Here is a 70,455-nt window from a genome sequence, read left to right as displayed (position 1 = left end):
TTAAGTTACACCTGAATTCAGTTTGGTGAATTACATTCAAAATCAATTGCTAGGTACTTCATGGATGCGTAACAGGACACAACATGTAATGATGCTATTAAAGCAAATGAAATTTTTTGCATCACTCAAATATTAAGTTCTTTGTAATAATCACCATAACCATTAAGTATCAGTCATATCATTCCCATGCTGAAGAGCTTTCCTCTTACCTTCTTCTTTGTTGTCCAAAAAGCGTTCATTTGATTATTGTTACTAGCTCTTACCTTTACCATCCTAACTCTCCATCATCAACATCTTTTTTTACCCCATTGCTTACCTTTTTCTTCACATCACTGCAATTACATTCAAGAGCAAAGTCCAAGCACAGATCTCTACAGTTCAACTGGCATCCTCCCTTCACAACAAAAGCTACTCCAACTCTTTTGTATCTCCTGACCATACGATGTCCATGTTGTCCATGTGAAATCCTCTTTCTTAGTTCATGCCTAATTAATTTCATTTCAGGCTATTTCAATGAATTCCAACAAAGATTTCTAGAAACTCAAATAACGTATGTAAACAAGATGACTTGCTGACCTGTCAAATAAACCTTGTAGTTGATAAGGCAAGACTCATAAAAGCATTTCAAAAGCATGACAGCTTTACCCATGTGGTTGCTAATTCTAATTCTGTTCTCATTAGCCAGTATTTCACGTATCACGCATTCCAACGTACTGGCGCCTTGTTTTGCTGCTGAAGACAAACTACTAAACAAACGCATGAGAAATTCAAATATTAATTAAAAATTCTTGGAATATTAATTTGTTTTAATTATTAATAGTTATATGTCATTTCTTATAAACAGGCAGAAATGCATTAATGTTTCAGGGAAAACACTAACTTTATATCCTATAATCACTATTTCAAGTACCCACAAAAGCACATGTCAATCATCTGAAGGGAAGCATCTAAAAATCACAGTTGCATATCTGAAATCTCTATGGAGCACATTACTCCTTTACTTAGGGAAATACCATGTTTATAATCAAACTCTGCTTTTCTGTCTTTTGTCAAACAGCATGAGACTGCAAGTGAGAAGTTAGCCTTTAATTTCAGTTTCAGCTCCAGGGATATCAATTTCTTTGGCCTCCTTACCATCCTTCCATTGCTGCAGACCACATGCTAGAATTCCTGCAGATAAGGAACCTCTGGTATGATGCCCTTGACATTTGGTTGCAAATCTTGACTGTTTTGAAGGGGGCTGGGGAGAGGGCTGAAAGACTTATCCTTGGCCAGAGGCATCTAGCACTGGCTTCCAGAGTTTTGCTGTGTATTTCACTGCAGTGAATTGTTTTTCAGCTTTATTTCCTACAGAAAACAGCCTGTAGAGAAGCATAATACCTTGTCTGCTTGTGCATGAACATGCAAATGCAATTTCATCATTAGGCATAGTGTTTAAAAAACCCAACACATCAGACAAAACATTCCATCAATATTGTCAGTTCATCAAGTGTGGAAACTGAAAACAGCTCCTTTCCAGAGAGGGGCACCTGGTTCAATTAATGGATTACATATTTCAGGTTCACAGCTACAGACTGCCTTCTCTAAAAAGGAGGATATGGAGCTTTAAGAAGTAGTCCTAGCAAGGGAATGGGAAAACTGATTCTAGCATATCTTCTCACTTTGTATTGGGTTATTTTAAGATAAAATTTTAACATTTCATGACAAGGGAAAATTTTGTGTTGCATATTAAGATGCTTTTAAAAAATGAAAGCAGTAGCCCAGAGATACCATCACAGGGCAGGGAGTATTTTACATAACAATACTCATCATAATAAACTGGCTTTCTACCTCTGGTTCCATTTTCAATGTTAAAGTAGTGAAAGACTAAAGTGACTGTAATACAGTGTTTGTTAACAGAAAGATTCTGAAGTTTAAATAATCCACTGGAATTTTTGTAGGATTACATAAGAATCATTATGTAGGATTACACAATATATCATAAGAAATATTACAGATTTAAGCAAGACTCCTTGGATCTGGTCAACTATCATTCATGCATACAATTTTTTACAGAAAGAGTTAAACATTCAGACAAGTTTTATTTTTCTTTTTTAAAACTTTATTAGGTAGATGTTACTAGATGACATCGTAAAACCCCTTGTGTGCAAGTGAACAAACTCTACAATATATGTCTTCCCACAATTCATTAAATCCACCCCCCCATTTCTGAATATTGATTCTAAGACAGGTGGAGTGCATTCAAATGCTGCTTTACATTCTTCCATTTCATCATGGGGAAGCACTTTTTCAGTCTGTTGGTAACAGGGGCTTGGGATATCAGTGTAGGTGAAAGGAATGCCTTTAAAGGAAACAAAGTACCGTAAGTTTTGACTTACGAACTTCACTCTCAGCATGGACACCAGATTCATCACAGTCTTTTAAATTAAACTGCCTACCATGATTGTGATTGTATTTAGCAAAGTGAAGCAGTACAGAGACATACCTACTACTGAATACTAGTGAGGTAACATTTTGAAAATAAAACTGTTAAAAAATTCACTTACTTTCAAAAGGTCCTGTCCAGCAGGACAAACATTGGCAGAACACCTTCCCTTGTATCCATGCATGTACATGTGCATATACAACCTGTGTCTGCTATAGCTTTTTGAAGAATAGGATTTTACTTATACATTCATCAGGACAAATTTAAAAGTCAGACATTACTACGGTAGATTCAACAGAAGACTTCAGTGAACCATCTCTAGACCTCCTAAATTAAAAGGCACTCTGAAGAGGGTAGCAAGAAATAATCCTTACAAAACATTGACACAAACTAAAGCAGCCACAAAGGTAACACACTCAACAGTGATTATTGGTGTACATTTAAAATACCAACTTGAAGATGGATTATTTGTAAAAATATTGCCCAAGACTACCAGGTATTTGTCAAGTTATTACAGCATGAAGACCATTGTTGCAATACTATGCAACAACAAAAAAAAATAGTTATCAGCTAAATGCAAGAGAAAGGTAATGGAAAAACCTTATCAGCATTTTGGTTGTGTGCCTGCTGGTTTAAGAGAAAAGAATTTCATTTAAGGAAATAACTTTTAAAAATAAACAGTAACTCCTAAGATTGAAGAAGTATTTTGATACATGGTGCCTGCTATTCAATGGTTACAGAATGACTTAGTTAATGCCCCAAAAAGTGGAGATAATACTGAAATAGAAATTAAGAAATCCGTAAGAGTGATAATTCACTTATAATTTTATTGCAGTATGGTTCTAAATCAAATTCCCTATCATCAAAACCTTCAACTATGCGAGTTGAATCCTGATGAAACACTTGTGTGTGATGCTTCCTGAAGAAATAACACTGCAATTGACAGCTATATTACCAATTAAGAACTTCAGGGGAAAAAAAAGCTTCTCCTACTGTTCTGAAAAACTTCAAAAGAATAAAAGGTTCCAAAAGATACTCTTCTCATCTTTATTTCTCCCTCTTTTCCTTCCTTCACAAATTCTTAGTGGAGGAAATTGAACATAGTAAAACCATTTTATGATCATGAATTTACAGTAGATAGACCTTCTAAGAATAATTTTTCTTCTTACCCCTCCATTATTAACTCAATTTCCTTCTGATAATTACCTTTTTATAACTTAAATATTTTTAAGGATAATTTCTACCAGAAGTTCATATAATTCAAGATAACTTTAGAAAAGCAGCTTATTCTTGGCACCTGACTTTCAATAGATGGTCAAAAATGGGAGCAATGTTAATAAGAAAATACAGGTCCTTTAGAAAATCTAGATCATAAAAGGTAAAATTCTACTATCTTCTGGGAAGAAGTAATCCCAGAAGGAAAAAACCCTACGGTATCCATTTTGAAACTGTCTGAAGATGGTACAATGAATACTACTTTTTCAGATCATACCTCCCACCATGAAACAAGAGCTGGGCAGAAATCCCAGAGCTGTTCCACAAAGCTTGTTTGATGGTTTAGTCCATAAAAATACCCACCCCAGAGGAATTACCAACTTATATTAACAGGATATGTTAGTTCAAGTTGGGTACCTCTGAAATGCTGTTAAACTGCTTTAAGCCCCAACCTAGCTACAATGCACCTCCACGCACCATGCTCCTCACTATTTCCATCTTCATTAATTAGTGAAGATCATGTCCCGTTTGAACCCTGGAGTTTGAAGGTACACGTAACACAGGTTGTGGTCTAACCTAGCTTCAGCTGAATTCTCTTCCCCCCCCAAGTTGCATTTCTTTAAGTGAAAGAAAGGTTGAAAACTCCTAGTTTGTTATGCTGGAAGACAACAATATCAGACGCATTTCTGCAATAGTCTGAACAGAGATGGGGCGGGAGGGTGTGGGGGGTGTGTGTGTGAACAGCAAGTTAAAAAACTCAGAAATGAGATAATCAGAATTAAAATAGGCATGCCAGATTACTTTTATACTTTGTAAAAAGATAAATTCATCACTAACATAACATTTTTCAACTTTCTGAGCAAACCACTATCGGTTACTTTGGCTTAACATGTCTGTAGGAGTCCATGGAACAGAAATTCCCATATTGCTCTATGGAGGGGAACATACACCTTTCATTTGTTTCAAGCAGTAAGGCACTTACACATTTAAAATTCCTCATTATATTGTACAAAATACACTGAACACTGTAATTCAAGCGTTGATTATATGGGTACCAACCTCCAGTTTTTATAACTTCTTAGTCATCAAATAAATATACTACAGAAAGTTCTAATCACGGATGCATCATTTGTATATAGCCCAAACGTGGAATTAGAAATTGCTGTCTTAATGAATCTATGGTGTTTTGGCCAGCACTCTAGTTGTGCCAGAAGCCTGTACACTAAAAGGGATGTGATCTATCGTCTCGCTACCCCTACCTCCTGCCAGTCAAATGAACCCTATTTTAAATGGAATTCTTCACCTTAAAGTATATAAAAGACACAGGGCAGAGGAAGGTTTCTCATTGAATCATCATGGTTCAGCTTGGATAGCCTCTTCAGAGATCACGTTTTCTTTTTCTCAGCACCTATTATTCTCATCTCTACCACAGTCACAAGAATTAACAAATACCTTAAAAAGTTATTTGGACTCAGATGGTTAGTTATGTAACAAAGACAACTGTGCTTTTTAATTACATTAAAAAAAAAAAAAAGGCAAAATGAAAAGCCCTGAAGAAAAACAGATTTCAGCATTCTGCATTTCAGTAATTTAAATACAACAAAATTAACCTTTTGCTGGTATAGCTCAACAAAGCATTACCGGAACAACTTCTTATGAGATCACATTTTCCAGGTCCAATTTAATCTTCAACCATTTTCACAAGTCAGTTTTAAATTGTGAAATTTGGAAGGAAAAGGAGAATATTAGAAATAAGAGTGTATAACAAATGGAAATATGGTAAACATTTTATTGTGAGATGGTAAACACAGTGAAATGTAAGTCTATCCCTGTCCTTGCAATTTCTGGACATGAAGCAGCAGAATGTAAATTGATAGGAAGAACTCTTAAGAGTGCATTTTTTATGCAAAAAGATAGTCCATGACTGAAGACTGAATCCATCTGCTTACTCAGAGCTTGCATAAGGCATGAAAATGTTTCTTGACTACATCAGCACTTTTACAGGACAGGTTTAAAATATCTGAACAGCTTGTTTGGATTCTGTAAGTAGATTTTCCTTCTAAAAATGAGGTAAATGTGGCACTGTATTAGTAACATCATGCTCAGTGACAGCAGGTTAAAATTTCAACAATACTGTTTTCAGTCTGACAAATTTTCAACAAGATGAACACTGAATGGGGTTAGCATGCAACTGTGTTTAAGCAGGTATGTGCAAAACCCATGTTTATGCTAAAAAAAAATAATCTATTGTTTTAAAATAATATATTTCTCTTCTGATTTTGAACCATCCAAAACACTTCAGATTAATTTTTCAAGTTTTGACAAGTCAAATAAGCTCCAAAAAGGTATTCTTCTGTACAATAGGCACTGTTTAATAAACTACTTGCTTTTATAGCTACTCTTTTTTTAAAAAAAACAACAAAACCAACAGATAGATTTAGAGATAAACAGCTGAAATTATGCTTAGAAATTTATGTATTTATTTTTTACTAGGGACTAAGTAATTAAAGCTTATTACACATTTTTGCCTTTGAAATCAGAGCATGCACTCTAAGACCAGTTTCCATTTCCCTACCTTATGGTACTTCACTGTCAGGTTAAGAGAAGCATCAGTGATTAGTTACCTAACACAAGCACTCCATTCCTTACTGGAGAGAGAATGTAGAAATTATAGATCCTGAGTTCTTATGCACAGAAAGATAAGGAAGAATTGGATAGGAAGCTACAGTCCTGTGTAAATGCAACAAGCAGCATTCATTAGTTTTACTAAGAAAAATGTTTGGGGGTGTTGTGTTAATAGCTTGAGCAGTACTTAAGTGAACACACACCGCTAGTCCTGCAGTTGAATCAAGGCTCAGCTGGTTTTTCATGTAGCAGTAGCAAGACAAAATACACCAGCAACATAACTTTTAAATGTTGTATGCCCTCTTTTTCAAGTTTATGTGTTAAAGTCTGAAAAATACTGAGCAGCTGTAACTGCAATTCTTATGCTGTGCTAATATCTGTTAGACCGAAGTAGAATTTTAAAATATGTTATTTAACACTGTCTATGGATGTTACTTCTAACTTTATTAGTGACTCAAATCATTACGAAGGTCCCTTACACTAAAAGCTAGTATTCCTTCCCCTGACAATTTGCTTTAGTAAGAACATCATTTGGGAATTCTTCTCTACTCCATGCCCTCAGTAAACAGCACCAGCATCACTCTGAAAGCGAAAGGACTGGCTACGTAGTAGTTTGCGCTTCTTCAGAAGTGAAACAGATTTTCATATTGCTGCACAATGGCTATCAACGTGATTCCAGATATTTTTATCAAAGTATTTGCAACCAAATTCCATACTGGCCTGAAAACAGTTGTGACTCCTCTGATTTCATGGGACTATGACTGATGTCAGGAATGGAGCTGACTCACTGCAACTATAAGGCTGCAAAATTAAAGAAAATTAAGAAATAATCTCTCCAATAGTTTCCTCAGATAGGATTCTTTCCATCAGCAAAATCAGAGATCTAATAGAGATTATAAAAGTGAGAGTAATTCATGGTTCTTACCCACAGTGTGGACTTACATAATTATTATACCAAGAAGTATGAATGATGCCGTTTGCTCAAGAAACAAAAGACCACAACTAAGTTTTAAAAAAGCAAAGAGCCTGCATGGGAAACTATTTGGCCATTGAATATTAAACAGTTTTTCAGATCTAACCGGCAAGAGAAAGCATTCAATCGCTGGAGAATTTGTATCCTCTCACTGAACTACTGCACTACCTACAAACCATTTAACATGACACAAACTATGGCAATCTTTGAAAGAACAGAAAGCCCCTTGGCTAAAAATAATACCTGATGGTGATCCAAAACACCTTCTAGCTAAATTGGCAATAGTCCCTGCAAATTAATATTTTTAATAAAGTAAACCTTCACGTTGATCACACTTTCAGAATCAGTAAATAGATGTAAATTAAAAAGCCCCGAACATACCAGGAAAAGTTATGAAGTCAGCATTAGTAACATCAAAACCAAACACAAAATCCTCCCTAACTTTCACATTTGCACTGCCCCAAAGGAAGCTAATAGATCACTCAAGGTGCACTGTATTTTAATGACAGCTGAAAGATATAAATATACTGTTTATTGTAGAGATAAAGATTGATAACCAGCAGACTTCCGTATCAAACTAAAACCGATGGGTTAGCTACAGAACAAGGCTACTCAGAACTGCAATTCTGCCTCTTGTTTGTATTCCTGCTCAGCTTCTTATTCTCACTGGCTAATAAGTTGACACAAGGAAAAGCAGTTATTTTCCAGTCACAAGCTCCTGAATAAACTCTGCAAAAATACTTAATTATGCTCTGAGATGCCACAGCAGTCAGAACCATCCTGCCACTCACACGGCTGAGCAGGCCTGAAACTTGACCCAATTAATAAAATACAACTAATTACTTTTAACAAACAAAGAGGAGAAAGAGAGAGCAGCTCCCTCCAGCCTGGCGTGCCCAGCCAGCCCTCCCTGGCAGGAGAAGGATGGAGGGCACACAGCACGGTGCTGCTGGGAGGGCACCAGCTCCGACTGCCTGTCTGCAAGGAGGCCCAAGCACGTGGGCAAATCCATTTCAGGCAAGCTTGAAAGAGAAGGCTAGTGTAGAATGGATTTAAGCATTTCCTGGTCTGAATACAGTTATCAATGAGCAACAACTTTGCACAAGGATAATCTTAAATATTAAATGTGGTAAAAGCAAACCAGCAATGACCAGCATACAGTAGCATGAAATCTGCCTTAGCAGGTTAATTCAGCTGCCTCATGAAGTTTTCTGCTAATAAAGATGGAGTAGAACATTCTCACGGTTTCTTCAGAGTAGTTACAAAAAACAAAACAGATTTACAAAATGAAAGAAAACCATCATTGAATTTCCTTACAAAGTCCATTCCATTTCTTTCAAAATGATATATTAATGCTTGTAAAACAGATGACATGACTTTGATGTACATAAGATTCCCTGTGATACAAGATGAACTATTAAAAAGCTAACATTATATTGAATAAAGTTTTGTACTAAACTACTTCTCGTATTTCAGCTGGCTACGTTACACTGTTTAACAACTTTTGTCAGTGACATGGACAGTGGATTGAGTGCACCCTCAGCAAGCTTCCCCGATGACACCAAGCTGTGTGGTGCGGTCAACACGCTGGAGAGAAGGGAGATGCCATCCAGAGGGACCTGGACAGGCTGGAGAGGTGGGCCTGTGCAAACCTCATGAAGGTCAACAGGGCCAAGTGCAAGGTCCTGCACATGAGTTGGGGCAATGACAAGCACAAATACAGGCTGGGCAGTGAGTGGACTGAGAGCAGCCCTGGGGAGAGGACTTAGGGGTGTTAGTGGATGGAAAACTGACTGTGAGCCAGCAATGTGCACTCGCAGCCCAGAAAGCCAACTGTGTCCTGGGCTGCATCAAGAGTGGCCAGCAGGTTGAGAGTGATTCTCCCCCTCTACTCTGCTCCTGTGAGACCCCACCTGGAGTCCTGTGTCCAACTCTGGGGCTCCCAACATAAGGAGGACATGGACCTGCTTGAGTGGGTCCAGAGGAGGCCACAAAGGGGGCTGGAGCACCTCCCTTATGAGGACAGGCTGAGAGAGTTGGGGTTGTTCAGCCTGGAGAAGACTCCAGGGAGATCTTATAGTGGCCTTCCAGTACCTAAAGGGGGCTACAGGAAAGGTGGGGCAGGACTCTTTATCAGGGAGTGTAGGGATAGAATCAGGGGTAACAGTTTTAAACTGAAAGATGGTAGATTTTGATCAGATACAAGGAAGAAATTATTTACTGTGAGGGTGGTGAGACACTGGAACAGGTTGCCTGGAGAAACTGCCCCCTCTCCAGAAGTGTTCAAGGCCAGGTTGGACGAGGCTTTGAGCATCTGAGCAACCTTATCTAGTGTCCATGGCAGGGGGTTGGATAGAACTAGATGATCTTTCAAAGTCCCTTCCAATACAAACCATTCTATGATTTCATATTTAATATTGATGAAAAATTGTACTATTCAAGTGGGAATATTTTTATATGGATGAAAAATAGTATTCCATATCCCTACTGTGCCTGGTTCTTTAATTTTTTTTTTCTGTTCTACAGAAAAGTAAAAGCAAATATTTTTTATTTTTTTTTAAACAGAAAAAGCAAGACTATACTCTCTCATCTTTACAAGGTCAAAGATGCCTCGTTTTGGTATATGTAGAAAAATGAAGAACCATTTCCATTTGATTTAATCTGTTCTGATAAAAGCAAAATGGCCTAGATGAAATTACAATGTAGTAGTTGAGCCACCCACAATGATATGCTTTCTGAATATAAGTAATGCAGATCTATTATCTTCCCTTTTATGTTCTTTATTCTAGCACCTTAATTTCAGATCTTACAAACTCCCATCAGAAACTGAAAGTGGCAAACATGGCAGAGTGAAAACAGCTACAAAGACTATAAGAATCTCTCATGCATTTACAAAGAACCAGGAAAAGAAAGAAAATTAATCTACTGTATAGTTCATTACAGATAATCTCAAGTACTAAAATATTCTCAAGTGGAATAGTTTGACACTGTATTACAGACTGCACTGCAAACCCAAATCTATCTATATGTATCTCACACTCTGAGGTCTCAAGGTTTTTCTAAATAATACAAAAATATCTTCATTATTTGACATTTAAAGAAAGGAATAAAAATCCCTGAGTAAGCCAAAGACAACTAATATGTATAACCTCAGAAAACACACTCAAAACCAAGACTGATTTTAAGGCAGCTTTCAACCTCAGACAGAACAGAAATGGAAAACTGATGTGTCACAAAAGAAGAAATCTAATTAACAGGTGAGTTTGCATTGACAATAGACTTTGAACTTTACTTCTAAATGTCACTGCTTCCCTGCTTAATTTGCAGATCTTAGAAAGGTATTATTTCTACCATTAGGACAACAGGGTCAATATGCCCTTAAATTCAAATGGAAATATTAAGTACTTGTTGACCACTATGGTGTGCTTGTATACACTCTTGCAACAACAACAAAAAAAACCCAAAATAAGAAAACAAAACCAGAAGCTGGCAGAAATCAAGCATACTAGTCAACTATGGTAAGCTGATACTTGTGTTTCCAGGTAAACAAAAATCATCAGTTTCTTCCACTGAGGCTTTGAAGTCAAAGTGAGTATGTTAAAACAGTATTGTTTGTGGGGTAGAATAATACTTACTAAAATTACAACTAGATTCAGATTTAATATCGATTTCAAAGTGGTGCAAAGTACACCTCTCAAATGATATGCTATTTGCAGGCCTAAATTTTGAAGTCTGTGGACTTTTTAGGACATTGCCCACCTCCCTGCTTCCCACTCTCCCCATATATATGCAAATATATATATATATATATATATATATATATATATATATGTATGCATCGTCAAACACACGCTGAAAAAAAAGTACCTTCACAGTACAAATCCAATCTTCTTTTTTTTAAAGATCAGCTTGAATTTTTAAAGTATAGACATTTCTCTTATTCAGTTCCTTTGTATCACTGTTCTCATTACAGAAATTTATTTTATACTGATTTTTTTAAAGTTATATTTGTATGATAAATTTGGATTATAACTGAAAGTGAAAAAATTCTCAGTAGCTGCTTCCTACCAACGAATTACATTGCTCTTGTGGTGATGTGCTCAGAAAGAGGTCTGGTAACAAACAGTAGTACTCTGAAGTTAGGAAAAAAGAGCAACGATAGCTATTCTCTTCAGATCTGTAACACCGAGAAAGAGAAACACTGGAAGCAGAGAATAAGAATGAAATGGTCTCCTAAGAATTCATGACCCCTCCCCTTACCCAAATTCACAGATTTTCCTTATGAGACATCAGTGGATGCTCTTAAGAGTTATGTAGCCTACTTCAAACAAAAAAAGTTAAAGTTTAAAGTTTCATCAAGTCAATCTTCACACAACTAGTGTTTAGCACGTGTATTTATGCCAAGTCAGAACAGAAGTGCAGGTTTCCAGCTTCCCTGCAAACACACTTCAGGGATATCTTGGGACAGGAAGATCCTTATTATCTAAATGCTTCAAATTTTTTTCTATAATGGGAGAGTTTCAAAATGCTCTACACCCCACAATCAATATTAATAGACTGTCATAAATTAAATACTGAAGTGAAACCAATCAGCATATTTGTAAGTATCACAGAGCTTCAATACTGAGGATATTTCCTTCTGAGGCACTGCAGTTTGGCAGTGGTAATCTACACTCTTGCCCACTAGCAGGACTCAGAAGATAACCAGCTGTCATGCTCTGGCATGTAACAGGGTTTCGGTATGCTGAACAGAATGCTGTGTTATGGAATTTATTTACAGAAGTAGTTTTTAATACCAAAAGTAGTATGCTCAGTATACAGTAAGAGTCCAAACACTTCTAAGCATTTCCCCCTTAAAGGCTGACACTGAAGTTAAATGGAGCACATGTTAGCAGTTAAATGCTTTCTTCACAGGCCAAATCGGTAGTAGAGTTGTGGCTACAATACAGACTTTGATTGTCTAGTTCAGAAGACTCAAAAAACCCCTCCAAAGTAATAATTAAAAAAACCAAAACAAAACAAACATTTAAAAAGCAGCAGTCAGGGGGCCCATCTTGTTCAGAGTGCACCAGAGCAAAGAGGCTTTCTGGTCTGCAGTAGTGTTTTCAGCTGAGGGAAGATGGCAGGAGATCGATCCCCCATTCTTCTTCCAGGGCGGTGGCTTTGATGCTGTTACCAGCACTGTATTGCTCTGTTGCACAAAGCGCATATAGCCCTTGCAGGACCAGCTCAGTTCAGGTGAGTAAGGTCCATCCTTACCAGGGCATACCTGTCCGTGACCTTTTCCTCTGCTTTTTACAAAGGCAATAGATAGGAAACACAAATAAACCTGTCAAAAGAAGAAAATAAGAAGAAAACCATAATTAAATGCAATCCATAGTGTGTACATTGTGTTCTCTCAATGTATGTAGAGTATTCAGATGCAGATTTCCATGTCTCAAGAGACTTTAGATAAGGCATTTGGACAAGCAGAAAAACTATTAGCTTGCAACAGTCTCTTCAGAAATGAGTTAAGCTACACTTTGTTTACTTTACAACAAATTCCTGGTAACCCTGCTTCCAACTCTGACAAATTAATTCCCAAACCACACTGTTTTGTAGAAGATACAAACTTAAAACTTTTAAAAGCATTTTGGTAATTCTTAGGTTTAAATCTAAGGCTGATGTAAGTAAACTAGTTTTCAATGCATTTTGCATGTAACAGAGGCAACATGTTATGGCTTTACTTTTTTTAAAAAAATTATTTTGTTTTACCAACATCCTCATCTATTGTGAAGTAATACCAAATGTTTATCCTTGCCTGGGCAGAGAACTACTTATTCTTAATAGCTTTTGAGAGAAAGGAAGCTGTAAGAGGAAAAATTAATTAATTAATTAAATTCCATTTATTCAAGTGAAAAATTGTTTTTCATAAGAGGTACTCTTTCAAACGCAAGTGAGGATAAGCCCCTTTCTCTTGCCACCAGCTGACTGAAATGGTGAAAGATCTCCTTTTCAGACACCACTACAGTAACAACATGTAACAAAAGACTACTATGGTCACCAGGGTCCTTGCTTTGCTCAATAGCCTTGTAAATGGTGTAGAATGGTTTTCAGCTATGATAGTGAGACTACTTTAACAGCTGTGTGGCAGAAGATATTGCTATACTTACCTCAAAACCAAAACTTTCCTATGAATAATCAAGTGTTTTTGGAACTGCTCATACTGCTGCCTTTGATCACATATTATCTGGCTGTACCTAGGATGGGACTTCAATGACATACTGGGTATTACTGTAGTTATCACTATTATACTACTGCAAAACCCTCTTAATTTTCAATATAAGCAAAAGAGTGGTGCTCTTCCCAGCATAATTACAGAATCACAGCATAATTTTGGCTGGAATGGGCCTTAAAGATCATCTAGTTCCAACCCCCCTGCCAGGGGCAGGGACACTTTTCACTATACCAGGCTGCTCCAAGCCCCGTCCAACCTGGCCTGGAACACTGCCAGGGAGGGGGCAGCCACAACTTCATGGTCCATCTGTCAAATCCATGTCTCTCCAATTTAGAGACAAGGATGTCATGCAAGACAGTGTCAACTACTTTACACGAGTCCAGGTAGATGACATCACTTGCTCTTCCCTTATCCCCCAGTGCTTTAACCCTGTCATAGGTGGCCAACAAATCTGTCATGCATGATTTGCCCTTAGTGAAGCCATGCTGGCTATCACAAATCACTTCCTTATTTCCCATGTGCCCTAGCATAGTTTCCAGGTGGATCCTTTCCATGACCTTGCCAGGCACAGAGGTGAGACTGACTGGCCTGTAGTTCCCCAGGTCTTCTTTTTCTTTTTTAAATATGGGGGTTACGTTTCCCTTTTTCCAGTCAGCAGGAACTTCTCCGGACTGCCACAACTCCTCAGATATGATGGATAGTGGCAGAGTCCCTTCATCCAACAGTTCCCTCAGGACCCATGGAGGCATTTCACCTGGTCCCATGGACTTGTGCACCTTCACGTTCCTTAGATGGTCTTGAACCTGATCTTCTCCTACAGTGGGCAGTTCTTCATTCTCCCAGTCCCCACCTTTGCCTTCCATGTCTTGGGCAGCATGCCCGGAGCACTTGCTGGTGAAGACTGAGACAAAAAAGTCATTGAGTACCTCAGCCTTCTCCATATCCCAGGTAACCAGATATCCTGTCTCCTTTCAGAGAGGCCCACACTTTCCCTAGTCTTCCTTTTATCACTGATGTACCTACAGAAGCTTCTCATTGGCCATGATGTCACTGGTCAGATTTAATTCTATCAAGGCTTTGGCCTTCCTAACCTAATCCCTGGCTGCTTGGACAATTTCTTTGTATTCCTGCCAGACTAACTATCCTCGCCTCCACCCTCTGTAGGCTTTTTTTTTTTGTGTTTGAACTTGTCCAGGAGCTCCTTGTTCACCCGTGCAGGCCTCCTGGCAGTCTTACTTGACTTCCTCTTTGTCAGGATGCATTGCTCCTGAGCTTGGAGGAGGAGATCTTTGAGTATTAACCAGCTTTCTTGGGCCCCTCATCTCTCCAGAGCTCCAAGTATACCAGATTACTAAGCAAGATAAGCTTTACTGGTATTAAGAAATCTTTATTGCCTATATTTTTGGCACAAAAATGCCACTAAAAAGAATAAATATTTAAGATCTCTCTTTTCGGTGAATACAACTCAGAATATCAATACAGGAAAAAGATATGTATTCTTAGCCTAAATAATGAAATTAATAACAATATTCCTTATTTGGCCAGATGTAATCTAAGAAATCTGTAATGGTATTTTGGTTATATGCCTATTGGTTATGTACAATCTTATTAATATAACTATCCTGGTATATTTTGGCTTTATTATATTAAAATAAAGGTGCCACATCTCAACAAGCCTCAGGGCTGGGCATACACTGCAAATTTTAAATGGAATAAGTAGTCTGGTAAAGAGCTGTAAAGCAGCATAATCCCCAATTGACATATTAATGCCAACATAAATAGTGGATATGCACTTACATGAGTAAAATTACACATTTATCATTATGACTTTATTTCTGCAGGAGAATTCAGTTAAGTCAGGCAAAGAGCAGATTTGCTAGAATAACTACATCCCCATTAATACAACCATGTTAAGAGAACTTTGGTACTCTAGCAAATGAGTTTACAGTACTGTTTTTGTGATGGAATACAATCTGGCAGTCTTGCACTGGATCAGATTTTGAGACTGACTCATCGAAGTTTGCTGCTTTGTTGTTGTTGCTGCATCTTCAAGCTGGAGGGCTCTTGGGACTATGCCTAGTGCCCCCAATATCTTACCACGCACAAGACCAAGATCTTAGAATTGTTGTCCACCGGGGTGATTAGAGGGATGGTTCAAGTCAGTCAGCCCCCAGGACTATGTTTAAATTACTCAGGCCTTTTTAACTATACTAGTAAAAGATTTTGAATCAGAAAGTCAAGTAAGTGGGGAAAAAAGTAAACCTAATAGGCATAAAATACAAGTAAGAAAAAAAAATATTCTAAACATTTTTTTTTAGATAAAAGTAATGTGCTTTATACTAAAATGGTATCTATGAAATTTGTACCTTGTGTCCATCTCTGAAATGAAAATACAGAGATGTCATACAGAAAGTCACTGCAAAATCAGAATCAGACTCATTCATTTATATAACTCTTACCTATTACAACAGCTATGGCTCCCAGTGCCAGTCCCAGAACCAGTATTAGGGGTGTAATGAGTAGTTTTCCAGCTGAAATGCAAAATTCATTAAACAATTCAAAGTAGGCATTTTGTTTTTCCCTTTCCAACCATCCATAAATATTTTCATATTGGACTCCCAAACACTGGTTCATTTTTTTAATACTTTACCAGGATTCCTATTGGTAAATTCATCCTACAAATCTAACTGGGAGCTATCACCACTCAGCCTGATCCCTCTCTTTGCCCTTTTCACCCACCACAACTCTGAGTACAGCTCATTTTGTACATTAACAGTTAGCTTGCATTTACTTCTGTTTCCATTCTGAAATCCTTCAGGCATTGACAGAAACGTGATAGCTATAAAGCTACTATCATACAGCTTCTCCAGAATACTACTGTACAACCACCACCCTGGAAAGATGCCAAGCAAACCAGCATTTTTGAGTTGATGTTAGCTCAATGCAATGAGACCATCACCTGTAAATATGCTTCTGCTTGCTTTAAAAGGCTATGGTGAAGTCCTTCTGTTCAGTGATGATTTAGGTCTAAATCAAACCACAGCCAAGTCTATTTTGGATCATTATTTAGAAGGACATGTTTCTGCTCTTACAGGAGTAAGGCAGCGAGGTTGTGCAGCACACTAGCTAGAGCACAAGACTCTAAGAACAAATAAAACATGCTCATATTCATTATTTTTGTTGAGTTCATGATCTGTAAAAATGCATGGAGGGAATGGCAGGGTTCCTTCTGAGGCACTTAAGCTAAAACTGAACTTTGAATACAAGTTATCTTTCTTATGTTGCATGCTTTCAACTGAACAGCAGAATCTCCCTAGCCATACAGGCTGAGAGGTTGAATCACAAATGTCATTTGTCTCAGCTGTCGGAAAACACAGCAGGGCAGGGCTTTTTACCAATACACCAGCAGTCTGATCAGGTTCTTGAAATTAAGTGATTTACAAAGTTAAGCATGTCTTTTAAAGTTCACCTCCAGAAATGGAGGAGAAGCAAGTTTGTTACCTCTCTCTAGTTACTTTTATCAGATTTCAGTAAAAGGATTGCTTCATTCAATAATGATGTAAACCTCTCCATAACCTGAGCCACTAATTTGGGCAGTCTAAAGGAAAAATGAGATATTTTGAAAATGTTTACAACAGTTAAACGAATTGGTCCTTTTCATGCTCTATTTTGATATCATAGCTTTTAAATTTCATAGGAGTGTGTTGGGTGTGAAACATTAATTCCTAGAAGAAAAAAAAAAAAAAAGGCAAATATTGTTTGTATCACTCTAGTTGCTAGGCATCTTAATGGTAAACCTTCTTGGGACTCCACTGTGCTGCATTCTATACACATAGAAGCTGTCAAGTAAATTATTCAAGTGTAGACAGGAGAAGGAATGTAGAACGATGGAAAACCTCAAGAAAAGTCAAAAAATGAGCAATTAAAAACATTTAAAAACATTACCAGAGTTCTTAATTTCAAAGTAAAGCTTATAATAGATTGTTTTAAGCTCTGAACTCTCTTTACTAATAACCATGTAATTAGAATGTTACAAAATCATGACGTTTGGTACTAGAATTATTAAAAACTTAAACCACTGAACTGGTGACCAAGTACACAGAAATAAAGTCTGCAGAAATAACTAAGTTAGCTTTTGACTGGAATAATTTCTTTGCAGACACAAAGAACAGTTCCTAAACAAATTCAGTTTAAGAACTTGTTTACTTACACATTTGACAAAGTAACTCAGAGCTGAAATAAAGACTGAGTGCCTTTTTCCTTCTGCCTGTGAATGTAAAGTTATGAGTATAGTGTAGTTCCAAGATCTTATAGGATAAATCCATCATCATGAGACAGTATCTTCTTTTAGTTATCAATGAGTTCTTTCTAAAGGTTACACTTTAAAAACAAAACAAAGTAACTTTTCTCCTTATATATCTACTGCATTTAAATCCTTTACCTTTGTAAACTAAAATTAAGGAACAAGTTAACATGAGGTGAACATGATTTGCACAAGCTACCATCAGTAAAAGTACCAACAGCAGCAATCACTGCAGAGCAGGAGATACATACTTTTTACTCCAATCATTATCATCAGTATTGTATGAAACATTTATAAAATGCTCCATCTCACATGTCTAAACTGAACATTACTTTATATCCAATTCCAGTTCAACACAAATAATTTGTTATAGTGTGAGGGATTATGAAGCTTTCAATCCGAAGGAACCGTGACACACAAGAAACGCTATCAGACTAAGGATGTCTATTGCAGGCACTAAACTTCCCAATGATCCACTGTCTTACATCTGTTAGCTCTGAGACTAGCAGAGGGATCAAATATAAAACTTGCCTCAGAGCTGAATAAAATCTTAGGTCATTAGTCTATGTAGGTTATGATAGCCATTTCGGTAGTGTTCAAAAGCTAGTATTTAAAGGTAACTTAAAAAGAAACGGTTGTAAATGGAACAAGGCTCAAAAGAGAACCTTTTTCCACTTTTACACAAATTAATGGTAAACTTTTATCTACTGGGTTACTCAGCATAAAGATTTAGACATCTCTGGTAATGCAATAACTGTATTTTTGGTGTCTCAGAGGGGTTGCATCACTTGTGATAGAGAAATGTTTTTCTGCAAAATGACAAAATGTTTAGGGAAACATGACAGAATTTTTCCTTTGCCTAACTTTGAATTTGGTTGTCAGTTTTAGGATAATGTATACAAAACACCGTAACTCCTTAGAGAATTCTTTGCCATGTAGAAAATTAATATAGTAGTTTTAGAAAACAAATTTAGTCACTAGCATGAGAAAAAGTTTTGTCTTACATAAACATGATATTTAGACTTGGAACAGGGTCACTAAAAGTATCCACTTACAAATCAAAACAATCACATCTATGTAGATTTAAGTTCCAATACAAGTTTGAGTCTGTTTTTAGAGTTCTATCAAGTGTATATAGGCAACTTCTTACAAATTAGGCTGACTTAAATGAAGGTTGGATCCTAGAAATGCATGCTTCCTTCTGCAGAGTTCGAGGCCTTGCATACACAAAGCGCATCTTGCACTCTGTCTTGGGACAGGACCACATTGGACCTGAAAACATGCTGCTTTCAGAATCCTATCTGAAATGCTGTTTTCCATGCAAAAAATTTCATTTGCTTTAATAGCATCATTACATGTTGTGTCCTGTTACGCATCCATGAAGTACCTAGCAATTGATTTTGAATGTAATTCACCAAACTGAATTCAGGTGTAACTTAAATGACATCTTAAGTACATTTAAGACAGCTGAACATGTTTTCTCTTTCTGTGCAATTCATCACTAGATATTATAACTAAACATTCTGCCTCCAACAACTTAGCCGAATAATTACTATGAGAATGAAATCTCTAAGTCCACTGGGACTGAAGGATAAAAGCAATTTCAGCTTACTGCACTGGTCACAGGACAAAGTTTATCTAAAAAATATGCTGGCTAAAGAAGGGAGAGAAATGTCATCAAATTTAGAGACCACTTCTGCTCCCAGGTTATTTTCTTTTCCCTGTGATTTCTATTACATTTACAAAACCACTGGTTTATGAAGAAAAAGTTTATGATGTCATAAATGATTTTCCCTTTATTTTTATTATAGAGCAGTTTGCGATTGTAGGCATGAACACTTGCTTCTCAACAGAAACCATGATAGCATGCCAGCCTTCCATGAAGTGTTCTTTCCCTTCTACACACCCCACCCACTCAGATTTAGTAGAAACAGGCCAAAAAACCTTCACTGCACAAGGCTACAAAATCATCATGTTTACTCAAATAAGTACTACTTCTCCATAGCAAGTATAAAAAGTCACAGAAGAAAATGTATCTAACAACACCTCCCCAATCTCTCCCTGACAATCAAAATAATGTTCTCTTAATTTCCACTACTTAGGTAACTAGCAGAAGCATTTTACTACAGGCAATCCAATCTTTATTTCTTGCATGTTACTAAAGCATGACTATGCTTTCAATGGTCTATCTGCTACCATCTCCTTTTTCCAACATCTTCTGCTGACTGTCAGAACAGAACCAAAACCCAGGCTTGTACACTAACACCTACGGATGATAATGTTCCCCTCTTACCTGATAAAGCCTTAAAATATTTACATTTACAGTTCTAAATACCAGGACACCTCTGAGCCCAGGCATGATCCTTAATTGGAACTAAACATTTCTGGGTTTTCAACTTGATTTTAAGACTAGGAAGCTTAAGTTCAAAACAAAACAGAAAAAAATAAAAGATCATAACAAAGAAGAATCTGATGGAGGGTCTATAAAAGACATGAGAAAGCCACTAAGCTATTATTATTATTTACTCAATTTTATAACAGAAGTAACCAATGAAATTATTGGGAATCAATAAAAGCCAGGAGAAATGGAAGTACTTTCTCCATGCAACACATAGTGAAATCCTATGGCCCCTACCAGAGATATTGTGGAAGCCAAAACTTAAGAACTGCATAAAGTGTTGAATTAACTATCTATTGATAGTTATTAAGCAAAGGTTTAGATACAAACCTTAACTAAGGAAGCATCCACAACGATTACTGGAGATAGATAGGGAATGAGATCTTATTTCTAACTGGCCACTGCTGGGGACTAACTCACTAGGCAGACCTTTACACTCACCCAATTAACAGGCACAGATCAATTCTGTTGAGGTTTCACAAAGATAGCTAAATCTCACCAAATTCCCACCATTCAAGGCAACAGAATCCACAAACCAAACTGACACTATCATAGTTACGGATTATATTGTCTTGAAAGAAAACTGTCAGGAGATACAATCTTAAAACAGTATAAAGCCTTCTTAAAAAAAACACATGCACACCCACATGTGCACTTGTGTGGAAAAAAGTACAAAAATCTAGACTGACTCACATATGCCAACCAAAGCCATAACCTAATCAAATGGAGGAAGATCAATGAGCTGAATTCCTGAATTCTAATCTGATATAAACTGTTGAAGCTTTTATTTTTTGATTTTCACATGTGAGTTCTGTTAGGGCTCTAGAGTGCTTTCGTAGTTATTCATAAAGTGCATCAGGATCAATATTTTAATTTAGAGCTCTGGAGGTAACAGGGTCATATGAGTGTCAATGCAGAATTCTTTGAATCATTGTCAACTTGGGTGTGAACAAGCCATTGTAAAAATGAGGGCAATTACTAAATGTGCTGGCAGGTTCAGCTTGCTCTGTCTCCATTCAAATGATGACCATTCCTGTGAAAAATAACATTGTATGACAGAGGTAGTCCTGGAGAGAAGTTTTTAACAGAAAACCCTATGAGAAATTTAAGATGAGGCTGCAGGCTTTGCTAATCTTTCTTGGTTTATTAATTAAGGCAAACCACAAGTACACTTGCAAACAGGAAATGAAAGTAAAATTATACCTTCTCCATGCATGTTTTTATATGAACACATACAACTCACGACTGAAGTTTAACTCAGATAAGCACTTCTGCATTTCTTTACTGCTTCCAAGTCACTGCAAATAAACTAAAACTAAATAAAGCTGTTTCTTCTTAAAAGGATAAAGTTGTGTATTTTTGCTTCTTGAAATAGGAAACAGGGAAAATAGAAAATAATTTTAATAGTAGTTAGGCCCATGCAGTATGTGCATCTGTATTCTGGACTTTGGCATTAAAACATGCCAACTGCATATTTAGATGCCTTATATGTAAATCATTGCTCAAATTAAGACAATTTATTTTTTGCAGATCTATGTTGTGATAAAACCCTTTTATTTTATATTTGTATATCCATTGTACATAGCAGGTTTAATCTTGGAATAGTTACCCATGATCCTTCATGTGATCAGCACAGACTTGGTACTGTCTCTGAGCACAGTCCCTTGCTATCACATATAATAATTCCATCAAATGTACGAAGACCCATTTTAAAACAGCTTATACTGTTTGCCACTGTGTCTTTTACTAAAGCTCTTCTGAACCATTACTAAGTGCTTTGAAACAGTTCTTGAATTTTAAGCCTGAATTTATTCATGAACAGTTTATACCCACGTGCTCCTGTAACAGCATTGTCTTTAATATAGACTAGATCATCTCATGCGTTTGAATTTATCTCTACAAAACATATCAGGACAGGCACATTCAATCATTTTGATTTTTCATCTACCTTCCTATTTATTTCTGTATCTTTAATTCACCTCTCTCAAGTTTGTTCTAAAGCCTTGCAAGTTCCTGAGGTCAAATTAAAGGGCCTGGATATCTTATTGCCATTTGTCAGACAAGCATTCCAGGTTTGCAAGCCTCCCACAACTTTGCAGATCAGCAAGATCGGCATTCTTATTACCAGATCTATGAGTTAATGTGCCAACTCTTTTATTGCTCTAAAATAGAAATCACCTAGTTTTCTTACTGGAATGTGTTTGTTGTCACTGGAAGTCTGCTGACTTCTATTTCCACATATTCAGTCTCTTACCTTTACCTCTACATTCAACATCATCAGCTGATAAACTCAAAGCATTTCCTCATCCTAGGTGAATTCTAACTCATTTCCAATTTCTATGCCTTAATTCAAGTACAAAAAGTCTTATTTTCCTTAATAGGTCCCCACTTTTCAATAGTTAATTAGGAATTCTTTTTTTATTTTTTAAATAAAAAAAAGTCAAGCTTTTGGCATCATATTCCTGTGAAATATATTAACGTACATTGTTGTATTTTGTTTTAAGCTGGATCTTGTCTTAACCAAAACTAACAGATAAAAGGTAAGTATGCTCCTATTTAAATGGGCAAACTTGAGTGATTAGGTTTTTCAAACCCAGACCAGGTTTAAATCTAAACAGCACTTTATTAAAATAGATCCCTGACTCAAAGGTTCATTTAAGAAAGCTCCTGCTCTGATCCACTTCTCCTATATGCTTTTAGAATAACAATCACACCCAGCAACATGCATATTTGACAGTATTTTTCCAGTTTGTTTACTTATTATTAAAAAAGGTTAGAAAACAGAAGCTATCAGAAGATGACACAATACTTACTCATACACAGTCCACTAAAAAAGGTGGTGCAAATGGTATATATTTAGATATATTTAATAAACTACCTTTTACATAACTAAACAACAGACTGCCCATCCAACAAATAAAACCTAGTGGTTTAAAGTAAGTATTACTGACACCTCCCCAATCACCTCATTGCACAACTCTCCATAAGGAACATTTATCCACTCACCACAGACAGAGCCTCTCACTAATCTCCTTAAATGTGGTCTCTCGGGGAGGTAACGGTATTTGCATCCAAAGATACTGAGGTTTGACGTGTGATCTCCGAAGAACCGGAGCTGACGGTATCTCTCCCCACAACGGTAACAGAAATTAGTGTTACACTGTGAACAGGTCATGTGGTCACACCCTTCTGTTCTCTGGATATGGATCTGTATGAGTGGAAGAAAAAAAGAGAAGTATTTTTTCCCCCTCACTAAGCACAGGAAAGTAGGCACTTCCTGGTGCAGTCCGTAAATCACATGAAAAGACACCACAAACAACCCACTGCTTAATTCAGTATTTGCATTAATTAATACTGCACATATCCTAAGACAATAGTGGTTTTCTAAAGGCATGTTTCAGAGCATCAAATCTGAGTTATAGTTGTTTCCAGATTTCCATACATATTTTTCTATATAATCCTCCTTCTCTGTTTAAACACTCTTTGTATCAGAGGAGAATGAGTGATCCTTGCCCTTACTGATAATTACTGAAGTAGACACATTAGTATCAAACTTTATTAAAAATAAAAGCAGCACTGTAAATATAGTTATGAACTCTGTCTGACCCATCAACAGATGGGTTTCCGTCCTATGCTACCTATGGCTCCCCTCTCTTTCCTATTACCATCACAAATTGATTTGGCATTTTCTAACACCAGAAAGGCTCTACTGTTAAGAGTGAATGATTTGAAAAGTATGGGATTAGAAAGATTCTACAAATCATATAAAAGGATATGCCAAGCTTCATAATGGCTGCAGTACAGCACGAAGCTGGGCTGCTTAGGTTCTACATCCATCTTTGCTGATTGCCTGCATAAGTAGCTTCATTCCTGTATCTTCATCTGCTCTTCTGCAAAACGGGTACATTACCTACTTTGCACAGATTTGATAAGGCTTCAGCTTTAGTTAATAGTTCTGAGAGTCTTAGGAGAAAGGGCAGTCCTGGGGCTGAGTATTTCACTACATCAATACAATTAGACAGCCACTTTAATTGCTAAACCCCTGTCTATCCCAAGACCATGCTCCACAGTGCAATGGCAGATAAAAATACTTAATTGAGGGTAGAAATGACCTTCAGAGGTCATCTATTGTAACTCCTAGCTCCAAGCTGGGCTAACTTCAAAGTCAGATCAGACTGCTCCAGGACTCATCCCACTAGATTTTAAAAATCTCCAAGTATGGGTATGTCTCAGTTTCTTTGAGCAACCTGTCCCACACTTCATCACCCTCCCTGAGAATATTTTTTTTCCCTTACATCCAACTGGAATTTTATTTGTTGAAACTTGTGACAAATGAATGAACACCTCCTGAAATTCTTATCCATATCTACATTTTGCAGGGAGGTACAGGTGAAGACAAGGCATCATGACTCAGTGGCCTGCAAGCACCAGAGATGCTGAAATCTCAGGTACAACTGAAGCCTCTCGCCTTGAGATGCTTGTGACTCCTGGGGTATCTGACCAACAGTAGTGATCTCAGAATCTGTATTTCTACAATTGCAAATGCTTCTTCTACACATAAGAGAGTGGACTGAGCTATAAAACATTACTTTCTAGTGAGCAAGTATTCCAGTGGACTCGTATTCATCCCAAGAAGGGATGTAAAATACTCACTGAGCAGTTACCCTCCCTCTATCCTGAGGAAGCCTGCTATATCACTGGTGCCCTGTCTTCCAGAAGCACCTGACAAAATACCATTGCTGACAAGCTTTATAAGCCACTTTACTTTGAGACATTCACATTTAAGCACTGACTGCAAGTAAAGTGGAAAGAAATGTCGATCCAATATTTTAGCAACTTAAGCATAACTTTTTAAGTTATACACTATTTTCTTCTAAAAGGGATATTGTCAGCATGACTTTTGCTTTTATTTTTCAAGTTTTATACAAAAAAAATTTCGACCACTCATGGAGCCATAGTTTATTTAATTTATTTCCTAAGAGATTAATTTGAATTGAAATTAAGGAATTTTAATAGTGAGTTAATATATTTTAAACACATTAAGTTTAAAATTTAATTCCAATTAGTTTTGCAGGGGACTGAAATTCAGACAGCAAGTATACAGAATTTTGCAATTTTAGAGGTACCTTTCCTTATCTGGTGACTCAGTGACATATCTCCATCTTAAGATCTAATTCCCTCACATTTTTATGACACTAATGAGAATTAACTGGCTGTTTCAAAAAGAAGACAAGACTGTTGAATTCTCCTTTCTATTCTCCAATTTACCAACCCAATCTATTAAGTTACCATCCATCCTAATTGAAAATCTGTACAAGCCTGGAGCCTATCAAAACCCTAGATGCAAACATAAACTACTTCACATTTCAGAAACAAATTAATATTCTTTGGTACAAAGAACTTCAAGGAACTGCTGGCAGTAGCTTTATACATTCTACCATCAATACCTTTTGGAAATACCCATGTCTTTGACACTGCTATTCTTCCACCCACATTTTCCTAGAAGTATCCCAGCTCCAGCTAGCCAGACATCTACTTGTTTCTGCTCTAAATCCTCCAGATATACTGTGCTCTTAAAACAAAGGTGATATAGGACTTATTTCCTCACAGACATGTATTGCAATTACACATACTTTATCTTTGCTTCTTCAAAAAGTATTAAAAAAATTTTAGTGAATACTTATCTGCACATATATAACTGTCTTCAAAGTTGCAAATTTGGAACAACTGGTTGCACTTGCTTGTATTTTTTGTTGTAAAAAAACCTTCCTTTTTTAGTGAGGAGAGACTTCATTAAAAAAAAAAAACAAAAGAACCCAACAACCTTAGATGCAGGGCCTGTGCTCCCTGTCATATGCACGTAGACTGACAATACCAGATGAACTCTGTATGAATCAGTCAGGTTGCTTTCAAGCCTAAGACATGACATCTCACTGGGTCAACTTCAGCTTACGTTCACATGGGCATGCCTTCCTCCCCTCGGAATAAGCCACTGACAGAGATGGATTACAAATCTATAGGTTGAGAAAGTGATCACCAACGGGTCAGATATCACACGAGTGTTCCTGCTCTGCTGGCAATGCCGTGGCATGCAGCAGGCAGCCGGGGGAATGCACGGGGCTGGGAATGCGCCTTGCTATAGTTAGCTGTAGTGTGATGAGCCCCCCCATGTGGGGCTGGGTGACTTGTAACTGCAGGCTCCCCCACAGCACAGTGTGGGTGGAGAAGGCAAGGTGAAAGCACAATGACTACAAGTCCCACTTCTGCCTCCAAGCATTCAGTTAGTGTTACTGGTTTCATCCTGCATCCAGAGCCTGCTCAAACTCAAAGACAAACCTTTCCCTGTAAGGTGAGGGTATAGTCATTCAGAAACCCAAGAATGGTTCCCACAACAAAGAGGGGTGAAAATTACACACCAACGGCAAATCTCAGAGTCTTAAGGAACAACTGAAGTAGCACAGTGTCTATTTCAGCCCCTCACTTTACCTCCTCTGCACATTACATACCCTCTCACAGAATTCTTCTAGGGAAATTGCTTCTAAGAGATCTGAGAATGAGTGGCCATTTCTCCTCCACTCCTTCTGAAGAAAAGCTGGTGCACAGCTTTATCCCTTCCTATACAAGACAGGACTCTCCTCCATTCAGAGTGTGAGAAATAATTTGCACAACACCTTCAAAAACTATGCCCTGAGTTGATAACACTTGTATGAATCATAACAGTGAATCCACAGATAAGAAGTACATAAAACTAGATTTGCATTGACATCCTTGTTTACTTAAATTTCTTCTACTGTTCGAAGCTTTCTAGGCTAGAGCCACTGTTTGGTGTTTTTCAGACAGTGGTGCTTTTGAAATCTGTGGTAAGATAACACCAACTTGAAGTACTTCCTTGGTTTGCTGTACTGTAAAAAACACTTGTGGAAAAAAGGCATTTCGCTGCAAACACGTCACAAGAAACTGTAAAATAAAACCCTAAACAGCAGTGGGGAAAGACAAGTAAGGTTATTGATTTTATGAAAAGACATGTAGTACGTAGCAGATCTGAACTCATTTGCTAGTCCCTCTAGAACGAGACCAGTGCTTTTTGAACAAGCCTTGTTGAGAAGAATGGTCTACACTGAGTTTCTCACAATAGCATGTAATAAATTCGAAATAGGCTCTATTAGAAACAATAAAGATGTAACAATTAAGATAGTTTTTAAAAAGTAGCATTTAGTAGTATATATTTCCATACTGACAGTCACAACATGAATCTACAACTATGTATTTTGACAGCATGTAACATTTTTATTTGCTTATGTAAGCATATCTTGAGAAATCAAGTAAATATATGTTATTCCCATTAGCTGCACTAAAGCTGTGTCCACCTACAAGAAAAAGTAATCAACTTTAAGCTTATTTAACAGTACCTGCTAGTATTCACATTAAGGGATTATGTTCTTTCAAAGCATTTACCAAAACTACTGAAAAAACTTGTAAATACTTGCCTAAGGATTTGCCTATATCTACACACACCATAAGAGTGTTCCCATTTTCTCACCTTCACGCCCAGACAAGATAATAATTGCGGATTCTACTTCTCCATGTTACAGCTACTTAAAGAAAGAGTCTGTGGGTATATGTGTCAGTGTGTATATATAATTAACTCCAGAAGATATCTGGAAAATATGGCCACAGTTTACACTGGGAATCAGTATCACACTTTGCAAGTTACCAGTAATTTTAGAAGTTATTTCAGTAAAGAAATTCTACCTCTACTGAAGTTTCTAATTTCCATTAACTTCAGTTTTAGCATAAAGACTGAATATTAATAATCTTGACACTTACAATTTAATCTTGCCTTTTCCTCAAGCTGCTTGGCAATTCTGGCTGCTGAAAATCTTTAACCAAACATGAAAGAGGTTCTTTAAGCAGAATATATGCATGTATCAAAATATGTTGTCACCTGAAACACTGACTATGTGGATCAAGAACAAGGATAAATCAAATTATGTACCAAATCTGTTACCTCTGTCACTCTTTTCTCTATTTTACTTGGATATATGGTAGACACCTGATTCAATGTCATTTTATATAGAGGTTTTGGGGGGATGGCTGGAGAGAGAGGCAGATTAAGTATTAGTTCCAATCCCCCAATCCAAATTGTTAACTGATGTAATGTTTATCTGTGTGTGCCCAGACATATATTAATGCTTTGATGAAGAATTCTCCACAAAATGTATTTTTTACAACTACTCAAAAAGTGATTAAGAAAAAAAAAAAACAGTATCAGTAACTGCTAAGTGGTTCTTTTGATTATTTGATAATTATAGATTCGGTTTTAAAACAAACAGTGTGTTGAGATAACCATTTTGAAGGCTGTAGGCAGGAAGAATTTTTTTCACCATTGAAGAAATCAAAATAATATCAGGAGAGGGACTAGCAATACAGTTTATGAAAAGGTTGAACTCCCTCTTCAATATTCACCTGTACCACATCACCAGAAAGGACTTGTTAACAAAGGTTCTTTTCTGTGCTAGTTTTATAACCTTCCATACTGCCTCCCACCATGCAGAAGGTTTTATTTTCTTTTGATTAAGAAAAGAAGCCTCAAGTATTTATGAAATTAATAGCCAAATTCATGCAACTTCAGGCTTTAACATTAGTGACTTAACCTGAATAAGTTTCAAGTGTCCAACCTTTTATTTTGAGTATGGTGAAAACAGTTGTACATTTTAAATTTTAAATTTTAAAAAAACGAAGAATAAGCATGTTAAGGTTAGCAGTTTTAGTTCCTTTCTCTTTGCAACTAACAGCTCTCTTCTCCCTGCTTTTCTACATTTGTACTTTTTTTCTTGAAGCATTTTCTTCTTTTTTGGACAACTTATTTCAAGAGTTACATCATTCACATTGTCATAAAATCTGAACCTGGACACAAGTCAAAGAATTAAAACCAAAACGCATACTTCCCACTCCAAAAGGAATGAAGTTTGTAAAAGGATTTTACTGTAAAGACTTCCCAGAAAGCGAACATTTTTAGAACTGGCTCAAACCTATCAATTCTTACCATACAGCAAGCTGTTAAAACTCTGTTAAAATGTCATGCGCATGCAGGAGGAAGGGTAAACAACAAACTGCTGACTTTAGAGCTTTCTGAATTTTTCTTAGTGTTTTCTTAGTGAAATCTTTCAATTTCAAGCTATGGCATCACAGGCATTTCTTTCCAAGACCAAAATAAGATACTAGTAAAATGATAAACATTCTGTTATTCGCACAGTGTAAGGCTCAAAGTGTGACAAAAATATACTTTGGAAATTCAGAAGGAAACATTCCCATTCAATATTTATTTCCTATCAAATGTTCCAGTTTCCCTACTTTGTTCTCTCCATGAAGTAGATGTAGAGCAATAGATAGGTTCATATTAGGCACTCCCTTTCAAAAAAAAAAAAAGGAGAGTCTCCCACCACCATGGTGCTCTCAAGATTTTGAATTATTACTCTGTCAGTAGCTGGAGATAAGTGCTGCAAACAAAATAGTGAACAAAAATGATGGCCACCTTCATTAAGGTCAGCCAGGGCAGGGATGTGCAGGGCTGCTGCATCTCATTTGAGTAGTGGGAAATATTTCCTATCCTGAAAGAGATTAATAACATTTTTAGAATACGTGGCTGCACTTCAGTAATTAATGCATGAAAAAGACTTGCAAAGAACTAACAAATTCTAAAAATACTCCCAGTTTTGCCAAATCTTCAAGTGTCCCTTAGTTAACTTGTTGACAGAGTACTTTCTGTCTTACTCACTGCATTCACTCAAGCTCTTTGGAAAACCTGACAAAGGGCATCATATTTCTCTAAAAGCTTTAAATTTCTTTAAACATTTATTTTAGGAATAATTTATTCTGTAACAAATTCATTATAAGCATAGCCTGCTCTTATGATTTCCATATTTTTTTTACATGCAAGGAATCTGCAGAATCGATGAGGGAACCAGTAAGTAGAACATCTGATTGTTTTTTCTCAATGGGTCATTGACAAGAATCTGCACAAGTGTGAATCCCTTTTTCAATGCTGAACAGAAGCTGCAAATACTTGCTTTAATACATATTTAAATGGTTTGAAGCCACTACCTGGAAGCCAAGGGAGAGCAGCTCACCTTGCATTTTGGACACTTCTGGGCATTCCTCTGCCCGTGTTCGATTTCGTTGGCCCAGTGACGCAACAGCTTGTCTCCCTTCTTGTATTCTTTGCAGTTAACGCCTTCATGCCAGGGAGAGTGGCACTTGAAACACCAGACAAATTGGCAAGATGGACACTGGATCTGTACAAATGAGAAAACATGACGTTTGCAAGCTGGGCACTGACCCAACTGGAAAGCCCGTTTTAAAATGACAGCTCTTAAATTAAGAGAGTTGCTGCCCAACAAAGGTCTAACATCCTTTGAAGTGTCCATTTTAAAAACACAAGTTGTAGAAACTAATTTTTTCTTTTTCAAAGAGAGAAAATACAGAACTAATTGCTAAAGCCAGGAAAGGCCCCAAGCAAACAAAGCACATGTAGCTTGGTTTAAGCATAGAAACTTCTTCCCAAATTCACCATGTGGCTCAAATGCCAAAAGGCAAAATCCAGGAAGCTTATCCAGTTGGCTCCAATACATGTGTGAGGTCACCTAAAATTTAGCAGCCAGTTTTCAGTGTTGTGGATCTCAGTCTTCTAGTTATAAACTTCCCTGCCAAGGCTATTACCAGGGACTCCCTGGTCTTCTGAAGAGTCTCTACAGAGTCCAGAATGGGTTATGAAGCTTATATTAGAAATGGTCCTGGGAAAAAGGGCCAAGAGCAAGAGTCTCAACCAATGCCCACAACTATCACCTGGAAGTCAGGCACCTCCTTTTGCTCTTGATTGTGTAAGGGCAAGATGAAGCTGTACCAAACAGCCCACTTGCTACAGACCACAGCTAATGGCAAAAACCACAAGCCAAGCTCCTTAAGTTGAGAAAGGATCTATTCTTCCCACTCCCTGGGTATTAAATCATTGTGTCAAACAGGTATTATCGTCATCATGTCTTCCTTCAGAGCACAGCCATTTTGATAAAAGCTATAGCAGCTGGTGTGTTTGTACAAGTAATAAATAGAGGCAAGTTGCTGGTGCTTATCTGATGAAAGACAGGCCTCCTACCTGGATTGTGACTACGGAAAGCAACAACTAGAAGCCACATTAGACACAGGCATGTATCCACTTCTGCTGTGTTTGGCAGCAAAACATCTCAGCCTGAAAGATGGGAAGACACATCTCTCATGTGACTGCTGAGTCCTGTCCACCAGCTCCAGTTGCAGCCCATGCCTGGCACTGCCCTTGCTTGGTACTAGCTGATGGACAGGATTGAGGAATTCAGCCAGACAAAAAAAAAAAAAAGATTTTGAGTTGTATCCGTGCCTAGAGTTGGTTCAACACAGAACCATGCACGTGTCTGTGCTGGCCATGCATAGTGTGAGGGTGCTGCTCAGGAAACTACATCCTAGTGTGTAGTCACACATGAAGCCCCCAAGCCGTATTTCCAAAGTTCTCACTCCCATCAGCTGCTGTGCCTTCTGCTCAGACATGCTGACTGGTGGTGTGCTGCCTTGGCTCCAATTAAGAGTCCAAAGGAATCACTCTGATCAATCTTAAGTATTTTGCTGGGGGGCAGCCGAAATTAGTACTTTTAAGTGCAATTTCTATATCCATCACTGCCAGCACACTAATACAAAGCTGATCTGATCCCTGATGCATGACTGAGAAATGAAGCCATCTACTACCCCTAATGCTATTCCCCAAGTTCTATACACACAGATAGCATTTAGCTTTCTGCCTTTAATGTTTCACATTAAAAACTTAATTGACACAATGGCTCAAGATGAGCATTTTTATGACTGTAGCTGACCCATTTTTCAGTGGTTGTCTTTAACTTCATCTGTAGAGAGAAAGCTTTTTTTTTTTTTTTTTTTTAAAAAAAAAAAAAAAAAAAAAAAAATCATAGCTTCATTTGTATAAAGTGATGTACCTCTGTGCGGCACTTTAACCACGTATTTTACTTTTAATAGTAAGGACCGTATGATGTGCTGCTCAATGCATCACTTCAGCTTACCTCTTTATGCCAATATACATCTACAGATCAGCAAGTGTAAAAATGGGAGTTAATGGTCAAGAGAATTAATAATTTTCTCACTACCCATAAGACAGCATTTTCCCCTCCAGGATCCTTTCCTTGGGCATAAGGCTAAAGTGCAAGGAAGAGAAGCAGCATCAAGAAATTGACAGATTTTCTTACTACAACACATTGAATTAACAGATCTTCTTATTACAACACATTAACATTTTAGGCAGTTACCATCTACTAGTCATTATCCTTATAAAAAAAAAGTGTTAGAATACATACATTTCCTTCAGATCAAGAAGATTCCAAAGGAATGTAATATTAAAATAGATGAAATTCTGATATCCTGTAGCTGGTGCAAGTATAGCTTACTGTTTTCTATATCTCCAAAGTGACATTTTCTGCTAAGGCACACAATAAGATACCTCACACAGAAGAAAACTGCGCTTATCACATGCCTCCTGTCAGTGAAGTGAGTTACTGCAGACACAGGTAGGCAACACAAAACCAGGAAAGAACAACAAATTAAACTTGTTTGTAGGGGAACACCACATGCAACATGTGGATTAAAAGCATTCTTACTTTTTTACATGAAAGCAAAGTAATATCTAAGGCCAAGATAAAGTATAAACAAAACCAATACAAAATAAAACCAGTGCCCCTTCTGATTTGTCTGATAGCCCAGATGCTAAACCAAAGGGAATACACTATCCTGCATCTCTGCTTCCCAAATGAAATCTCCTAATAAAACAGTTTAACAGGAAAGAGGAAAATTCCCACTTTGAAGAACCTAAAGAACAGTGTATTCATTGCTACTAACCAAACTAACACAGAGCACTGATCCATGTTTCCACAATACTTTATAAACCAATATACAAGATAGATTACTAACAACTATCCTGCCCCATATCTTTTTTTTCCCCCACCCCAAGCTTTGAATTTACATTTTTCATTAACATGTCACAGTGACTTACTGCAAAGCATCACACTGTACTACTCAGTATTTGTTATGCCTCAGACAAAGATGGAGCTTGTAGCCACAATTTAGTGTTCTGCCACCTGAAAGCTTTTATAAGTTGCAGCAGTCAGACATCTGAGCTAGAACATGAATGTTAAAAAAAATACAAACCCAAACCAACGATCTGGGAAGCCACAAGTTAACACTTCTTTCCTAAACAGAATGACAACATAATTTAAAAAATAGGGTTAGTGTGTTTGGTTTTGGGTTTATTTTTCTGGTGAAAATCTGACATTTATTGCAAGCTCTATCTTTCCATTATAGCATGCATATAATTGGAAGAAATATAGCAGCCACCAGGAGATATATTTAATTTTATACATGCACACTGACATCAGATGTTTCCAAATAAATTACTCAGAAAGTACTGAAATACAGGATGAGGCTCTAACCGCATGAACTCAGAATAACATTTGTTACCCTGAATAGGCCTGACTAACTGAAGTAAACTAGAGGGAACTGTCTACTTCATTACCAGGTTTGGAGTTCCTAGTTTCCTCTTCCACCTGCCACCCCTCACAGCACTTTCCTCAAAACTGAACTGGTAAATAGTTTTTACATTTTGAATGGGCCACTTGACTTCTCTGTTGTTCAATACTGTATGAATATACATTAAGCAAAGAAAAGCATGCTCTTTTAAGTACTTGTGAACCTTATTTTTCTTTGTTTTCCAGTAGCTGCAAAAGAAAACTCTAAACCTATTCAAACTTGGATTTAGCGTGACACCGGTGTGCTTAAGAAATAGAAACACAACTGGCCAATTATAGCAGTCTTTCAGATTCTTATTCCATTCTTTCTCTGCTTTTCTGAAAGAAAAAAGTCAAATATGATTTGCTTTGTGCTTCAGTATTAGTGCATGAAATCATCACAAGGACACAGAAATGCTATCTACATATAATTTAAACCAGTAAAATACACCGTAGTCCAGCAAAGCAGAGAAACTATACCCGAACCCCCCCCCAAACATCAATGCAGTGTTTTTAAAAATATGTTTTTCGTCACACAGAAGTTTTTCCACTTATTTTACGACTTCCATTTCAGTCAATCAGAATTGAGAGGATGGATATATACACAAACTTCTGTTCCATCTGGAGGTCAGTCTCCCTTGAAATAGAAAAGATTACACAACTTCTCATACTAGCCCTTTTGGTTCTCAGCTTTCTGAAACACTGACCTTTGAAGCTAACATTTTCCATTTTCTTAGCTAGCCTCTTTACTGTGGACTAGTCTATGATTTTTCTCACCTCCAAGGAAAAGACCTTTCAAAACTGGTAGGTAACTTCAACACAAAACACTGCTTGATGTGACAATTATAGCAAAACTTACTGCACATTAAAAATATCCTGAGCGCCTGAAGCTGCAAAAATCTTAATGGGATTTTCTGCTGCTTACTGGAATGCTAGCTATATAATAGGATGGCCAAATTAATCATGCAATTAATTGATTACATGAACTACAATCTTTAGTTACAGTTACACAGTTACTTTATTCCAAAATAAATATGGGCTCCTGCCAAAACAGCTGCCACCTCCTTGTCACCAACCAGTCCCCTCTCTTGTACCAGCTGAAAACAAGCAACAACAAAACAAACAAATCTTGTATCCCACTGGAGCTGATCTTTGATCCAGTTCCCAGTGTGACACCAAAACATCAACATGAGCAAGAGCAAGTTAGCAGGAATGAACAGCTGAGAGCAAAGAGGGAGAGCACAGCAAAATAACCACGTCCACAGCAGTTCAGGCTCAAGGCAGATTGAAGTAATGTACAGCCATGAAGATAGATACTAAAGGTTAAAATCTGATCCAAAAAGGGGAAAACTGATTGATATGAAATACACAGACCCGTTTTATCACAGCATCTTTGCAGGTACAAATTCCTACTAGTTCTAAAGCAACGTTTCAGAAACTCTTGAGTAGTTCCAACAAGACAGTTTATGTAACAACCGCACTGAAAAAACATCTACATTTCCAAAGCCAAGCATTCAAAGCCCTTCTTTTATGTGATGTGTATCTCTTGACAGAAGCAAACAAGAAAACTTCATTATGAACCTCACAGGCTGACAAGGCAGAAATAGAGTCCAAGAACCAAGAATTGCTTCTTCATGGCAGGTGGCAGGTCAAAGAACTAACATTAAGTAACAGGTGAAATCCAGGGCTTAGGAGGAAAAAAAAAAAAATATCCCCAGATCACCCCCAAAACTCCTCACAAAACTAGCTAGCCTAATCACTTTTGTGAAACCTGTATCTGTTCCATGCATAGGAACTAAACTACTAATTTTTAAGTTTATGCCCATTTCCTTTGCACTTTGGAATACTAGCTTTCACCAAAGCTTTATTAGGATCTTGTCTACAACCAAGTCCTGCACTCCCAACTGAGGTCATAAGACAGGTGGCAGAGGTATTTCCTTAGTTAAAAGTTGGATCCATTTGTGATACAAATATTTGATATGAAAAACTAAATAGTCACAATGCTGTACTGTGCTGTCCTAAGTGGCACTAATGGGAGAAGAAAGGTTTAGGCAGCAAGTTTCCCTTTCCTTCCTCTCCTCTCTCAACATACATGCACCAGCTAACTTTCTAGGCTTAGCCCACCAAGACTGACCTCAAAAACGAAAACCAGCAGCAGCAAACTGAACTGCTGGGCTTTGATCAGTTTAGCTGACACAAAACAGCTCTAGCAAAGAAAATTAATAATTTTCCTACCTCTTTAAATTTAGATGTTATTTATACTTTTAAATAGTGTATCAAATTTTAGGAATGTCATTAATAACATTTTTACATATAACATATGTAAAAACCCATAAAACATAAAGAAACCCATCTGTTCAAATGTGCTCTTGTATTTGTTTTCCTGTTGCAATGTATAGGACAGTGAGGGTACTTGCACTGAGCCCTTGCGTGCAGCGATCCTACTAGTAGGCTTGGGTATAGACGTTCTGCACACATGACTCAGTTCTGAAGGCAGCACTTCCAGTGCTGGTGCAGAATTCATCTGGTGCAATTGCTGTTTATATCGGTTGCATGTGAATATGTGAGTCTGCCAGTCTCCAGTCATGTCTCCTATGCTATATGCAGAACAAAACGAGTCTTTACCTCCAAAGAGCCTGTAACTGAAGGCACGGACAAGATACATACAATCACATGAGAATCTAAGAAAACAGTGATAATAAGGGCCCACAGCTATGTGTGTATGTAACTACTCACATATACACAATCTCATATGTAGTACTCTTTTTAAACCTTATTCCCGCAACAAAACTATTCCTTGTGCTAAGCTTAAAGTAAGTTAAAGCTGTACCTATGTCAGAAAACAACACAGGTTTAGGGAGTAGGCTGAAGGCCTGGACTATGATCACACACAGTTTGCTAGCACTTTCCCTAATTATGTTTCTGAGCAGCATCAACTAGACATTATACCAGGCAACAGCTGGGCACAGCTCAAGAATACATTTTGCCAGTCTGTTCCCAGGAGGAGACTTAAGCTGTGCAGATCAGAGCTACAATATAGTGCAAGCCAGAAGCAGTTCCCTGGTCCTGCAGTGATGTATTATTTCATGCATCACACAGTCTCCCATCCCTTCTGATAATGATTTGTAGGGAAATGGTGGGAACATTTTAACTCATAAAAGAGCACTGCTGGGCAGAATGACCCATTCTGCATCTTGAGGAACATACTCAGAATTGGCATTTTATGAGACAATAGCTGCACCACCTGTGACCCACACCAGTGGGATACTAACAGCTTCTGGTACCTTGAGAGGCTACTGCAGAAGCATTAAAACCTCTCATTTACCCTGGACTCTACATCCTGTCTACATCTGAGGGAATGCTAAGCAGATGGGTAAAGGAGAAAGGTTGTGGGCAGAAGGACTTTTACCTGCAGTTTTGAATTTCTCCACCTCTGTGTAAGATGTCAAAAATCTGAAAAAATTAAGTCCAACAGATAGTGTGGCATATGTGTATCTGTGCAGTGCATTAATTATAAGTAGCTCATAACTCAGAGTTAGCTTCACCAAGGTTTCAACTCCACTGGATATACAACCTTTTTATCTTTTAATCTCTGTACTGGGCTGAATCTTATGCTGTGTAATTAGCGCTATCTAAACAGTCATCTAAACTTGTACTGAGAAGAACTCGTTTGTCCAGGAAAGGCCAGCTCAATCATGAAATTAACCACAACATATCTAATAACCGGATGGAAAACTAACACAGAGCATGATGCCGAAGACAGAACCATGGTCTTCTGGAACCGAGATAGACCTTCAGCAGCCCAAAGCTTCTTCTAACTGTAATCTCTTGCTTTTTACATTCAACTGAAATTACAGTATAACACTTTTTAAATTAAAATGTGTGTTAGGACAAAATTATACCACTTACCAAAGAAGTAAGGGCTAAAGTTCAACTGTTTGAACTGTTAGAAAACAATTAAGTAGTTAAATCAGTGCTGTACTACAGATTCATATTCCTAATCACAGCTTGTACACAGCCGCAGTGATGCAAGAAAGCTCACTTAATGCCCACCAAAAGCTGTCCTACTTTTGCAGTGCCATCTAACCCACACTCCTGGCAAGCATGCTCACTTTATATTTGTTCTCCAATTTGGCAGGGGTAGGAATGTGGCCTCTTCTCCGGAAGGTTGTAAAGTGCTTGCACTGAGGGCATGGCTTGGTGCTGGAGTCAATGCGGCTGAGTTCCAGGAAATATTTATACTTGATGATGTCATCATGGGGCAGGTTATAGAGGACAGTTGTTTCATCCAGGTGTTCGTTGCACTCTGTGATTGGGCATTTTATATCCGCTTGTCCCAGCTGCACCTGCATATGAAAAAACCCAGAAGATCGGTATGACCTTTTGCTTGGAAAAGTTAGGCAAGTATTTGTGATTTTTTTGGAGGAAATTTACTTTCAAGTACTGTAACAGTCCACAACTATCAAGCACATCATCTTAAAATTATTTTGACTTAGTCCAAGCGATTTTTCCAGAGTATTTTTAAATCCAAACAGAAACGCTAATTACCCTTATGACAACTGGGTTATTAAACATACACTCTCAGAGTATGTCCCATGGCTATGTATTCCACAAAAGCAGAACACAAGTCCTAACTAGCAGCATCCATCCAGTACTCCATGCTTTGGTTGTAATGGTCAGCCTCCACTATCACCGCTCACACAGGCTGTGAGAAAGCAGGCAATGGAAACATCTGTATACTGTTTCACTGAAAAACGTGCTCGGAACCACAATACAGGGAAATTAAAGTAAATTTAGGAGCATCAGAGTCTAGCAGTTCTGACTCAGTGCTAGCCTTGAGCTGGTTCCTGCTTAGCAAGCTCAGTGTCTCTGCAGTCTGCTTCCCAGTAGCTCCTTACATGCCACACTGCATGTGCAGAAAGTGTGAGCTGAGCCTGGGGCTGACCAAGCTAATAAATTTTCCCAGCACTCAGAGTTTAAAAACAATCCCTTAAAAAAAAAAACCCAAACAAAACCCCAAATCCTTAAATAATAATATTTTTTTTAAAAAGAGACCAAAATCAAAAGAGTTAAAGAAGCAAGCTCAAGGTTAACAGGGCTGAAACTGTTGTTAATCTAATGAGCCCTGATGGTCCCAAGCTGATCCATATGGTCAGATATCCACAACGTGTTTCCAGAGCTCCTGGATCCGAGAACAGCGCTGGACCCAGTTCTGCACCCTTCACGCTCGGCAGGCTTTAACAGCTCGGCCTCCATGCCAAAACAGCAGATCCTACTTGGTCTGGGAGCAGCAGAGTTGCATTTGCTTGGCACTGAGCCCAAGTTAATAAACCCTGCTGGATCTTGAGAGTCTGCAAGGACCCGGCTTGAGCATGTTTGTGTCTGCCTCAAATAACCTTGCATGAATGAGTGTTGACTGTACAAGTGAGCTTACCACCAGCCCAATTCCTTCCTTCCTGAGTATCTCTGTGCAAAGAAAAAGGGGATCAATGGTGCAACCAATACCTCTTTCTAGGAATTACCCGTTTCAAGGTTGGCAAACTTGATTTCCCTAGACTGCATATTCTTTAGCATGCTCCATTATGGGAATCTGCCAAACAGAACAATATACTAAATACAATAGAAACACCTGAGATTTGGATGATGATCTTGCTTCTGCATAGTGGTACCAGAAGACATGTCAGACTTCACTAATGCAGTATTTAAGCTAAGAAAGGAGGAAAAAAAACCCTAAAACCAACACAACACTACCCTGTCATTTCTGCCTCAGAGCTCATATGTTTCCATTGCTAACTGAATGATAATCAATTTAGTCAGGAGCCAGAGATTATAAGAGTCATAACAAAATGGTATAAAACCTAAGGTTCATACTGACTTCAGAAAAATCCCTGTTGCACTACCTTTGTTCTCTTAGCAATGTAGCTAGACCTAAGCAGAGCAAAGGGGTTAGATATATGTTAGAGAGAGAAAAGCAGGGGGAGGATGGTGGCAGCCTGTCCCAGACCAGAGCACAGAAGCAAACACTTCAGTGAGCAGTTGCTGCCGTGGTGCTCTAAACAGCCTCAGCTCAAGGTGCAGGCAGGTCAGGATGGAAAAGAATCTGACTGCAGTACAGAGGAGAAGCAGCTCCTCCAGCAATACACCCACTCTTAGGAGGGAGCTTCCCAGAATTTCATTTCCAGCTCTAAAAGATCAGCAGAGCTCTACCACATGCAAACAAGGCTAGGCTCAAAGTTTTGCTTTCACATGGACCTGTGTAAGCACAGGAGGATTATGTACTCAAAGGTATTAAAAAATCCAAACCCCCACAAATTCTATGCTGGGAAATGTCCACATTTTATACCTGTAGGATACTAAGTCACTGGTAGCAGCATGTGAAAATTGAATTTGAGCATAAGGACATCACCAGAGTGACTCTTCTCAAAGAATCACCTGGTATATCATGGAGCTGTGTTTAAAAAGCAAATGATTAATCCAGCACTAGAGCACTCAAACATGCTAAACTAGGAAAACAATTTGCTACAGAAATATAAAACAGTATCGCACTACTGCAAGTATTAGTACAAGCTTCTGTTTAAAGAAGTGTAAATACAACAACGTAAAACCAAATAATCAAATTAATCAGGAATGTTGGGGGTTTTAAGCATTAGGGAAACATTGAGAGGCAAGCCCTTTTGCTAAAAGTAAACTAAGCTACAATGGGGTAACACTTCACAGTGAGAAGGCACACTATCTGGCATCTATGCTAGTGCTTAAGAAGCACTGCTTATATTAAATGTTAGTTAGAACAAACCTGCATTTATAAAATGAAGGAATATAAAGCTGAACACTTTCTATATTTCATGCCAACAGAGTATGATTAATATATGTGGTAAGAGTCAAGTGTGGTTTCAGAGCTTATTTTGAAAATATGGTTTACACCCACTTGAAATAAATCATTTTTATCCTCTGTAATAGTTTCAGCCTTTCAAGTTTGGCAAAGATTGATCCCTTTCCTGTGTTTTGAATGGGACTGAAGTGAACAGAGCTGGTTTGCTTATTAGCAGGAACTTCAATGGAGCCTTGTCTTACCAAAACAGTCCATCTTTGTTTGTGTACTAGCATCAGCAATTAAATACAGCTTTAGAGGTAGCCTGTTAGGCTACCTGCTGCTGCAGACCCAGAAGGTGCTACAGAATGGTACAGAAAAAAGAAAAAGCGAAAAAATTCCTTATAACACAGGTAGAAATACCTAGCTTTATTCTTTTCCTTGACTTTTTTAATTTTGAGGAGCCCATCCTTCAATATCAATTTAGCACAATGTCAAACTTCTGAGTTTTAAGAAGCCTTTTAATTTCAAAACACCATAGTGTGTTAAGAACTTCGGAACTTCTCGTATACACAACAACGTGGTGTATTTTCACAGCATGATGAACGACTCGGATATGTCTAAAAGCAGCTGAGCTGTAGTACAGTGTTAAATGTCAGGCAGCATGCAGTTCTTATGTCCAGCTGTGCTTCACTTCTCTAAAGCATCTCAGGAGGGGCTAACTCTGCTTCCAATTCATAAGGAGAAAGCAGGCTCTCACGACCTTCACCCTACAGAAAGGTAACATTTAAACTATCAGAAGAGGTACCTCCCCACCCCCCCTCCAGATTCTTGACATTTTCTTTGAAAACACTGGGAGGGCAGCAAGCAGGGCAGAATCAGACTCTACAGCGGTCCACTTAATGCCCCAAAATGCAGTGATACCAGCAACAGAAAACAGAAACAGATGGCATAGTACTTTAAATAAGAAAATTATTTCTGCACCCTGAACTTTCTTTTAAAAGGAAATCTTTGCTAGCCACACCATAAAGCAAAGTTCAAACTACATCAGAGAAGCACTGATTTATACCTGTCATTTTAGCCTGGCCCAAGCTGAATGTAATGTAACCCTGTACAGGCTGTACTTGGGCAGCTGTATTACAGCTCTATTCCTTAAAGGAAGGGCCATTTTACTTTAAAATAGACACATACAAATGAGAATTTTCTAACTAAAACTTTACTCGTAGTTCAGAGATTCATATGCTAAATAAAGCAGTAAACTGTTCTTACTTCTCACCTGAAGACTGACACTCTCACAAAGAAAAGTGAATAGTGCCATGTCTAATCTGCACCTCTGTAAAGAAATTCAATTTCTACTACTGTGACAAATTCTCCCCTGTAAACTACCAAAGATGTTATGCATAAAAAATAAAATTCTGGAAAGCACAGATGCAAGTGAAGGGATGCTCTGGTATACTGGACCTTCATACTCTACAGGGGAGAAAACAAATGGCAAGTTCCCTTTATTTATAAGCAAAATCCCATTGCTCACTGTTCACTGGGAACACTGCTCTTTCATTTTTGCTGATAAGTTGCAAATCCATGAAGAATTACTTTTCTTGTAGGTTTGGCAAGTGAAGAGTGTAATTTTGAATTTGTTTTCTTTAAAAAAAAAAAAAAAGTAGTTGTGGAAAATACTTGAAGGATTAATCATGGTTAGGACTCTACAGTGATAGGTACTTATCAAGTGAAATCCAAGTAGACATGACTCAACAAGTGAAAACCAAAGACAGTGCAAACCTTTACTAAGCATTCTGCACCTGCCTTTAAGGTTGTGGTTCCATGACCATTTCTGTGGTCTGAGTACTAACTTCAGCAGTCTGAATCCCCCCCCTCTGATTTGTGTCAGTGATATTGCTGGCATTCTCCATTAAACTCCTTTTACAAACAAACAAACAAAATAATCATATGAAACAGATTCTCTTTTTCAGTCCATCTGTCCTCCCTCCTCACTGCCAAATGGTAAAAATCAGTGCTGCAAGACAAAGCAAGAATGAACAGCTAGAACTACAAGTAATTAGATTAGGGGCTACCTAAGTTATATTACCACCAAAACAGATTGGGTTTCTTCTGTGCCACCTCCTCCACTGGACATAATCACACAAGTTCTGGTCTGCCATTTATTACTTCACAAACCATACTCCATGGGGTACGTTTCATTTTTATTTCCCCTTTTACTCATTTCTCAATACAGAAGACTTGCAATAAATCACTTTTTGAATCCCTTTCTCATTAAGTCCCCCGCTGTCTTCTCTGCACCAACTAGAGTGACCAGTCTTTCTTCATAGTCAGTGGAGAATGAGGAAGCCAACCAAGGCAATTCAAAGGTGGCAAATGTCAACAGCACCTTTAAGATGTCTAGGAGGTAAAAAAAAAATTTAAAAATCCCACTTTTCCCCAGCTCATGGGCTAAAAGTAGCCCAAAAAAACCCTAACTTCTCCCAGCAATGTCTGACAGATATTCAAAGACAAAAAAACTCAAATAATTTCTGTATACATTTGTGATAGATATCCATTTTAAATTGTATTTTAAATGGCTATTTATTCTTAAGAAAAGTACAACTAGAGACTTCCACTAAAGAGATAATCAGATTTCTATTGTGTCACAAGTTCACATAGATCAATCCTGAAAGGGTCCATCAGGATGTCCTCCTTCACATGTCCTCTGAGGACAAATGCTTTATTCTCTTTTCACATTGATACCACACATAACACCATGACAATGAATGACATGGTGGTTCCTGCTCCATGTGACATTCAGAAAGTCACTTCGGCCGAAACCTTGTAGGCATGAGCAGACACCACCTCTTCTAGTCACAGAGTTAGAGATTTGCATTAACTATCACACTGTCAACACTAAAAAAAAGACACAAAAAGAAACAAAGTCTCAGGACCTTTGAAGAACATGTTAGTACCTCATCCTTCAGGAGAAAGGCACTCAAAAGCAAGAAGCTGGGAAGGTGTACATAACTTCAATCCAATCACCACTAGTACATCAATGTTTTGACCTTTTTGTTCCAAAAGCATCTCTTCTGAATGCTTTACAATGCATATTTAAATGCGGCATCAATTTAAATTGATTGCTGCAGGATGCCAGCACCACCACTTGCGCAGAACAGCAACCAGAGCACCTTTAGCCCCAGAAACCAACCAAAACCTTAACTGGCAAAACTGGACTCTGCAGCCTGAAGCAAAACCCCAAACCACAGTGCCTGCTTCACGTTCAAATTCCACTTCTTCCCTCCATAGCCAAATATAGAATTCTCCTAAAAAAACCCCATGAGGATAAGCTAGCAAGACATTCTTCAGAATACACCTAAAATCAACCAAAACCTTTTTCTTGAAGGCCTCCTAATTTGCTTTTTCATTTGATGACAGGTCGAAGTGAAATTCTAATTCCTTCTCCCTTTCTTCCACAGGACCAGGTGTTACCTGCTCACATGGATTCAGTATCATGGGAACATTCTTTTAATTGTCCTGTTCCCATGGGGATAGGATTTATAGAAAATTACTTGTAGAAAAGCAGATTAATACTGAAATTCTCCTTCACAAGATGTAAACAAGTAATTATCAACTTGCATGAGCTCCCCCTCTCTGCGCTTTCATCTCCTGTTACTTTCCCCAGCACTAAAGGAATTAAATGAAACAATTTTACCTCAGTAATGCATTTAGAAAAACTTGAAAGTCATGCCTCTGCCTGCTACTACTCAAACCTAGTACATGTCATCAGCATGTATGGAGGTTATGTACTTTCTGCTCTGGGTTTTTTTTTGGCATCCATGGTGAGCTGAAATCCACAGCAGAGGCAATGGTTAGTCCTGTGGCTGGACAAAATCAGGGCTGGTACACCCAGACAGCTGCCCGCTGAGCTGGGACACTCTGACAAAATAGGCACACCAGAGTTAGTGAGGGATCAGCTCACAGAAAGTTTTCACAACCTCTGGGAGCCCTGGAGTATACAAGATAAAGCAATCTTTCATCTCTCCTCCTGGGGCAGGTGTGGAAGCAGAGGGAGGGGGAAATCCCCGCTGAAGAAGGTAATTCAGGAGGAAGTGTGGCAGAAACTGCAAACTTTGGAGGAATCTGACCCAAACCCACAGGTGTCTCAGCATTCATTAAAGGGAACAAGGAAATGCACAAGAGCTTTCTTATTTTGTCCAGGTGTGCATATTACCAGTGCTAGCTAAGTATGGGTATGGTAATTTTTCTATTCCTTAGGAGGCACATTCACTTTTAGTAAAAGACCCAAAGATGCTCCTGAAAGAACTTCTTTGAAGTCAGCAGACCGATTCAGACACCTGCCTTTCCTGAGGTGGAAAACTGAGGCAGTTGCTTCTGCCTAGGAGTGGGACAAAAAGATCACACTAAACCAAGAAGGTATGGAAGGGATTACAGAAAGGAAGCAAGGGCCAGGAGACCAACTGCATACCATAATACGCTCCAATAACCTGGCCATCTCAGGAGTGCGCCCTGCTTGCAGGGGCTGAGTAGCATTAGGAAATACAAGTAGCCAAGAAACAAGACCTTTTTAACGTAATGGTTTGCTGGGCTTCCAACAGTGGAATAAAAACATCACTGCCAAATAACACAAAACAAAAACAAGCCAACTGCAACAGCTGATTCTTGTAAAATAAAAATCTATCAGTTAACTCTTTAATCAACAGCCTTAAATTCAGAAGAGCACAGCCTGTTCTCCTACAGCCAACCCTAAACCAGGTCTATTCTGCCCACCCAGGTGCTCCGGTAAGGTATAGACCACGAAAGTCCAGGCTGACATCCTGGGAAGGCAAGGAGTGAACAGGTTGAATGGGACAGGACACAAGCCCTCTTCCTGCCATGTGGCAGCACCCCTCCCTTTCAGCATGTCTAACCTCTCAAAAGAAGGAAATTCATCACGTGTTTGTTATAATTCATTTAAATACCTCAGAAAACAATAAATTAGAAATAAAAACCCCAAGAAAATTCCAAATCCTATTCTCCTTTTCCAGTTAAGAAGATTAAACCAAAGTGTGCTCAGCTATTTGAGCAGATAATTTTTATGGATATGCTGCTGTATTACGGGAGCAATGCTTAAAAAGGTACACAGCTGTTTCCTTGTCTTGCTTACAGCAGAAGTCCTGTTCAGCCAAACTCCAACCTTCACTGCATTCAAACTGAATTAAGCCAGATTCAGATCTATTCCAATGGAATAATATTGTTAACTATAAACAATAATTAGAATCACAACCAAATCCTCTCTCATGCTCTTCTTAAAAGAAGCTGTTATAGAAGAATGAAAATATGCGATCTCAGTCTTTATTAGAAACATCACTTCAGTCTTCAGGTGAAGCCAAACAAAATTCATCAACAACAGTGACAATTTATCCTACAACTATTTATGCTGAAAAAGAGATCAACAGCTCATTCTTCTACTGTTTAGTAAGCACTGTCCTAATGGAGACAAAAACTAGAAAAACATCCCGAGTTTGTATTTGCCAATCAGCGTTCCCCTTTCAAATAAAATAGGGCCCAAATCACCATATATTTTCACAACCTATTCAGTAATCTGTATCACTGAGCCTCTAATACAGATAAGACCAGTTATTATTATCAGCAATAATTAACTGAATCTTTGGTTTCACCAGCAATGGCTGTTGTTATGTTTTACTGTTGTACCCACAGAAACATTTATGGTGCTTATTATTTTCCCAGCTGAAAGTGGTGTTTAGCATATAATAAAGAAAATCTCCCAGTCAAGGGAAGGATGTAAGAGAGGAGAAGTATACTCCCACCTGCCTCACTACTCCATCCCAGAAGATGGCTACAACACCTAACAGAGAGTTGCCATAGATGTGGGTGATGACTTAAAAATAGCAAGAACCTTTAACATTAATATCTTGACCGCCCTGATCACCTACATTCCCCGGCCTGTAGAAGAAAGGATGGGCATTTTATATACTTTCTTAATCTGTCTTGCTTTCCTTAAGAAAGCTACCTACAATTACTTACTTTCCATGTCTTTGTCTGAGGTTGTATGCGAGTTTTATTGTGCATGTATTAATAACCAACATTTTCATTCTTAAATATTAGACATGAAACCAAATTGTGTCCTCTTTACTTGATAAATTAAATATAGAAACAGCAGAGCTGTATAGGTGCAAGGAAAAGCAGAAAAAAGCCTGAAAAGTACTTTTAAACTGGCTGACAATTGTCAGGAATGATAGTAACACACCTCATTTCGAACATTCAAGGTGTAATATATAAGGTTATAATACCATAACTTTGTTTCCTTTACAAAGAAGTTAATTTAAATTTGTTTATACAATCAAGTTGTTACAAAATAGCTAAGATTTGAATTACAGTTATTCTGCCCTGCCTTCCTGAAACCAGACCTATCTCAATCTTACCAGTACCTATCCACAATAAAGCAAGCTGCTTTTGGTGAAAAGCTATGCTATTAAAGTTACCACGAAGTGAAACAAATTGGTAACTTTTACATAGCTTAAACTGTAAGAGCATAAGTGTGCATGCTGACCCATTTTCAGGAATAAATACTTCCTGGGAAAGGCTAACGCAGAAGGACTTCCCGGCATCTCCCCACATACCATCATTTGGACAAACCCCATACATACTGTGCTAAAGCTCCCATTTCACGTGACTTTATGAAGTTATGTCTCATAATGCACTGTAAGTTTAAACCACACTTTAATACACATTTAATGCAGTGATGGGTACAGCCACAACAGAAAGCAAACAAACAAGATCAAGAAGTGCAAACAGCACAGCCTTCTCCAGGGAGCAGTCTGAGGCAAAAGCTTAAGCAGTGGTTCTGATCCATGCTTGGAGAAGCAGAAGTGAAAGCAAAGCAAAAGTGTGACCCCAGTTAGGAGAAAATTACACATCAAACATTTACACTGTTACCCAAGATACCTCAGCAGAAAACTATGACACAGAAGAAAAATCCTTTTAGGAAAGTTGAAAGAACATTTTTTTCCCACAACTGATCTAATCCAGTAGAGAGCTGCACTCATCTAGCACGTAGTGATTTCTAAACAGCATACTTAACAGCCAAACTATCATAGTTAATTTTTTCTCCTGATCAAACTCTGGCTGTAATTTGGGGGGTTGTTAACATAACAAGTCAGTCTTCCCAAGAGTCTACCACAATTGGGTCCCCACTGAAGTTGGAAGACAGCCTTCAATTCGATTAATGGAAAGTATTTGTGCATTGATTGCTGCAGACTGTCACAAGCAGCTACAATCTCTACATCACCACAAAACCATTAGAAACAGCAAAACAAGGGGGGAAGCAGACAACACAAATGTTTTATGCCAGGAAAAATAAACAATAACTGTGTTCAGAACAATATACTGCACTCACCACTTTTTATATTGCACTTACTATTTCTTCATAAAGCAAAGAAATCATGAAGCAAGCTCATTTAAATTATTGAAGGCAGTTCTATCAGCTGATTAGGCTGTTAAAATACTCATTTTCACATCAGCTTTGCCACCAGAGAAGAAATTATGACTTCCTATTTGTTCTAAATTATATTTAAAAAAAACCCAAAACACTACTATTCATATGCTGATTATATATGTAAATCTATGTCTAAAAAAAAAAAGTGTAGCAACATAATATGACTTTTACTACAAACCCTGTACTAGTTCAAAACATCCATACAGATTTGTTGCATGTAGTGTTGTGCTCCGAGAGTCTGCTTTTGCTGTGAGGCACAAGTGAAGAATAGAGGTAGAATAAGTCAAAATGCCCCAGGTTAGACTCTTGACAAATTTCAGAGTTAACAGTGAGGGATAGATTTGATTCTTGCAAAAATAATTTTGTCATCAGATAAGGCCATGGAAATACTTGCATGTAGGACAAAAAAAACCCCACAAACCCACAAGGTAATATAAGGTTTCCCTTCCCTACCTTATCATGTTTTTAATCACTTTTGTTCCTTTTGAGGATAACAACAGTCCCAGACAGTGCGTGAGTACTACAAGAAAGGTGGCACTAACGGTTGTAATCTCCAAATGCAGTTCCCTGCAATCATGCTTTTCGTCTAGTTAGAGAGACTGGCCTGGAACAGAAAAACAAAATACACCTTCTACCTACACAGGCATACCCTGTATGACTGGGAGTTTAGCCCAAGATCTCCAGTTATGTGATCAAACACCTACACGGGCCTGAAATGTTGGGGATGCAGGTCCAGCTAGAGCTCTCATACATCAGCTGGTCCAGTTATCCCTCCCCAGGTCTCAGACTCCTTCAGCCATTCCATCAGGTCACAGTTAGCCAAGAGTGCCATTATCTCAGACTTCACCCTGCCTAATGGCTAAAACATTATGGAAGAAGTCAATATATAGCTTTTTCTTCTCCCTCTCTGCTTTAGAAAGCAATCATGAGGCTGCAAGGAGAGAAGCTTCAGGTGGGTAACACCAGAGTCTGCAGTAGTTTTAAATTAGTTTTCCAATTGATCAGGCAGCTGAATTAATTCTGTGACATATGATCACTGGTTTGCAACCCAACAGAAAAGTGGGAAACACATGGCCAAGGAGAGAGACTCTTGCAAAGGTAGCTGACCACCAGTCACCTTACCTGTCATGTCACTCTACACCTTCAGATCATGTACCAGGTTCTTTCTCGTGTTAACTTTGTTTATCTTTAGGAAGCTACAAGCCTGAAATACACTCAGCAGCTCCCCTCAGTAAAAACAGTTAATGGCAACTACAGTACCAGGGTTGGAGGGCTGCACCCAGTCCCTTCTCCATGCAAGTCTATGCATCAGTGTTTTCTTCACACATTCAAAAATTATTGTTCTTCAGAAAACAGCTTGTATTTTCGCACAGCTATGTGATTATTAGGTTTATGAATACTAATGTGTATTTTCCCATTCTGTACAAGTACTTAAAATGCTCAGTGCCACTCAAGAAAATCCTTCACTGAGCTTCAGGTCTGAACCCAGCATCTGCCCTTATACCCACTCTGCAGCCCTTCAGATGGTCTTCACAGTTTCCACTCCTCTGTTACCATTATTTCTATTCTTTCTTGAAGGATACAATAGTCTTATCTGTGAAACTAAAGCAAAGGGAATAGTTACAAATTAAAAAAAAAAATCTTAGAAGAGGAAGAAATGCATTACTTGTAATGAAACAAGTTAATAGGTATCCTCAGCAATGCTGGACCAAGCAGCAGGGAGGAACTCTTATCAAGAACTGTCATGCATGCTACAAAACACTGAAGCAGCTGACTAAGAATAAAACAAGGTTTATAAAAGATATACTATGAACAAGACACCTCATTAACTCAAAATACACTGCAAGGAATTTTTACTAAATACATTTCATTGTTCTGTTCTAAGAGTAAAGATATCACCTCCAGAGACTCCAACTTAAAAATGGTTATGGTAGGAAAAAATTGCTTACAATTGGAGGAAAGCCACTATTTATCATTTCTGTAGATACTGCCTATCTATTAACAAACAAAATTACTTTGAGCTTGTCTAACACCACCCTCACCACCACCCCAAAAAACCCCAAACGATCAAGGATTATTGACTGTGAGGGTTTGTAAAGTGATGAATAGGTGTTTAGATACCTTGAAACATCATTTCTGCTAGCATAAAGCTTTTGCAAGGCTTCAGAAACTGGGTTGCCATACTGAATATTTAAAGTAGCAGCCCTGTTCCTACCAGTAGGTATTAGAGTTTTCAAACCACCACCAGTAAAGACTGCAGCTTGGGGACCAGGGAGTGGGCAGGTGAAGTGAGGTGAAGGAGGTATCAAGTCAACTATATCCATCTCCACTTCTGAAACCACAGACTCCAGTAGTAATTGAATTCAATACTAGTTGAGGAAATTCTAGTTTCATTAATTATTTCCAAAGAATATATATAGTCCTCAGTGGGAGAGAGGTTAACAGGTAGGAACTAAAGCAGCACAGGAGAAGAAAGGAATTGTTACAAAGCATGGTACCAGAGAACACATGAGGATCATACACAAGGACAAACATTTCCCCAACTCCAGATTTTGCAAGACCAAAACTAAAGGATCAACAGGTTTCATGATAAAGAAACAAGAATATAAGTAGAATGCTTGTTAGCAAGGAGATGAAAACTTTTCAAAAGTATCTGATTTATAATTTCATTGACATCTTTGTTAAAATGGAAGCACATCACCTGACATTAAACACTACTTACCTGTCTATCCAAATATGACCACTCTCAAAATATTAGTTTTGTTTCAGATTTTTAATGGGATAATATTTTTTTTTTTAAATAACCCAATAGTTCTTCCAGAGCAAATACTTCTACCTAGTAGTTGCAAACTGCAATTACCCTCTATGATTAAGCAATCACTGATGACCATTTGTCACCAGCACAAGCTTCTGTAGAGGGCTGGAGAGCTGCAGTGGTTTACCCTGCAAAGGGGAAAGCATTCACAGTTGCTCTAGCTTGTTTGGGGAGAGGAAGACAAAAAGAAAGGGAAATTCAGGAAAAAGATGAGTGAGGTACTCACTTCAGCCTTTCCTTGGAAGTCCCTGCTCTTCCCACAAGTTGCATCTTTTCTCTCCTGCAGTTTTTCCCTGGAACATAATGTCCTCTTGCCTGAATACAAGGGGGGAAGAAAGCCTGCTCTTCAGAATTTTCTGAATCCAGCTAATTTCCCTCACTTTAATAACACACAGACACAGGTTGACTACACTCTGAACTACCCTGTATCTTCATCTAGGGAAGGTTCCACACTTGTAAAATCTCCTTTTAACCTGAACTTGTACCAAACAGCTGGAGGTGCCACTGGGAACTGCTCTTGCTGCCACCCAGAAAACTGCTGCCCAAAGCACATTGATTTTCTGTGCAGAAGACACATTTGTAATGTTTGTATTTGTGACTGTTGTTTTGGGAGCACACCCAAACACCAAAATAAGTGATGTGTTTGTTATGCATTTTTCACCAAAATGCTGCCTACAGCGAGGGAAACAGTTGGCATCCTACTGAAGAACTGAGGTCTGAATTGTACTGACATTTCTCTAAAAGAATCAAAACATACTGCATAAGAACAAACATAGCTGTGTTGATTTCCTAGTTAATTCAGCAATTTTGGAATTTCCACCCATGTATGCCTACTTTTGATTCCCCAGCACCACCCCAATATGCTATAGGTTTTTGAAGCAGAAGTCACATAAAAGCTGAGAATTTCTGGCAGCACCAGTAGGACATAAAACCAGCTTGATAGTCCCCAGTAAAGCACTTACCACAGCGCTTAAGATTCCTAGTACTTGTTAAAACAAGCCTCGACACTTTCCTTGGTGGCAAGAGATCAGGCTCAGTGACGTTCCCACCCCCTTATTCCCGACTGGACAGAGGGGGATGGCAGAAGTACCCCTCCAAAGCTAGTCCCTGGTGCTCCTCCCTGCTCAGTATGATCAGCTGATGTCCTGCTGCATGCCTATGCAACTCCCATCATTCCCTACAAACACAAAGGCTTACTAAACTTTTAGTACCAAGTAACTAATGATACTAAGATTAGGATGGCACCTCTAAAATTCAGTGGTTAACTGAATGAAAGCCACTCTTTGACTTTCCTCCATTCCATATTCTATGTATGCCCTACTTAAATTGAAAAGGTGACATAGCTGAAACAGCTGAAAGAGTGTATAAAAGTCTAAGTTTGTCAAACTTATTTTGGGAATAAGGTAATTTACCAAACAGCAAGGAAAAAAAGTAACTAAACAAATCTGTTAAGATTTATATTAAAATACAATCCTTTAATACTGTTTTTCTCAGGTAAAAATGGCAAATCTGAGAAAGCACACCAAAGGGTGCTTGCTTACACTTAAATCCACAAGCCACTTGCTGTCAAGCAACAGTAAGGCAGTATCAAGGGAAAGTTGAAAAATATTTTATAAAATCATTTAGATTTAATGAAACATCTCTTATTAGAGGCAAAATGAATCCTTATTGTATTCTGGTGCATAGGGTATCCTAATTATAAAGCCATTTTTAATAATAAGGTCTTTGGAGTCTACTTTCAACCTCTACTGAAACACATGTTTAGCTCAAACATTTTAATGTATGCTAAGAATTACAGAAGACTAAAGAAAAGACGCACATTTTGTGTGCTAAGTCTCCAAAGTACAAATGGCTCTGCTTAAAACTAAGTGCAAATTACAGATCCATTTGATTTCTCATTTGCAAAACTGTAATCTAAGAACAAGCAGGTTAACAAGTCTTTCAGCACACAGGAAGAATAATAGAATAAATAGAGATCATAAAAGCATTTTTTAACGTGCATCCTCAGCTACTTCTGCACACCAAATCCCTAAAGTTATTAATTTCGCATTATAGTATATGAATGTCTTGTAAAAAAACAAAAGTCTTTCCTAATGTCACCTTGATTTACCTCAAATATAGCTCCCAGTGACTGAGTGCCAAAGGTGAGTTCACAAACCGAGTCACTGCAATAAGCAGTCATCTGTGAGAAGTCTGGATTGGAGGACTTAGCTAGGATCACCCTTGTAAGGCTCTAATACTGCCAGGAAAAAAAAACAATGCAGTTCTACTTTAACTATTACATTATTCTCTCTCATCTCATGGCTCCTAGAGTCACAACAGCTGTAACAATGCCCCTCAAAGTCAGTTGTATGGGAGAGTACCAGCTATCCATTTTATCATCAAGCTAGAAGTCATTCACCAGGTATAGAGGAAAAAACCTGACATTTGAACCTAGGGAATAACCACTAGCAGTACTAGGCAGTTATTTTATGTTGAACAGCTGCTAGAGATTTGCCAGGAGAGATTTCATCCTAGGCAGAGCAAATGCAGACAGCAAGCAGATCCCTGCAGCCTCAGCAGCAGCCTGCAGACACCCCGCCTCTCTCTTTCCCTGCCCCACTGCCTGTGCTTCCAGAATCTCTTCTGGTTTCTCTGTGCCAGGCCTCCCCGCACTAATTTGTTCTTACTCTTCGCCAAGCCAGCCCTGGTTAGCCTGCATCCACCACATCAGAAGCCTTACAGGATTGTCACTGGCGTGCAGACTGCCTTCAGCTCCCAATTCATGGCACTACATCCAGAGACAAGGCTTCCTGTCCCATTCAATTTAACTCCTCTGCCACTTCCATCGTACTGTTGTTGCTGCATTTTGGTTTGCCCACTCCTCCAGGACAACAGGAGAGGAAGATGTATGCACTCCAGAAAAGTGCCACCCTGCTCCAGGATCCACTGAAGGATATTACAACAGTCTAAAACTGCCAGGATGGACAAAAAGTAAATCTCGTTTAAGTCTCACACAACTGGGACTGTGATTTAAGTCACCTAAACGAAAAATCTGCATGTTTAACCGCAATTTGTCATCATGTATCATTTGATTCCCTGTGTATAGCATTTGTAAACATGCAGACATGTTCCCCACTCAATTACTAAAACACTCAAGATTAAGTAAAATAGACTAAATGTGATTTTTAAGTTTTTAATACACTGGCAGAAACAACAAAATAACTGGGCTTCTCCAAAGTTCACCCTCTTGAGCTATCCAAACCAACTCTTTGCTAGGATTTTCCCCAAACATTCAAGTGGGATGGAACATTTTCATTTGGAAGAAACCAAGAAAATCTAAAAATCTGGGTTTGGATTTCTCAATTCTAACAGCAGACAATAAATTGCAACTGTGACACATGGTAGATACTTCTACTAGAGAAAGAAATGCACTTGCTAAATTCATGTGGAACTTCAATGATTTTCCTTCTTATCTATGACAGCAGATAAACATCTTACAATGGAAAGTGGTGGATTCATGTCCTACATGGGACTAGAGAAACATATAGTATTGGCTACTGTGCAACAGAAGTACTTTTAAGAGACACTAGGAAAGTAAAACCCATCAAGCTGCAAATTTGAGTGCAGTAGAGCAAAGAAAACCTGGCCAACCAGCACTGCTCAACAGATATAATCAGAAAAGTTGAACAAAACAAAAAAACCCTAAGCATAAGGAAAAGCTCATGAGAAGAAAGTAGGACTGTTCTATTTAACTGCCACGAAGATGGGAGCATCACAATTCTGCCTGTAGTCCAGGAGTATTAGAATTTCCCGAGGTGTGCAAATTCAAAGGGAACTAATAGCAAGAGACAAAACATAAACATCCAAAAGGAAACATGAAAGCAAGCTATGCAAAATGTATGTATTTCCTCCTTCATGGAATGATCTGTAATTTAACTATAGTAGGAAGGTTTAATTACCATCACAGATATTTGTATTGTTACAGTAGTCAGTGTCATTCGATAAAGTATTTACAAGTTCAAGGAAATTTCAACAGTTAGGTACCACTTCCCTGAATTTACAATTTTCAAGCAAAAAAGCATTTTTAGAATTTTACAAGTTTGCAATTAGTTTCAGATGAAACCATACCAAAACCCACCATATCTTCCTCCAAAAGCTGAGAAAAAACTGATTTTTAAGGTAAACTGGAGTTACAAGTAGGCATGATTCCAAGGTTTTTCCAACTGAGGTCACTATAGGATGGCTAAGACTGATCAGTTATCCTAATTTGTATTTTTCCAGTTTTTTTTTTTTTAAAAAAAAAAGCACTATGAGCAACTTCTTATTTGCTTGGGTTTGCAACATGTAGTATTAGCACAATCTGTTGTACAAGCAAAGACATGATATAAGCAGGTAACTTCTCTAAATCATACCCCCCCTCCCCAAAATTTTAATTTCTAAAAATGTAAGTGATCAAAGTGGTAGTATACAAAATCAACACTAAATTTCCTACTGCCATGTGATATGTTCTCTAATTGCATAGCGACAGTTGCTCTTTTTTAAATAAAGTCCATTTTTTTCTGGTCTCAGTTCAGCCCTGCCTGCCCAGCTGTATTTGTCACTTCTTGCAAGAGCACTCAAACACCAAAGCAGAATCAAAGCACCCCTTATTACATCCAAGAGAGTATACAGGTTTAACTGAAACACTGAAGCAAATCTGTCCCCTGTGTCACCACACATAAGGGTGTCACCTGCAAAACACTCTGGAAGGAAACACTACTGTTTCAGAGTAACTCCTGTTCCCAATGCCCTCCCACCCCCAAGTTACATTCAAAGAGAAAGACAGGAATTTAAAAAAAAAAAAGGCAGAAAAACGAAGTCTTAATCTCATGATTACTCCACTCTCTTATCACTTCTAGAGTTTGAGACACAAGTAAGAAAAGGGTAACAATCAGTAACTTCTGATATGGGGGTGGAGGGGTGGTGGTCTTCAAAAAACTTTCTGTAATGATCAATGCAACAGTAAGATACTCTTCTGTTACAGGCCTTTATGATTTTACACTTTAAATTTCACAACTGCTCTACTTTACCACCAAAAATATCTGTATAATAGAAGCTCAAGTCTATGGAGTTCCATCTTCAAAAATCAGCATGCTGAAATCACAGTTGAGTAACAGCACAGACTAGTCCATAACTTCTCCAAGTCACAAGTAACAATGCTTCCCATACCCTGCAGTAAGTGGGGAAGAAAAATAAATAAATAATGCTGTAATTTCACTGCTGTGAACACTATTCAGCTCCCCCTCCAGAGGTGTACAGGGATAGCAAGGATCGGTGAAGGGCTTCTTGAGCCAGCTATAACTGATGGGTCATGCAGGTTCAGCCTTGGCTCAAGCGTCTTTCTTAGTTTAATTCTACGGAGTGACAGCACCAGTGCAAAGCATGGCCAGCTCTGAGAAATCTGCTACGCGGATCAGCCTTGCTCAAAAAGCAGCTGGACAGACAAAAGGACATGACATCTGATTACAAAGATCCTCCTGCAAAGAAGTCTTTCTCTCCTGCTCAATTATACGCTGTCAGGAAGCAAAACAAGACAAACACTCCAACATGTGACAGAGATAAGAAGAGTCCATGGCTGAGTGACAATTCCTTCCCCAAAAGTCACACAGTATAAAACAGATGTTAGATTTCTTCCAGTACAAAACTTCCACCTTAATGGCATTGATAAATAATAAATAATGTGACCAAGCTAGTCTTAAGCTGTATAAACCTCTACCTTTTCAGAGCGCAACTTGCAAATACCATAAGCAAAAGGATTGCCATGCAAAGGAAATATCATTTTAAAAAGCTCCTGACAGTGGGAAGGAAGCTCATCCAGGAAAGGGAAGAAGAAAGAGAGCAAAAGTTGGAAGCTGGTGAGAACAAAGGTCACTCTCCAGGATCTTTAGAGCACTCATTAGATAAGCATACACCTTTTGAAGCAGCTCAACTTCCTGCCATAAATAAAGGTTTTATAACCCACTCAAAATATGTATCAGCCAGCCATTTACTTGATTTCATTTACCTTTTATTATTCCTTAGGCAGTACTTCTGAGTTTTTCAAGTGTCTCAGTAGACCATTACACAATATATACTCTTATTTGATATATTCCAGATATAGCTCTCATCAGTTTTTCCACCATGACTTACATATATGAAGTAATTTATTAAAAATCATACAACTTTCAGAAATATTTTTTTTATGTTTCAATGCTTGCTGGTGTCAGTATATATCATTCTTCATGTTTGCATAAGGTTTGTTTGAATCCAGAAGTACGTTTGTCATGATCAGATTAGTGCCTGGTACTGATTTCAGAGCCAAAAGTTAAATCAATTACTGCTTCCATGAAATTTATCTTTCCAGACAGACTTCACTGGTGAACTCGGAGACAAAACTTGAAGCTAAAACCCTGAAGGAGACCAGTTTAGTCTGGTATAAACCTAACAACAAGAACTGAATAAAAATAGTCTTTAATGCTACAGACTTCACAAGTGCAAACACGTATAGGACATTAAATACATAAGACATGCTTGGCTACACAGCTTCTACCTTTGTGCAAGATTTCTTCATTTTCCCTGTGGATCTAGCTTCTGCACGTAACAGCTGTAAAAAACACAACAGCTTCAACAAGTTAATTCAGCCAGCTTGCAGGTATATTTTGTGATGAATACAGAAACTCAACATTTATTGCATCTCAGCAGCAAAGCCCTCCCTGTGTACATCAGGTCAGGCACAGAGCCAGAATGGATTTCACCAGAATCCCCAATAAATCACCTTGCAAACCACCTCGAGCTACCAGAAAACGGAGCCTACACAAATACTTTAAGGATGCTAAAATCCTTCCACAAAATTTGCCAGCTATTGTTATCAAAAACTGGAAGGAAAAAAAACCACCTCAGAATGAGACATCAGGACATAAATTCAGAATGATGATGCTGCAGCCTGTCAAGTGAAGCATACAGCTAAATTAAAGACTAATAGGAAGACAAGGAAGTTCAACAACAACCAGCTACCACCTTCCAGTAATTTACAGCATGTTCACCCAGCTGGTAACTGTAGTTTCACCAGAAAACAAAACAAAAAAAAAATCAAAACCAACCCCACAACCAAACCACCCAATTTCAGAGACTCTTTTCCAGTGTTACATAGCTTTTCCTTGGTACCTTAACCATCTATTCAGTTCATTGTTTTCATGTAAAAGCAATCTGTGGAAACAAAAACAATCACTGGTCTTTGCTAATTGTTCTTTCTCTCTTAAGTTTCTTTATACAACAGCCTGCATGAATTCCCTTGGAGAGTTATTTCAAAGGCATCCTCTATAGCCTAGGTCAACTCAGGTAATGGCAATGCCAGCAGAGGGAGGGAACCACTTAGATTAATCTGGCTGAATCAGAGCAATTTCCAACCAAAACAGTCTGAAAAACGCAGTTTTGAAATTTATTTAAAAGCTATTTCTCCTAAAACCAGTGTGAAACATCTGACTTCAGATTCCTTACAGACCAAAAAATGCCAGACCAAAGCATGGTTTGAAGTGCACTGCTTGCAGGTGGGCATTAGAAAATCCTTTGGTATTTTCAGTGGTTAAAAATATAAAGACAATAGAACTCTTTTACTGTTTCCTCATTGGACTCAAGCTTCTCAACAGAGCACACTGAAAAGCGCAGGGTCCTTTCCATCCAACTGGGCCAAATTCAGAACATAATGATGCCACATAGTGAGTCTCTCTTTTTTTGGCAGCAGCAAAGGTGCTGGCTTTGAGGACCGCTCAGATACAGTGTCCTTCTCAAATTCTGGGACTGGAATGGCTATCCCAGGTCCTTCTCTTCTATCTCAAACATACAGGCTCATGCTGATTTCTAGCCTAACTTAATTTATTGCCATTTTTATAATTCGTGTTGTGCCCAAACTTCTTTAGAGGTGCCTACCCAAGTTACCCCCTCTTGCACTTGGAGAGCACAGTCATTTCTCCTCCCAGTTCTCCTTATGTTCAAATAAGGTTCCACATCTACGCGACATCATTTTCTCCTTGTAGTCCTATCTGGTTCCTGACATTCTTAAACCCTGGTGCCTGAGATTCCAAATAAAGCCTCACCATATACGACAACCTCATTGCTCTCCTCTCTACTACATCCTCAAATTGCATTCACCTTTTTAGTGGTTTCATCATTATTAGCCACTCACATAATCTGTTGTCATTAACCCAGATTTGTTACCTCCTACTAACATTACAACAGATAGATGAGCTCCTACTTGAAAAATGAAAATCATGAAAAAAAATGGTAAGAGTTGCATTATTGAAGCAAGGAGGGTGGACTCTGCTTCTGAGCTTGTGAAAGATGTAGTTACAGCCCATTCACACCAATGCACATGCTATAAGTGTGGATTACATACATCTTAAAAGATTTCTATACTCGTTGCAAAGTTAGGCTTAAGATTTTAATGGGTCAAAAGCAGTACACCTACAAAAGCCACAGAAAGTCAATTAGAGTGGAAAAGAATATACTGGAATAGCAATGAATTGATTTTGGTTTTGTCTTCAAAACAAGTTACTTGTACAAAGAGATTGTATGACCAATTTCAAAAGAACCTTCACCAGCAAAGATCTCAAGAAGATGCATACCAGTTCTTCCATGACAATCCTGTACCTTGTTCTGTTGTGCATTTTTAAATATCATATCTAGTAAGTCTTCAGGCATTTTGTGTCTTTGAAGAAAAACAAAGCCTGGCCCCCTCAACCCACACAATAAGCACCCAAAATCCTTGTAGCATTTTGAGCTCTGCATCTTTTCTCTCGTTATTCAAACACATAAGGAACAATAAGGAAATTCTTTTGAGAGCTCTCTGGTGCAGGAAAAATCTCAAAAAAAAATATTATCCTACTTGTACTGCTTGGCTGCAGCAAACTAAATCTGTTGAAACAAGCAAGATCAAAAAAAGAGGTTCCTCATCTGCAAGAATATTCACATGAAAAACTTCACTTGTAAAACAGCCTTTGGAATAATTTGTTGTGTGTTATAAAACACTTAAGGATGCTTTAAAATTCCAGCTAGCTGAGAGCTTCTTATTTAATGACGACACAGGCAGCAGAGACAGGACTAGTGGGTACCAGCCTGGGCCGTGAGCAGCTCAGAGAAATACTCTGAACCATGCCACCAGGCCTGTCCAAGAGCTGTGGGTGCAGACGCACCTTCAGGCACTGGACAAGCTGTGACTTCCTCTTTCACAATCCAGACGGAAATGATGCAGCCACAGGACTAAATTGCTGGTTTGATTTCATTGAGCTCCAATGAAAACCTCCATGTGCTGTCATCTTGAACATGCCCCCTTGCCTCACGCTGCCTTTTCAATCATTTTGTGCCAACAGGCTGTCGCAGTTGCCAAAATAAACAGACCTGATTAGTCACGGAGACTTTATTCAGTACCACCTTGTGGTGGGATAAACATTTGCACGCTGTGTGCATGAAACAATTAGCAACTTGATAAGACCAAAAAAAAAAGCTTAAAAAATGACTGTAAAAGGTTACTTTTAAAACAGATAATTTTTTTCTGATAGTGAATCAGATGATGCAGAAACAGTAGGGAACAAGTTGCAGGTTGGGATGAGCTAGCTAAAATGACTGCAGACCTTCAGCTTTAGACAAGGTCTGCTTTTCTTGATATAGAAAGAAAAAGAATGAGATCCAGAACTCCTTTCAGATCCTTAACTTACCATAAGCGATGGCCTGGTCTTGTCTGACTACCTGTCTTGACTTGGGTGAGGTCCTCATGAAGCACTACACTCTGTGATACTTCAGGCAGGATTTGCTGTGGTACTCTCACAAAAGGAATGACAAATCAAGGCTTCACATGAAACACCTACTTCACTGAGGCAAAAGCATTCAGAAAGGTCCATCAGTAATAGTCACAACTCACTGCAAGCAAGGTTTAAATCTTAGATACTGGGAAGATGCTAGTAATTAAAATAAAGTTATAACTCCAGATAATGCCTTGAAAGAATGGGCATCTTCAGAAGTTTGAAAATTACTCTTTAAGCATTACTTAGAAATACACCAGAAGCAAGACTGAATCTGCTTTCCCTTATACAAATAGGTGAAAATTTTGAGGCTGCTTAATTTCCACTGCCCCGTATAAGGAAAATAGGAACCACAGTTATGTGCATACTCTGAAATATCCAGATTTTAATAACGCATTTCACATAACGCAATGGCTACTATGATGCTTAGATGGCCACATATGTGTCAATACCCATAAGTGTCTAACAGCAACAACATTTAGACAGAAGTACAGCGTTTTACAACTGATCTTCTGCCTTAATCTGAGTAGGATTAGTTCACCACAATAAAATATACTATTACCATCATAATTCTGCCTGGACTCCTAACATCTACATTTTGTGGTTGGTATTCAACACTTGGCAGCTAAATACCATGGGGCATGTTTGCTCTTCTGTGGATCCGTTGATTCCAAAAAACTTTTAAGTTGTACATTCTTTCCCCTTTTTAAACCATACGCTAATACCTTAAAGTTAACTAAGCAGAGTTTCCAAGTTATTGCACAACTGAGCTGCACATGCACTTGAAAAAGCACTGAGCAGTCTACATACTTGCTTCCATAAGGCCTCTAAAGGAGTACTTCTAAGCAGACAAATTATACCTGGCACTGCAACGGAATGGCATAAGGTGTCCTCTCCCCAAAGCATTCACAGAGCAAGCAACATTAAAATGGCTGAAAGCATTAAGCAGCCCTCCCTCACCATTTCTCTGCCCACACACAGCAGCAATAGTCCTGATAATAGTGAAGCACTTCTTTTGGTTTGCTCAGGAAAGTGGCACCTCTCACAGCACCTCAGTAATCGTGTCAGATGGCACACTGCACCCAACTGCTCCACTCCTCTCTGCTGCCTATAGGGTATGAAAGTCTTCCAGCAGTCCAATAAAACACTAACCCATTCCCTTCCTGGGGGTTCTATACTTTAAACTGTGTTTTAAATAAATAAATATATATATATATATATATGGTTTTTGTTTGGTTTTTTTTTGGTTTTTTTGTGTTTTTTTTTTTTACCCTTTTTAAGGTTAGTTTTATTTCCTGACTGCTCCCATCCAGTAAGAAACCAGAAACAGATCTAGTCCAGTTTCAACTTCTGGTCCATGTTTACCAGAATAACCAGCCAGTATTCGACTGTAAGTTTAAACAGAGGCCAAAGATCCACCTTATACATGGGAAGGCCACCAGTCTTCATGACTCCCTTTTGTTTTATGAAAGCTTACCCTCAGCAAGCCCACTTTCTGGGCCAAACTGATTCTTACAACATCATGAAGCCCTTCCCATCCTGGTAATCTTCTTCTTGCTCTTCTTCCTTCCTTGCATTGTGTGAGCAACCCCACAGAGCCGCAACACAGCTGTAACAGTTTGGATAGGACTTCCCTTTCCCACAAGCTAAAGGAACAGTCACTCAGATCCCCATCCTACACCTCCAAACTGATACACCACCATTCCTACAAGATCAGGGAGTCAAACCAATTAAACTAGAGAGGTACTTGCCTTTGCTGCTATTTGCATCCTGTCAGTTGTAGAAAACAACATACACAACAGTATCAGCATGACTATGCTTGACAAAGTTGAACTTTACCCCTTCTATTTTCCACTACAATATCCAATATAGTTTGTTCTGTACTTAATAAAAACACCATTGAGGAAAAAAGCTCACAGAAGGGAAGATGTACTTTTATTATTATTTCAATCTGATATTCCTTATAAGAGACATTTACCATTTTTTAAGTGCACAACTGTCTACCCACAAGCTCATAAGGAAAAGGAAGTTGGATAGCTTTAGAAATTTCTTTGTCTTCTAATGACATTGTAATCTAGGAAGTGCACAGCCTTTCTCACAATTAGGTAAATAAACAGGAGCAGCCATACATACCAATAAGCTTGTCAATGAAAATATACACCAATCTTAAACTGAAGCAGCAAGGTAGCTACTAAGGTAAATTGTGTACTCTAAAACATTTTAGGTTCAGTTCCAAATCTAGCTTAAACTACTGTTAAACTTTTGACTTTTTGCACTGAAATCCATGAAGTTCTCTTCTCTGTGAGTAAAGTCTTGAACTTGTTTTTCCATCCTGATTTTCTTCTATTTCACTTACATTTATTGTACAGGTAAATAAGCCTTGTGAGAGCAGTTGCTTAATGTATGCATGCCACAGCAGAAAAACATACATTTAAGAACTGGCTATCCAACAGGAATGCTGTTACTTTTATGTTCACATTACCTCCCAGATAAAATTCATTTCTTTGCTTTATCAAAAATTTTTCATGTACTTAAAAATGGACTCAAAAGTTAAATAGCCTCTTCATCAGTAGACAAATTTGTCCCTTTTTATATACACTAGAAAAAGTCACAGGTATTGGCTAATAAAATCCTATAGACAAGGACCCTTTTTTTAAAAAAAAAAAATAACTTGTAAAGAATGTATTTAAAAAAGGGCAAGAGAAACCTAAGTGCAAGCATCTAAAGCATACTGAAAGACAGATAAACCAGTGTAACTGGGTAAGTAATGTCCTTCTTCACCAGTTTAAGTTCCTTTGAAGAACCTGCATCCCTTACCACTCTTAATCACTCTGACAACATACCTACATCCTGGCCACATAAGATACGTACTTTCCTCAAGCCTGGCTGGTTTAGACAGCAGGAAGCAAGATATTTGTACAAGAATAGAGGAATGAAGGGCCAAGAGGCCCCAAAGCAGTTGGAAGAACAGTTGTTCTGGGTGGAGAAACAGAGGAATGGGGCAGAGGTGAGCTGAAGGCCTTCCCAACCCTCATTTAACACCTTCTTTTCTCTTTTTTTGGGTAATTAAACCCCAACAGTTCAGTTTTCAACTCATTTCACTTTAAAATCCCTGGACTGAGTCCACACCTGTGCCTAGTAGCTCTTGGGAACAGCTGGTGGGAGCAGTGGGAGGGAAGGCACACAGCAGACAATCTCCCCACAGCTCAGCCTGTCTATGGTCCCCAACGCCAACACCACAGACAGACCAGCAAGATGCAACACACCAGCTACAGGAGGCAGCTGACAAGCAGGGCTTCTGCTTCACAGAAATTCCACATTTTCAATATTAGTTTTCAACGCAAGCTAAAAGAAAGCTAGTTCTCCTTCACCCCCCACTGCAATTTCACATTCACAGGAAGTTTTTACCCTTCAAAATCAACTTTACTATCAACACCAACAAATTCATGGCACCACTGCAGGACTCACCATTTACCCTCACCCCTCGCTACCAACATCAACAATTTCATGACAACATTTATCCTCATCCCAGGAATTCAGGCTTTCCCCCATTAGCAAAACGCTTTCTGCAGCTGTTCAAAGGTGACACCATCTTTTCCATCCCCAACATCTCTGATCTTACAGATCAGTTTTAACAGAAATCTTCTTAGCTATAAGAACAGCCATTCTTTTTTCCCCTTGGCTCCACAAGAAGCATGGCTAAGAAATAACGGCCACATATTCCAGCCCTACATCTGGCAAAGACTTATCCAAACAAGAGGAAGTCATAGCTACCCATATGGAGTAAGCTTGAAGCTACTTCTATGCAGGCAACAAACATACCATGCAAAGTGGTGGTATGTTGACAGAGTATTTATCTAGGCCTACACACACTAGGACAACTAGGCAGTATTATCGCTCAAGAACATTGCTCAAAACTAGTTTTCTTTAAAAAGAATTTAAAGTATTTCCAGCAATGCTTGATTTTGTAAAACTTTGTTCCAAACTTAAGTTTCAGCCCGAACAGGATCCTTTAACAAGCATTCCAGAGGGACTAAAAAGCCAGCTATATGCCTAGTCAACTTTAAAGACTGATGCTTACAAATGTAAAGGTACTTGGGTTGTTTTGAACCGTGACAGTAACCCTTGGGCAGCTGGCTACGCAGCAGCATTTCAGCACTGACACTGCTTACAACATGTCAGGAGAACATAACAGACTTTCAGAAGCTGTTTGCTGAACATGACAGAGGAGAAGCTTAGGTGCTCCTGCAGATTACAGGCTGCTCACAGCTGATGGTCCAGGTCTGTCTCCTCCTCCCCCTTCTACTCAGGAACATAGCTGCCTTACAGTGGCTGAAGTGGATGGTTTGGTTTAGAAAGCCTGTAATCTAATCAGTAATATATTCTCTTCTTCTCCCGCACCTTTCTTCCTCCTCTGGAAACTTCTGTGTTCTTGCAACGTCAGCTGGAGGGTGATCATTCACCCTGCTATCACCTTCTGGTAGACAGTCTGAAGTCATCCTAGCAACCCGCTAGCTAACATCAGAATGTGTTTTTGGATTAATAACCCTTGCAAATACAGAGCTTCTCCCCCACTGAATGACAGTGGCCCTTCTAAGCTCTGGTTTGACTCAGGGCACAAGCAGCTCATTAACCATCAGACGATTCAACACTTGGTGTCTACATTTCTGCTGGCTGGTTTTCATCAGCAACCAGACTACAGCTTTGAAGGTGTATCATTTATATGACACCATCAGACACCTGAAGAGGCACACAGGTGTCAAGTGTCTCCAGTTCCAAGCTGGTACTAGGTTTTAGGCAATACAGCCTGCTCCTAAATTCTCCTCTTTGCTACATGGCTTTATAATCACATTCCCTGCAAAAATCCCATCTGTATCTGCTGTTTTGTTCTTCAGGTCTTTCAGAAAGAGAAAACACAGAGAAAAGAAAGGGGTCAAAAACAAGATTTCAGGTCATAGAAGACGACTGGTAACAGGTCCTGGGCAGAGGGAAGACAATCTCCACATTTCATGCTCAGGAGAGAAGACCAGGATTTTAGTCCCACCAAAACCAGACATGCACAAAACGCTGTTGGATGTGGCCCCTCTCCACCCCCAACAATCCCTTCCAATTTACTCATGGCCACTAATCTCATTAGGGTTCCTATAATTAAAGCACCATAATATCTGATTGAGAATATAGTATGCTGTTTAAAATAACTCACCCAAAATCCTTTAATATAAGAATGACTGCTCCAAGAGAATTAAAAGATTTACAAAATAAAGCTTCACTAATGAGCACAGGATCAAAACCGGACTATCACATTTCCTAATTTGCACGCAAGCAGTCAAATGACCAAGGTTTCTGTAAAACTTTTATAGTCACTTTATAGGAAAAGTGAAACAAGTATAGATACAAGTACATATATATAGTTTCAAATATTTATGAGAGAACATACTGTAATTTATAGATGTTAGATGGCAGGAAATGTTATTTTGGTCTAGTCAATACTTGCTGAAAAGTGAGGAGATTGTTGTTCTGAATAGCACTTGTTAGGTTTTCAGATTAGGGAGATGAGAAAACACATATAAACCTTAGCCTCTTTACCAGTCCAGGATAAGTTAAACAGTAAAAACTATTTAAACTTTAGGTCTTCTCCCTCTTGTCAAAATTCTTCCCATACCTATTTGTTTATTTCTGAAGAAAATTTCCGAACAAACCCCATTCCCAACCCAGACGCACAAATGGACAAAAAGCAAAACCACATGCAAATACTCCCTCTGACTCAGATGTACAAGCAGTCAGGAAAGGTTATGAAGTGAATCACTCATTTAGCAAACCTGTGTGTGCACACAGTTTCTGGAACAACCCGGGTTTGGTGCCATGTTAAATGGAAAGGAAGATGGAAGTGAAGTAGATGTGAATGCAGTATTACATCTGTGAGTCTGAATTCTCTCATTCTTATCTCCTGTCCCCAGTTTGTATGCTGGATGCACGAGCATAGAAGCCCACAGCTCCTAGCCAAAAGTGGAGCAGTTCTTCAACCCTTCTGACCTCAACCTCAACTCAGCACATACCTGGGAGCCCATGGAGATGGCCTCCATGAGCATCACAGTCCTGGAAGAGCACTGACATTTCAAACATTCACACTCTTCAGGCTCATCCGTTTTACATTCGTGATAAAGCATAACAACAATATTAGATATTAGGAAGCATTTCTTTACAGAAGATATTAGATAAGATACAGAAGATATTAGATAATTAGATATTAGGAAGCATTTCTTTACAGAACGGGTTGTTGGGTGTTCTTTACAGAACGGGTTGTTGGGTCCCTGGCTGCCCAGGGAGGTGGTGGAGTCCCCATCCCTGGAGGTGTTTAAGAGTAGGGTCGACATAGCGCTGAGGGATATGGTGAAGTTGGGAACTGTCAGTGTTAGGTTAATGGTTGGACTGGATGATCTTCAAGGTCTTTCCCAACCTAGACAATTCTGAGATTCTGTAACAAAGAACAGCTTTGGGCTGCATCAATTCCTGGAGAGGGCACTTGTTGGGACCCGATCCAGGCTCTGTGGGACCCACACTAGGTCCTGAGGTACAAGAGGCACAACCTCTTTCATACTAACCCATCACCCCTATCTAGCCCTTCCTCAATTTCTCCAGGTCCGAGGGAACAAAGTCATAGAAATTTTTTGGTGAATGGTAAACTGGTCGTAGTCAGACCCTGAAAAGCCCTTAGGGGTCTGTGAGTATTAGGCCAGGAGAAAGAATATCTAAACTGAGGCAGAGGTAAATTTACACACTTTACCAAAAGTCAGGCTCCAGATCATTCTGGGCACTCCAGGCTCACCTGTCCAGCCATTAAATCTTTGAAAGGAATTATGCAGCAAGGTGTGGGTGATAAGAGAGACTGGATTTGACCTCTAAGGACCTTCAGATATGACAAGCCTGAATCAACTGCCCTCATTTTCCCGTGTGCCGGTAACACTATAAGCAAACACTGCAGTTGGGAGTATTTTCATCTGGATAATCTTCTTTTCAACAATGCCTAAAATTTCAGTTGATTTTCTGATCTATAAAGGGCTCCAAGGCAGAAGTCCTGATGCTGCTATGTATTTGCATAGAAGAGGGAAGAGTGCATTAACAGGGTTTTTACTTTGCTACTCCATTTAGCATCGTTTCAGAAATCTCAAAGCCATCATCACAAATCCAACTTTCTTCAGTGGGAAAACTGTCATTAAAGTAACATGAATTACTTTAAGTGTTATACTTCTGCCAACATACTCCAGATTTTCAGCATGAAACTGCTTCTCTAGAGACTTTGAGTAAGTCAACCAGTGTCCTCTCAAACAAAGTGCACAGATTGCTACTTCTCTGACAAGGAAACCAGATCTAAACAATGCATATTTCTGTTAGAGGTTTTTGGTTTTGGTTGCTTTTGTTTGTTTTCAATTTCAGGTTACCTTCTTAAATTAAACTGACCATATCAAACCTGAAAATCTGTTAAAGTTTTCAAACAGAGACAGCTTTTCTACATTTACTTCCCTTGAAATTTTGGTAAATTTTCTTTTATTCTTTGCTACAGGAAGTGTTAAGTCTCAAGGATGAAAGGCAACTTAATTTCTGTCCTATACTGCCTTTCCACTCACCCTTCCCAGAAATTCCTCTAACACACTGACATGGAGAAGAAGCCTTTTCTCTCTCCTCAGAATGAGTCACAGGGTCCTTCCACAGCACAAATGAAAGATACATCACTTCTTGTTCTTCTCAAAGAAATATCACTTTCCTGTTCTTTTCAAAAAAGAAAGATAGGGGAAGAACACACTGGACTGTTTGAGGGTATTTTGTTTCCTTTTTCTCTGAACAGATTTATCCAAGAACTAAAATTCTGCCTGGTCATAACACCATCTGTTACAATGTGCCCACAGAAGTGCTCTGTGAATCTCCCTCCAGCACGCCTGCCTGCGGACATCCACTCCTGTGCATCTGTATCCCTGACCCATCTTCTGTGTACAGGAGTAAGCACCCACATGGCTATCAGCCAAGCAGACCTTCTAATAGCTGCTGGGATAAGCTTTGCAAAGTGCTTGGCAATAGTAGCGGCTTCTGTGAATCCCTGCATATATATCCACCAGCTGACCAATGCTAAACCCACTTCATGAGGTATAGAGCTGGTTCCCAGCCACCAAGATGCTGGATCATTCTCCAAGAGTCCGGCCTGAACCAGGCAGAAGAGTTCTTCAGTATGTGTTTAGATACTGGATCACATAACTTCCAGAGATCACTGTAAGCTACTCTCTGTACTGCTTTAGCTCATGGCTAATACAGAACCAATTTTAGGTTCAGACAGAATCTTACTCTGACACAATTTTTTCTCAAACCCTCTAAGATCCTACACCCTCCTTCTTACTCAAAGGAAACAGGACAAAACAGGCACATCTAGTGGCATTTCAACTCTTTTAGATAAATTATACCCTAAACCCACCTCTTATTCAGCACTAATTTTTTAAAAAATGGGCTTAGATAACTCAATTCAGTGTTTATGCCTATGCTGCAGACACATGAACTTCATCATCTGAGGTTGTTACCGATGACCCTGCCTGGCCATTCCTTTAAATATTTTACCACCTGTTTTAATGGGGAAGAACTACCACAATTCATCATGTCAACTTCTAGAACAGACCGCAGGCACCTGCAGAAGCTGGAGATGACCACCTTGACATTGCACCACTTGGCAATTTCCAGCTTCAAAGCAAGACAATATCTTGACACATGACCTCAGTGGCAAATACAAAGGTGGCACAAACATACACTAGCAATATACTCTAAAAACTTGCTGAGAGTTTCTAGTCCACCACTTAAGTGCAAGCCAAACCATTCTGGGCTCTGTGCACAAAGTCTTGAGAAGACTTAGGAAGTGTTTCTGAGTTTCATGGCTACAGGAGACATACAAAACACAACTCTGCTTCTCCCATTCATCAGTTCCCATGTTAAGCCCTTCCCTGTTACCTAAACATAATAAAGGTGGTCCATAAAAATGCTAGTGAGTTTACTGTTAGCCAGACCAAAAACTACCAGCACTAGTAAATGCTACATAGGCTACCGATGCCCGGAGAGGAGATTCACTTCAGCCAGCACGTGCAGTTTCCAAGGAGTGAAATGTTCCCTGGTCAGAAAAGCCTGACAACTATTTATAGTGCGTAAGGGGTAAGCTGTAGCCATCCATCCTGTCCAGCGGGAAGCACGATTCCCTGACCCAACAGGTGTAAAAATTCATTCTACCAGCATGTCTCCACTGAAGTTTCCATTGAATAGAAACATAAAGGTGGTAAGCAAAGGTTATCTGGTTTTGTCTTTCCCATATACCCATACTTCTCCCGTTGCTCTCTGGGTTTAGGGCATGCCTACACTAGCGGCAGAAACGATGCACGAGTGTTTTGTGATGCTAAACTACCTACTTAAAAACAGCAGCAAAGACAGAGCTTTACTTTCAAGCTGCTGATTCCGGTTCGAAACAGCAGTTCCGACTGACAAAACTGCGATGAAGATACAAGCAGCCTATACGGGCATAGCTAGCTGCCCGGGATGAGCTGCTATCTGCCCGGAATGGTAAAACTGCTGTGTTTTGGGTGGGTTTTTTTCCCCCAAAAGTTGTTCTTGTTTACTGTCAAAACTATGAATCTTCAGAAGAGTCACAGAGGTATTACCCCCCACACACACACACTATTTTAACCTCGCGTACCTGGCGCAACACCAAAGGCGACGCACTCCCAGAGGCACCGGCCGCTCCCGCACCGAGGCCCCGCCGGTACC

General features: G+C 38.6%; 1 protein-coding gene across 1 annotated transcript; it reads right to left on the bottom strand.

The window, feature by feature from the left end:
- Window positions 1–12,007: 12,007 nt before the first annotated feature.
- On the bottom strand, window positions 12,008–38,103 carry RNF217 (ring finger protein 217). The gene is made up of 5 exons (XM_026845928.1): window positions 37,864–38,103; window positions 30,287–30,451; window positions 23,163–23,364; window positions 15,915–15,986; window positions 12,008–12,567 (listed from the first exon to the last, which is right to left on the bottom strand). The coding sequence occupies exons 1-5, from the start codon at window positions 38,101–38,103 to the stop codon at window positions 12,494–12,496; spliced, it is 753 nt and encodes a 250-aa protein (XP_026701729.1). The 3' UTR covers window positions 12,008–12,493.
- Between the last annotated feature and the right edge of the window lie 32,352 nt (window positions 38,104–70,455).

This window comes from Athene cunicularia, assembly GCF_003259725.1.
Source record: "Athene cunicularia isolate RWA chromosome 3 unlocalized genomic scaffold, athCun1 chr3_part1, whole genome shotgun sequence".
In the NCBI taxonomy this organism is placed as follows: Eukaryota; Metazoa; Chordata; class Aves; order Strigiformes; family Strigidae; genus Athene; species Athene cunicularia.
Note: the sequence above shows the minus strand (reverse complement) of the source record. Positions and strands in the feature narration are given on the sequence as shown.

Coding starts and splice junctions, on each gene's coding strand:
- RNF217 (XM_026845928.1), bottom strand. CDS start 38,103: ATGCAGGTGCAGCTGGGACAAGCGGATATAAAATGCCCAATCACAGAG. Junction 30,452..37,863: donor AATTGGAGAACAAATATAAA/GTGAGCATGCTT, acceptor TCATTTGTACAG/ATCCAGTGTCCATCTTGCCA. Junction 12,568..15,914: donor AGCCATAGCTGTTGTAATAG/GTAAGAGTTATA, acceptor TTCTTTTGACAG/GTTTATTTGTGTTTCCTATC.